Here is a 72,089-nt window from a genome sequence, read left to right as displayed (position 1 = left end):
GAGAAGAAGACTTGTGCTTGGCCTTCTGTAAGCTTCTCACATGTACTCAATGCAAAGCGAACAAAGAAGCAAACTTTTTTTTTGCACTGTAATACAATATAAATAAATAGTAAAATAAAAAACTAATACATAAATTTTGACATTTTTTTTCCTGACGCTTATATATTAGAACTAAGCAATAAATATGCTGGTTTATGCAGCTTGGTTGTATAGTCCTGCCTGTTGCATAATGATGAGAGTTTTACATGCTGCAATTGCTCATTAACAGCACGTCCCATGTACAGCCTGGTGTCGTACATTTCGCAGGCGACTTGTGTCAGTGCAGATAGGGTAATATTCGTCTTTCTTACCTTCCCTGTCATTGAAACAGATGTGAAGCCAAACGTCCCCAACCACTAGCGTTGCTGGCCTACTCATTTCATCTCACCTAGTTGGTGACCTCTTCTTCCATGGGAAAATGTCTGCGTTGGCCAGATCACACTTCTATAGCGTCTACAATAACACTTCGATCCTATCGTTCTCACTGAATGATAGGTAGCTTCGTCGTTGAAGATGATGTAGCTTTGGGACGTAAATGCAATATGCGGCGCTGTTCAACCAGCTGCATACCCATTGTATTGCTGAGCTGAGCCATAGCTTTGTATGCAATATTAATGGGTATTCCTTTGACCGTGACGAAACGACTTCAATGCGTACATATAAGGGCAAAACAGTGGGTACGCAATACAGTGTTTACCCGAGAAATATGCACGGAAGTGAGTTTGAATAAATAACATTCGATTTCTTTTATACAAAAAAATAAAACACGTGAAAAATTGTATGGAACAAGATGTTTTCAAACAAGCTTTGTCTTAACGAGAGAAATCTGAGCGTTCCTGTACAATCAATAAATCAAGGGGAGCTTAACACGAAAGTAGATGGTTGTTTTGCTAAATGTGCAGCAGACTGCGGTGCAGCTCTTGATTTCGCAAATTTAATGCCAATCTACGGTAAAGTGATCTCACTTGACTGCTGGCATCGTTTTCTTTTTATTTCGTTAGTGGCACTCTTGGCTGCCTCGCATGGCGCGACGCGAGAAGCCAACGAAAAATCATATCATGACCGTAAGAAGCTGGCTGCCGGAGGGAAAAGCGCCGACTGTTGTTCCGACATGGAAATGATCTCCGCTGAAGAGTTGAAGTGGGGAAAAAAGATGCTTCGAAGCATTCACCTCGCCAACGAAGCTGTCAAGGTAATTTATCAAAAGTGCCCTTCATCGCACGATTTCTGTTGCCTAGATCTGAATCTCATGGTTCAAGGGTTTTGGCAGTGACCAAAGACCTCGGAGACGTTGACCTCACCCCTACCTAAAAAAAAAATTTGGGGACCTCACTCAACATCAACCTCAAAAATTGAGGTCGGGGTCTCTTGCCCGGGTGTCTTCACTTCAGTTTTTCAGGCTGCACTAGTGACTTCTCTAAACCGCACATGAACCTCTTGTAGTGAGAATAGTGAGGATGGAGTCAGATGCTCGACCTAAAAAAATAATATAAAATAAAAACAAGACGAAAAAAAGTAATCAAAAAAGAAATTAAAATCACAATAGTGGAAAACACTCGCCCAAGAAGGCGCTAGGCATCGGATATCATCTGCATATCGCGTCAGTTATAAGGCTATGGTAGACCCACATTTGTATTTTCTCTGTAGCATATAAAGCATTCATTATCTTTGTTATCCGAGCAAGGATGCACTGGGGGCTAGTCGCTTATATATTTTTGATCGCACTAACGTCTACACTAGAAAATAGACAAGACAGACCGAGGCACTCACGTGTACCTCGATCTGCCTTGCCTCTTTCCTAGTGTAGCACGTTAGTTCCATCAAAAATAGTTACCCTGCCATTAGGCTCGTGAACATGTGAAACGTATGGGAATTTGCGTGAAGTTATCTTTAAAAATTGACATCAGTAGGAATGGCAAGTCGTCGCCACCGAGAATCTAACAAGGTCAGTGCATGACCGTCTCTCCCAGCAGCGAACGTCCCGACAGCGGATGGGTGATAAAAGGTTCACCAAATGAATCTTTGCGCACAAGCTTGGGTAAAGTGGCAAGGAGACACCACCTGACTCGACCCAGATCTGCATTTGCAGCTTCATTTTCTGGCACTTTATCGCCCATCCGCAGTCGTGACGTAGGCTGCTGGGGTGCACTGGTCATGTCAAGATTTCAGTAGTGACAGGTAGGTAGGGCGTCAAAATTTGTGAAATATAGGTAGGAGGTGTATGTCGTTTATTTACGGAAAGGCTTTGGGATTTGAAGGCTGTAGTTATTACAAAACCTTAACATCTTATTTCAAAGCAATCAACAAGGAGCAAGAAATATCGTCCCGGCCAAAATAGAAGAAATCAACTGCTTCCGCACCGGAGTGAGAAGAATACGTTACCCGTCCTCCCGTGATAGGGCTCCAGTCCATGAAATACTACATATAAACGCATGAAGCATTCTCAAGTGCGCTGACCTGAATAACATCCTCATTATCTATCCTGTGCACCCAGTTGTTTCCACCGGATGGATAAATGTTAACAGCGTCCCCTTTAAAAACGTAGTGGCACTCATCTGGCTGAGATTTGTTTTTTATATTTTTTAACAAACATTTCAAACGTACATGTGTTATTTAGAAATTCGCTATTTCCACATATAAATTTTTATAATATCGTAGTACAAGATAATTGTATTTGGCAGTCGAGATAGTGTTTTCATAAGGTTCAAGGACACATGAGAAAATATTATTTACAGCTTTCAATGCCTATGTAGATAATAGAGCGAGTTAACGTTTTTTCTTTCACTAGTTTATTGATTATACATTTCTGCAGCACCCCAAGGCAAATACTGCGGTGGAATACGTGAACGAATGCACATAATTTTGAAGGATGATGGCGCTGATGTTCTTGTGCATGCACACGTCAAAGCACTCCCCTATTTCCGCGCTCTTTCTCGACCTTGAAGTCCCGGTAGTTCTCCTGTAATGTGGTGTTCCCGCAACGCGTTGCTGGAATGCTGAGAGGCTATTTATTTGAGCGCCATGCACACTGATTTACACTACAATGTGAAAACAAGTGGATCAAAATTGCACTTAGAATGGGGAAGCGTCCTTTGCCCTATGAAGCTCTCTTAAGCAACTTCCTCGTCCAAGTCCTCCATGGGCTCTATAAAGAGGCTGCTTATATAAAAGTATGTAAATATAACATTCTTGGGACCATTTCTTTACCCGCATTCACTGTCATACACAAAATATCTGAACAAATTTTGAGGAAAACAAAACTGACTGTAATTGTTGAAAACATATTGTAAACCTTCCCCAAAACAATTAATGTATACGCGTATACTTCCTTAGAAGGCTCGTGGTTTATTTGCTGTTTGTTTTCAAGAGCACTCGCCATTGGTTTTTATGGCAGTCTTAGTTATACTCGTTGTGAGTAAAGGACAAACTGAAGAAGAAATATATTACTTCGTGTGTGAAACGTACACCGTTCCCATCAACATGTAAGTAATAATGTCAGTATCCCGCAGTGCCTTAGAGATTAAAAGCGTTGCCACAGAAAGCTGAACTTGTAACTTCTTTGGACCAATTACTTGTTTTGTTTCAAAATTGAACGAGATGAGAGTAGGCCAGCGCCCGTCCGTCATTTACCCTTGAACACTAAGCGCTTTTCGCGTAGCCATTAACGCTCTTAGCGCAATAGTTACAGCAGGCAGAAAGCAAAAAGTTGACAGATTATTGATGAGATTCGTAAAGCATGTGTACGCGTGAGCGTTATTTGTCGACAGCAAGCTACATGGTTACATTATCGCCGATTTAAGGAAATGACCGAGACAATTATGCTCGCTTCTGAATAATTTATTCTGCCGTGGCAGTTTCCCTTTAGGAAACCTCTGTCCAACCAGCGCCTGTGTATATCACCCGTAAACTAATACCCCTGTCACACAAGCAAATTTAATGTCATTCGTATCGAATGACATTAGCATCTAATGTCATTATTCTCCTGCTACACGAGAAAATTTAATGTCATTAGGTTCGAATGACATTCTTCATCGAATGAGTTTGGGGAACTCATTTTCATTCGATTGTGAACCGAATGTGTACTCTTGACGCCAGATACGCAGCAGAAACAAGTAACGCAACAACATATTCTGCGCACAGTGAAGTTTAAAAATTATATTTCTAGAGTTTTGTTTCAAAACCTGTTAATTTAGGTGTAAAATTATTCGCACTGCACGCTCTCGCGGAACGGCATTACTCTCGGTCACAGCAGTGGTCCAGTCATGGCAGCAATTCACGATCATTTTGGGCTCTATTCCTTGGTGGCCGCATCTCCCCGTATGTTTATCTCAGAACTATTTAAAGTTGTGACTGAGCTTCTCACAGTTTGGACGTCAATGCATGCTCTACGTGTCTCCGTGCGTCCCTGCACAGTGTATTGTTTGTTTGTGTATCATCATATTGTTTGTTTACATTTATCGAATTTGTGGGTGACTCGATACTTGACTCGGATTTTTATGGCTAAAGTGCTACAGCTTAGCCAAAAGTAATGTTTTTCGCTTGACTTATCCTACAGAAATGTTTTGATCAGCTTTAAAATGTTACACAGCGATTTCAAATGCCTTTTATGCGCACTGATATTCCTTAGGTACAGTATTTTTTTATAGCTGATCGTAATTGCGACCATTTGCGAATGACATTATATTTTACCGTGTAGCACCGAAAGAAACCGAATGACATTCGATGCATCGAATGACATTCAATTCGAATGACATTAAATCTGTTCGTGTGACAGAGGTTTAACACCAGGCTTGCTCGTGATGTTTCGCGCCTGCGAAACTTCAAACGGCTCTCGCGTTGAAAGGACAGCGACAGGGAAGAGGCGGCGGACGCGCGCAGCCGGGACCGTGTGAGACGCTCTGGGCCCACTTCCCCCTTTCGCAGTCTTTCTGCGGGGCATATTCTTCCTCACGCGATGAGCTGCCTAAATCCTTATAGTTTATGTTCCGAAACCGGTTGCGCCCGTGCGTCCGTACCGTTATAAAAAAAATGCGACCTTCACAAGCGCTGCTCACACAGACGTTCAATGCAGCACTGCAGTTTGTAGTATTTGCTTCGAAGAAACGGGAAGACCAGTGCAAGAGGGGTGGAGGGGAGGTTGCACAATGAACCTCTGAAAGCGCCTCAGGAAAAACTTACCTAACGGTGTCAGGGTAAGGCCGACTCCCAGCAAGGCAGCCTGCTAGCCTAACTCATGTCTGCGGGTCAAGGACTAAAAGAATGATGGCCAATTCACAAAACCCGCATAGTGGTTAACAGCACTCCTCCCACGAAGACTAGCGCGGAGTGTTCTGTAAGTTAGGGCCGAAGGGACATTGTGGAACAGCCCAAAACTAAGGCCAGGTTGCAGTAACCGGTTTTTCGATGGAGAGTAAACCAACACGCGTCATTCTCATTTCGGCGGTACACTTGAATCCTGATTAGGAAAGAAAAGTGATTGGAACACACCGCCGCAGTTCCGAGAAGCGTCGACATCACAAGCCTACCTCACCGCATGACGACCTCGTTCAAACCGAGATTCACGCATGAGGCTGAGGTTCGATTTTCTGACCCCGAAAAAAAAAAAAAAAAAAAAAAAAAAAGAGCTGTGGCCAACCTTCTCAACCTCACCTCATTCCGCGAGGTTGAGGTCCACCGCTTGAGGTCGAAACCTCATGGGGTTGCCCACTTCTGATAGTGGTTACGATTTTACAGCCTTAATTTAAGATTGATAGAGTGTGACTGCTGGCAGCTTCCTGCTTGACCACTTGTGCCTGATTTACTGTTGCCGACGCCTGATGAGAGCGGAAAGACTCAACTCCAGCCTAAAGGGCACGGTTTAGTACATTGAGTGGCGGCGAAATCAAAGCGTATGATAAGAGTGTATGTCTTTATTACATCTGTCTAAGAAGAGTAAATGAACACTTCAAAACGCATGGCTGGCCACATAACCGCTGTGTTCCAGCACTGAACCGGCTGCAAAAGATTACACGAGGTCTACCGAATGGAGTCACATTTGACAAACGTTTCTTCAAGTATCATTGCGACTTTCTAACAATGCGGCTGCAGTACTAAGTCGTCACAATTGTATGGGTCGAGCATAGATTGTAATCACTCAAACCTTAAAGTATGTTGAGCCAGCCCCCCATACGTGACCTCTCCGCGAACATCGTCCTGACTAAAGCAGAGTAACAGGAATTTCATGAAATCGATGATGCCCAAAAACCCAGCGTGAGAAAAATCCACGCATAGTTGCCATTTTGTGGACAGAAAAGTATCAACTGCGGGCACAAAATTGAGCTTGGAAGATAATATGGCATTGTTATGCGCATTTGTTATCACTATATCGTCCAACTAAACTATCTCGCAAAATATTTATCTGGCCATTGCATAGCCGCAGTGTCCGTTACCGCATAGCAGACTAAATCGAGCTCTTTATCACCTCATTCTGGGAAAGACCCAACTCTAAGCCATTGCTTCCTTCAGAAAAAAAAAAAACCCGAAAAAATACCACTGTAGGGACAACAACATTGATCAGTACGAAGACCTTACTTTTCTTTTTTGCGCGATTTCTCAAGTACGCGATATATTATACGAAAGGCGATCCCCAAAGAAGCCTGGAATGCTTTTTTATATGTATCCGGTTTTAGATTAATTATATCATATCTTCATCGATATAGTGTATTGTTCTGACTGCTCGCCCAGGGGTGTGACTGAACCTCCAATGAGTCATTCCCCTTCTACGAAACCTTGTTTTCCCTTGCATGAAACTTGCAGAGATTTTGTGATGACTGAAATCAATATGTCAGTCGATAACCCATAAACCGACATTATTTGTTAGTGTGACCCCTGCTCATTTGCCGCCAAATTTGGGCGTTTATTTCGGCAGTCGTCTTCTAAAAACAGCATGTGACATCATTATTTCACACTCGTAATACAATATTCATAAGCAGGCTCTTTTTTATGAAGCGTATGACAAGCAGGTGCGCTATATCGGTACATTTGTCTTTTTATTGGGAAGTCTAGCCACTGAGCGATTATAAAACTTTCGATTCATTTATTTTGTAAAATTTTATCTCATCGCCATAGTCTGATTACTTGTGCAATAGAAACTGTTTATTCGCTCGCATGAGCAATGTGAAGCGTAAGCGCTGCAAAGCCTAGTAAAGCGGAAGCTCTACTTTCCGTGATGCAACTCCCGAATTCGCCGGGTGTCGACGAATTACCTAGAGCTCTTCACGAGGCCGAGGACTCAGCTTGTTTTCTTTTCCTTGTGACTTTTCGTGAGGATGAGCTGACCTTCGAGGCCTCGCAAGGAGCCCATTTGGTTGTGATCTAGTCTGTGTGTATAGCGCTTTCAGGATTAAAAAAAAAAAAAAAAAAAAAAAAAAAGATCGGGGCAGATTCAAACGGGTCGGTTTGGGGCCCGGTTACTCGAGCATAGTAGCCGAGCGTCTTAAACCCTAAGCCACCGCTTTTTTTCTTTATTATTATTATTATTGACCACTTTACCACCACGGTGGGGGCTTTCGTCCAATATAACCGGGTTTAGGTAGAGTTAAACCTTTGCCATTTTTATTCAAATTATCGTACTACCTATCAAGTAGAATACCTTACGTGTTCAGAGGTTATAAGTGATATCAGTTGGAATATTGTCTCCCACTAAATAAAAAAGCAGTTGCTGGTAACGTATTGATAAAAAAAAATCGTGCAGAAGTTTTCGAAGGACCCAGCTGCTTTCTCAATTGTATGTTCTTTTCTTGAAACAAGTCAACATATTGCAGGACATTTGATTTTCTTCTTTTTTTTTTGTTAGCGGAGCATCGTAAAATAGTCGAGCGCTGAAATTCAACAAAAGCGTGAAAGAACACTGAGGGAAACACGGAAGTGCACAGGACGGTGGCTTTTAGAGGTATACCTGTAACTGTGCACCAAGTAGCCAACATCAAAATTTTACTGCTCGAACGTTGCATGGGCATCATTTACTGCAGCTTAGTGTACGCTGTGACAGTAAGCTAAATATACGACAGTAACCACACTAACGCTTTACACGCTACGCTAGCGACGCCTCACGGTGCGCTCAGGGCTTTACGCAATCACTCGGAGACGAAAAGAACAGATTGATCTATCCCATAGAATTACATATCACCATTACATATACTCACTGTGGTGTTGAAATAGGGATACAACAGCTGCTATCGCGCGTTACTCATCGGTTAGTGAGAACAAAGGCACCAAAAAGTATTGCTTTCTTTTGCGCAGAAATATCCCAAGACTGCCCTCTACAACGACCAGCAGGTATGCTACGACAAAGTCGGCTGCTTCGATCGCCTAGGGGGAAACTTTTCCCACTTCGCCGCCCTCCCCAAATCACCAGAGGTCATCGGAACCAAGTTCTTCCTCTTCTCGCGACTGAACAAAGAGGCGCCAATAGCCCTAGACTACAATGACGACGCCACTCTTGACGTCGCTCATTTCAACGAAACCAGAGACCTTGTGTTTGTGATACACGGCTTCGGAGCTAGCAGTGAAAAAAAGTGGGTGACCAGCATGCGAAACGCCTTCCTTCAACTGGTGAGTTATCCCCAAAAGCAGCAACACTGAAGAATTGTTAAATGTACGAACATACTACTACCGCACGTCTCTTTGCATGATCTCAGAGATGGAATCGATCTAGTCGCCGGATCCGCGAAATCATTCACGTTCATTGCCATAACCGATAACCTACATCACGCCTCACAATCCCTCGTTCCGGCCCTTGTACACTCAAACAGTTTGTATTATCCGTTAATTAACAAAAAAAGAGACAATTTCGGTTTTTTTTTTAATACTCTAAAACTCCGTAAACTTCTCTCGCCAAATTTACGCCTGGAATTCTCTGAAAAAAAAAGAAATCCTGGATTGAAATGTTAAATCACCGAAATTGTACTGCAATTTTTTAAGAGGCGCCACATTATCAATACCCCGGCACCCGACATATTGATCGTGAGAGTAATATTTTTTTTATGCACAGTGCAGGTAGGAATCTACTTATTTAGGTTCGATGGAGAGCTGCTATTAGATGGAATCAGAGTGGAAAATTTGAAGGGCATACTATTTTGGCTACTGAGAAAAGGTGCATTTGATTTTACAACTGGGCATACATTTTGACTCTTGAATACTAAACGTTAAAGAAGGCTGCAAAGCAAATATTTGGCATTACTGCCATGTATATAGGGGTCGTCGACTCTTAGGGTGAAGAAGCGATCGCCTGGCCGCTCTCTAGCGAGAGTAGCATTTTGTCGCAAGCCATTGAAAGCACCACTTCCGAGTTCCTCTGCACTACTTTACTACGATGCTCGAACGGTTACGACGGACATAAAGCTGAAATTAAGACGACCCATTCAAGCTGTCATAACCCCTCAAGTTTCCTTCCCACAGCTTGCGCAAACTTCAACGCTGGTTTTTATTCATGTACCAGTGCACCGAGAACTGTAGACCTTATGGCAATGGTAGACTACACACTTTGCCACCTGCACAGCTGTGCAACGGTGCAAATTTGCGGCAAATACGCTGCCATTGCGTCCCCCCAGCATCGATTTAAAAAATAATAATAATAAAGTGTGCAGCTGCCGGATGTTGACAGGCCAGCTCACGTAGATGTTTAAAACTAGACTGTTTGCCGGAAATTACAGAAAGACGTGAACGTGGTCCTCGTCGACTGGAGAGCTGGTAGCGCCGCCCCCGACTACATCTCGGCGTCCGCAAACTCTGCTCTGGTAGGCCGGCAGGTGTCTGTGCTGATCCAGGCACTCGTACGTCACCACCCGGAAACAGTTAACGCCTCCAATGTCTACCTGGTGGGCTTCAGCTTGGGTGCACAAGTGGCCGGTTTCAGTGGACGCCATTTCTTCAACGCCACGGGAACCAAAATCGGACGGCTTACCGGTAAGCACAAGCGGATTATCCTTCGTAGGAGCCTGAGTTTATTGATAGCGAAGATGTGCTAAACTTAGGAATATCGCAACTCACAATCGTCATTCCCTTGCAAATAATGCCACCGAATTCCAGTTAGTGTACTAAATGGAGACAAGGCGAGTGCCAAGTCACGCCTTCTTTCGCACTAAAATATAAGTAGTATTTTTGGCCATGTACTAAATAAATAAACCGGTGAAGCATCTTTGGTACCGAAACAGTGATGCAATTAACAGCGATAACCTTCTAGGCTAGAGACCTATGTAGGATTCGTGATTTATTAGATGCGCTAGTTGGTTTCAGGTACAATTGTGAGACAATCTTCCAGCGCACGAAAAATCACACGGACGAAGGTAAAAGAGACAACGCGAACATGTTGTCGCTTCTTCCTTCGTTCGTACGTTTTTTTCGTGCCCTGAAAAAATGTCACTCAAAAGTCGATTAACCTTGCCTTCACAAGGTTCCTTCAAGTCGAGAAAAACTACGCAACTGTGTCAAAATACAATAAAATATTCATTAGCTCCAACGTAAGCGTCAGAAGTTTTGTGTTGTTTTATAGTCCTTTAGTGCTAGAGTTTTTCCCGTCGTGCTTTTTTGTAGTCTGCAGTTCTGTAGTACTCTTCTGTTGTAAGGATAGAAAATTCTGATTTTTGTACAGAAATGTTTGTTGTCACAACAGGTTCGCCGTCAAAAACTGCACAAGAAATCTGTTGTGACAACAAACAATTTTTTGCAAAATTTTTTTATACGCTAGGCACAACTAGCTGTAGTACTTCAATCAACATCCATATCCTTCAGTACAGAGCCCGTTCATCGATTTGCGAGTGGTTAGTTGTAGCAAATGGAGAATCGTGCAGTAGGCAGTAAACACTTCACGGCAATCTACTCTGCAGATTCTTGGGCCATACTACAGTCATCACTGCTGGGGAATGTATGAGAAAATTCGGACTTTACACGAGCTCGAAGGATACCTCATTCAACTCATCGTTACTAGCTAATCGCATAAAAGTAATGACGATCGAATGAATGTTACTCAAATAGGTTAAAGCTGCTGTCGATGTAGGCCACAAATATATTTTATCGCCATGGGCAATGAGTGAGCAAGTACATGCCTGCAGCAAAAGTGCACCGAGAGTTTAAGCGAACGCTTTCAAACATTTTTAATAGGCAGTTTAAAACAAAATTATATTTTCAGAAATCTGAGTCGCAGCAGATATACATCGGTAATGAAACAAAACTTGCTAATCAACTTTTTAACTAACCTAACGTAGGGAATTTTGCCAATAGGAAGTTCGAAGCCACGGATACGACGGCGCCATACCAGTCTTTGAAACGGAGAAAACTTCTTATTCTGGAGCCCTACACTAGGAGTAGGTCCGCCACATTTTTCTGCACAAAACCGAAAACTGAGCTTTTCCGCAGAAACTCGGTGGAAACGCAGAATGTGCCGGTGACGTGTCGCAGTAACTACGACACTAAATCGAATTGTATGAGGTACTGCGGAATGTCATGTGCGTAAATTCTTTTGCTTCACCGATTAGTGCAAGGAAGAGTCATTGCCAACTGCGTGGTCATTATTTTGCAGAACGCCGGAGCAAAAGAAACTGCACGGCCGGGCACAGAAGAGCAGACGGCTCGAATTTGTCGCCGTAGTCACTGCTGTACGTCATTAGCGGACGTTGCATCGGATCGATTTCCAGCAAGCTTACAGAACAACTAATGCGTTCAGTTCCGGCTTCGTGTCAGAAAAAAAAATATATAGATCGAGTTTCCTCACGCTGCAGGGTTCCAAACAAATACTTTATATTTATTTACAAAGCTGATACGGCATGGTCTTATCTACGGCTTCGAACTCCCTATTGGCCTTAACTACTGAACTGGGTTATTCTCAAAGTTAATGAGCGAACTTAATTAGTTATATATTCATATAGTTAGCTAATTGCTTGTCGAATAGAACCCTTTTTACAGTAAACTGCGTCTACTGCGGCAGAAAGTACCTTCCTGAAAATATTCTTCCTTTTTTTTTTTTTTTTGAAATCACTAGCTTTACGAATTTTTGAAAATGATTGCAGAAAACGCTGCATATTATATAATGTATTTTATTTTAGGTTTAATCTTCATACTTTCATTTCCGCGGATTTTTTTTCCTTTTCGCAGCACTGGATGCAGCTGGTCCCCTGTTCGAGACGTATGACTTCCAGGTGTCCAAAGAGGACGCCTCGTTTGTGGATGCCATTCACACAACAGCCGGCAGCAACATACTGACTGGGTTGCTGGGCATGGAAACGCCTTTTGGCGACGTCAACTTCTATCCAAACGGAGGAAAATCTCAACCGGGCTGCTGGTTTTTCGGTAAGCGCTCTGAGTTATTCGCAACTTTATGCTCGGTTTCCACGCAGTATAACAAGGTCAACTTTGTGTGCAGGTACGGTAGTCAGAGCAGAGCTTAGTTATCGTGTGCGGTTTAAAGAGACGGAAGCGCACTGCATGAGAAATGTCCTCAGAATAGCGGCAAATTTTGGCAGCTCTCTAAAAGCCTATGGAACAAATATGAGTGTATTCAGAGACGCAACGAACATCGGGTTCTCTTTCTTAACGCGTTGGAGGGAACGCGGGAGTTCCTGTGTTAACGGGTAGAGGAAATAGAAAGAAACAGTGCGCAACGTTCGTGAGAATGTCTCACAATGTTAGTGGGCAGGGGCCCACTAACATTGTGTGCTATCTGAAACAATGAAGCGAGTGGAGCAATGAGCGATTTCTCTGACGTTGTGTGGCGCATTCTTCTTCAGACATCTTCTGTCACCACCGCCGAGCTGTGCAGTACTTCATCGAGTCTCTCCATGAAAATCGGCACTGCCTCTTCAAGTCAAACCCATGCGACGACATCGATACCTTCCTGAATTCAGAGTGCAGCGTCAGAGGTCCTCAGGGCGAGATGGGCTACTTCAGCGCGAGCGCGAGCGGCCGTGGGTCCCAGTTCTTGTGGACCAATGATGACAACCCGTTCTGCAAGGCTTCCGAGGACGAAACAGAATCCGAGTGAAATATAAGGCTGCCTAAGGCTACCCATTTATCATGTGTTTGCGAGAAGGACGCGAAAAATTATCGCAAAGAAGCTATGACGCATTTGCAAATATTTTCCCCATAAAGTCGCATCCTAAGGTATACAAGGAATAGACACCAGTGCTAATTGTTATACTTTTGTTATTAAGTAGACTACATGCATTAGGGCTCATCCTCAAATTACGGCCTTTGATGATTCTGCTCATTAGAAACCAGCCATGTTTTGTAAGTGTTGTGGGCTTTTCATCCTCGAGACAAGCAAACCACTCAGAATACTAGCCGGACGATTAGTCTTGGGATGGGCTTATGCGCTCCGAAGGCTGCAGAGACCTGCTTTCGTCGGGGGCTTCTAGTCGTAAGTACTGTAAATGATTCATGCAAAAAAAAAAAAAGAGCATCATCACCCAAGTAGATTGTTGGTATGAACAACCCAAGATTAGGAGGTGTATCAGTTTAACAGCATTGACTGCATTTAGGCTGGTAGGGTGCAAAGTCTACGCCCGGGTGTCCCCTATGTGGTATACCTTTTTGCAAAGCGGCTTTCTTTGCTTCATTCGAGATTCCACAAAAGATTCGTTTGAATATGGAAGGCTCATATTACATTCCCGCATGTTCAGTTCATGTGTGAAATAAACATAGTCAAATAATCTAAATATGTATCTCCGATGTGAGACAAATAAAACAGCTTTTAATATAAAGAATGTCTCGTCTTTGCTCAATCACAATTTTATTGTTCATGGTTATATCGGTCAGAATTCAGCAAAATACATGCAGCCATAACTTTTTCGTACACAGTTGTTTTCAGCAGCATATTTATGCATGTGGTTGTCTTCGCAGACACTAATCGTGGCAGCCAAATGCGTCAATGGAAAGAAAAATTATCACTTCGTCTCTGTACAAGGCACCCCACGCCCCCCCCCCCCCCCTTTCCCCCTCCAAAAAAAAAGAAAAGAAAAAACAAAGCCTGGTAATCTGCTCTGCATAATCAGTATATATACAGAGATCTGTACGTACTATTGCGGCTATAAAAGTCAATTCATCGCTATAGCTTCAGAGCGTTCAACTTCACATATCATACAGTTACAGTCGAGACAATTTTGGATATCTAGCGAAGGCTGAAAAAGTAGAAGCAGACTGCATAGTAAATATTTGTTTCAGAACTGACGCACGCATCAGCCTTCCTGGAGGCTTCAATGAAAGTCCACTGAGGGGAATTGTTAAACTGAGCAGGACTGGTAGTTAATTCCCTGGGAACACTAAAAGCGTTTTTCTGCCCGGAAAGGTGGCTGCATTGCTGAGACAATCGCCTATGAAAATGCTGACACCCTTCCCCATTCAAAGCGCCCACGAATAATGTACTGTGATGCTGTGACTCATGGTTGTGATGCATCTGCAATACATTTTTCGGGACTATAAGTGGCGCCACTTACAAAGACCGGAAACAGCCAAACCTCAAAGCTATTGCGCCCGCCCCGTGACTAGCCGAGCCGGCCATCACGGAGGCAAGCTGCAAGTGCAGGCCACCTCAGCCGCCCCGTATAGTTCATCCCCATACCTGCCAAATGTTCTGAATTATCCGCAAAATGTTCAAATCTAGGTATGTCTTCCAATTATGCGAACCTTACCTCAAATATAGTAAAATAAAATAGATTTTATTGGCGAAAAAATATGAAATAAAAAAAAAACGACACTGTTGCTACGTCAGCTGTGTTGCGGTGATTTCCATATATATCCGACGAGCGACGAATCCACATTAAAAATTCGATAATAGCCTCAATAAGCCTGTCGTCTTATTAGGATCACTAGAGTTCCTACTTATGAAGGACTCTGGCATCACTCTGTCGGTCGTGATGCCTGACGCCTTTGCTGCGCTTTCGTTTGCCGTTGCAGCTTGTGTTAGCCTCGCTTTCTTTTTGTGTGACCAGCTGCCACGTTCGGCGCAGTGCGACTTCGCATTGGGATGATGGGCTCGAAGCCTCGACACTATTTTCATATTCCTCCTAATTCCCTAATTCCTCGAACAGCGGCTGAGAGCCATCCCTTCTGTCCTAAACAAAGGCTCTATCCATTCATTCCTACAATTCGAAATCGCCGTGCGTCGTGCCATCATAGAAAGAGAGCATATTTGGCTTATGCACTCCGTGTATATCTTGTGACATTTCGCATGTTGGCAAGCTGACGTCAATGTCGACATCGCTTTGCAAGAGCACGATGGTCTGCTGATGGCAAAACAAAAAAAAAAAAAAAAAAACAACCTTGGCGCGACTTCCTTCGAGCAAACGTATTCGCCGCGAGATCGACCTGGAGGTGGCGCCACCGTCGCTCCGATAGTGGGAATGGGCAGTGGCGGCGCTCGCAGAAATTGTACGCGGCGTATGTCTGCTGCCGAGTTTACGGTGGGCTTGTTGCCGATGAAAACGTGCCTTCTGCAATGCATTAGAGATTTGCTGTTTAAAGTGTACCAATATTGCAGAAAATAACCCGCGGATTTCGCCAATGGAGCAAAAAAAAAGAAAAAGAAACAAGAAAAAAAAAAGATGCGCGGATTTTAGGAAAACAAGGCACGCAACCACCCGTCATTTAGATTTACTGACATCGCTTTGCACGCTTTTAACGTTGTACGGCGCTCACACACCTTGTACTTGGGCCTGAACATGACATATATTATCGCCTGTTCAACAGCGTGCGCGTGTCTTATGCGAGTGAGACATGCAAATTTAGTATCAAGCCCACGGAGATAATGGGGTTCGTGCTCTAACCTGCAGTACTAAAGAATGAATCGAGGCAGCCTGGTTTATTATATCGTACTTGACTCGAGGATTAAGCAGGTTAAATGTAGCCCTGACAGCGTACTTGTCCAGCGAGTTACCGTAGAGTGAGTGGACATCAACTCTGACTAGACAACTAGGCACAAGCATTCCCCAAAAAAGTGAGATTACGCCGACACTGTACAGGAAACCTCGCCGCACAGGAAAGCTGACTGCTCATGTGTAGAACGGTGAGTGGATTGTGTTTGCCGAGCTAACAACAAGGCGGATGCTTCTTGCGGCAGATAATGTGGTGTGGCACTGTGAAACGACTCTGAATGATTTCCTGAAACCGAGGGAATTATAAGAAATTTCTGATGTGTGTGATGTTTATAAATGGTAAGTTAGTAGTGTAAATTTTTCTTTCAATGACCATGAATTTCACCATGTGATAGAAGTTTTACACACTTAACAAAATTTAGGACTATCAGCGATTAATTTTCAGCAACGTTGAAATGCAAGCTACGAATTTGTAGCTGCGAAGACATCGTAAAAACTGCGCTTGGTCGCTGCCATTATCTGGCAAGGAATTTTAAAAGCTGAAGATTTCTTTCTCGTTGTAATTATTGTTGAGCAGTGTTCTGCCGTTTACTTCCAAAACAGGTGCTGGATATAAAACTATCCTGAAGGAAGTAAAGTTCGTCTTATCACGTGACTATAAATATGTATTTGTTCCCAAACTAAACACCGGTGTTTAAGCCAGCATGAAGCTATTTTACTCCCCTTGTTAGAAACAACCAGTTTTCTCGAAAGACAGCACAGACGAAAAGGGGTTCTAATGATTCTATGGGCTAGCAGTGTACATCGATCTACGTGTATTATGTAATATTTAGTGAAACAGGTGCTGAGAAGATTTGTTTCTCAAAGATTCGAGTATTTCTCTAAAGCGAAATGTGCTCATTACCACCGTTACGGGTGCACAGAAGCATTCAACAGAAAAAAAAAAAAAGAAAAGAAGTACATATATGGGCTTAACGCGCCTTGCGACATCGGCTATATGACAGATGATGCAGGGGCGGGCCTCGGTGTCGTTGACCCCGTGGGATTGTTTAACGTGCAGCCAAATCCCACAGCCGAGGAGCGCCTTTCGAAACGGCCGGATCGAACCCCTTGTTCTCGAAATTAGCAGTCGAGCGCCCTACAACTGAGACACCGCGACAGAGGTTTAAAAGCAAAAACAAAAAAGAACTCGGACAACTCTACAATTCTATAGTGAATACAGAAGGCACAGAGCGGCTTGTTCAAACTTGACTTTGCTATGCAGCAGTCTGCGGTCGCATATTTCAGTAGTTGCGGTATTCCACACAGAAACAGGAATATACGATTTTTGAGCATTTCCATTAATTGTTTTGACGGCAACAACCTGTTTTCCTTTGATACGGCGCCTAACGACAGCAGCGCTTCGTTTGAGACGCCGCTTGTCAAAGAATCTCAAGCGCCGAAGACCGCGACTGATGATGTCTTTTCCAGCGTGACACACTCAATATGGACAAATATTTTCTATTTTTAATGGAGCGTGGGGTAATAGCCTGTTCATATTTCTTCTGCAAGAGGCAGATAGGTAAGCAAAAGCGCACAGGAAACGTGAAACAAACAAAAAGTACTCGTGTACACGCCGCACGCGCGCACGTAAATCACTGCGGGCTGGCAACGCGATGCGAACTCGCATCCACACTGAGTAGGGTTCGCTGGTATGCAGCTAGATGGCGATTCTGCTCAATCTCGAGACATTCAATAAATAGGATGATGGTATAGCTAACCGATCTAAAACAATAATTAAGATATAGGGGGAAAAACGAGCATATGGCAACTGCTACCTCCTCGTTTCAAAGGGGGCGATATTCCATCCCCTTTTATCCATCCATCCATCCATCCATCCATCCATCCATCCATCCATCCATCCATCCATCCATCCATCCATCCATCCATCCATCCATCCATCCATCCATCCATCCATCCATCCATCCATCCATCCATCCATCCATCCACCCACCCACCCATCCATCCATCCATCCATCCATCCATCCATCCATCCATCCATCCATCCATCCATCCATCCATCCATCCATCCATCCATCCATCCATCCATCCATCCATCCATCCATCCATCCGAGGCATATTTGTATAGGAGCTTTTGAAGCGGGCAAAGTCCGCAGCAGGAACAAGCTTTGTCACACAGCTACGAGCGAAATTCAACTCTTGTTAGAAGTTGACGAGCAATGCTTCGTGAGGTCAAGATTTATCCTCGCATCAATTTTGAAAAATGAATCCCTTGGAACTTGCGCCCATGTTGATGGCGTGGTCACAATAGAAACGAAAACTTTACAGTTTTGTAGGTAGTGCCAGCAGCCTTCACAAAGTAGCCGATTCGAGGATTGAAATAAGAACAGAATAGGTTCACCGGTCGCCTATCAACCAAATGGAGTGCGAATGCCGCACCCCCACTTCGCCATGTGGAGCTGATATGGGTGCCTGCGTACTCCGGGAATGACGAAACGAGGCTGCCAACCATTTAGCCCGAGGTTCTTTAAACCAGGCTCAGGTAGCATCTAATGCGGGATTCACGAAGGAGCGCATGCACTCGTTCAGCGATCTTACGCAGGAGCCTTGTGCCAGCTCTACCCCCCCCCCCCCCCATCCCTCCCTAAACAATAAACACGCAACACCATGACGCAGACTGCAAACACACTCTTCCATTCACCCCTAACCTTATCCCACTACCATCCCTACTTCCCCACTCCTACTCTTTGCCTCTTCCCTCCACATCCTTTCTCTCTGCCCGGCGGACCCTCCCCCGTGGTGCCTAAAGTACTTCAAGATCTCGGAGAACTGGGAGACCCTACTGCGCTTGGAGGACCCGGCCGTGCAGACCATCGCCACCGGCCGGGCTACTAATGTTATGAGCATTAGTGACATAAACACTTGAGTATTAGAGGGGTCGTGCGGGGACCCGGGGGTCGGTGCGCCCTGAATTCCTATGTATTAATAAAGTTTTTTTTGTTTCGAAATTTCGAACACCAAGGGTTCTTTAGCGTGCACTGACCTCGCACAGAACACGGGCGCCTTGCTTTTCACCTCCATCAGAAAAAGGCCGCCGTGGCCATAATTCGATCCCTCATCCTTGGGTTCAGAAATCGAGCTCCCTAACCGCTAAGCCACCGTGGCAGGTTGTTTTAATTATGAGGCTCTTAGAATTTTTTTTTTTTTTTTGCATGCTCGCTGTGCTCCTTTCTTTTTACTCCGATGGCAATTGTCAGCTGATTGCGACCGAGTTTTCATCGAGAAAGCGCATAAACACACCATCTTCTACAGTTGCGCTAATCCGCAAGTGCACGAATCCTGACTTCTTGGTTTCGAAAAAAGAAAGCAGTATTTTCTAGAGCGTGAAGGTAACCTATCAGCCGTGCCTGACTTAGTGTTACTGATTAATGTCACCTGTAACTTCTCTAGAGCGCAGATTATTTTAGTGTGCAAAAATTAGAGTGAATTTGTCCCGCAAAACAAGAAAGAACGTTTTGTAATTTTATCATCCCGCTATGCGTCCCGTTATTCGTCAGTGGCTCTATATATCGATCGGGCGAACATTTTTGTGCACTTTTCCGTCGAAAAAAAAAAATCACCAAAGGCGGTGGCAGCATCTAAAGGGTCCGCGCATCAAGTAGCGCAGAGGTCTACAAAGCGAGATGCGCATGGAGAAAGGCCGCGAGGCTGATATGTAGGTCAGGCGAGGAGTGGCGCGGAAGGCGGCAACCTTCACGTTAACGGCATGCGTTATGATCGAAGGTTGCGTTACGAAAAGTTCACTGCGTCCACAAAGGTGTGAGTAGTGAGGAAACAATACGCGAGAAACAAAACAATATAAAGAAAAAGCTAATGCGTTCTGCCCCGTTCACACGTGCCTTCGGGCTATTGCAGAGTGCGCTCATTGATTCGTTTATGCATGCAGCGCCCATCTCGATGTGGAAGACACGGCAGCGATACATCCTTGCCCGCATGGATTCATGTCAAGAGCAACAAACACAGGGCACGAGAGATGCAGGCTGGCCTAGGGCATATATATATGGGCATTTGCAGCGAGCAATTTTTTCACGTAAAACAAACGCAGGCCATGAATCAGGGAGACAGTGTGCGGGCCGCCATGATGTCGTAGAGTGTGACAATTGCGGACGTTCTACTAGGAGGCAGTTGCGCTGTAGCACTGAAAAGTGCGGAACTTGCCTCACTTTTCAAGCTTCCGAGCTTATTCTGAAGAGCAGCGAGAAGTTACCTGCAAGCGTCTCTGCCGAAACCGTATTCAGCGATAGGCCCATTTGAGGTAAGAAACTACGCGTACTATTTTGCGTCTCATTATAGATGTTTTGAAAAGCAGTGGCAGGAGCGCTACCTTTGGTTTGGCTTTTGCTAAGAGCCGTGGATGGTGTAAGCTGCTCCAAAAATTATCGTCCCGCGAACCTTTCCAGCTAGCTGCCTGCACCAAGAACGAATACAAGAGTGTATATATTTGAAACATTGAAACAACTGTTGTATATCAATTCCAGGAACTAACATCGTATTTAGTGCGTAATTACTATTGAGTGAACGAATCCTCTTTGCTAACACATAATCTGCGATGTTTGTGCAAAAGAGCGACTTCTTTTAGAAAACTAATATTATATACACTAATAGAGAACATTAGCAAACATTCTATCATGAGAATAATAAAACTGAACATGTGAAACCATTTTGGTTGCCTACTTCTGAAAGAAATCCAAAATATTTTTATGCATCTCTATACTGTTCTGCGAAATTTTGCACTGGAGCATTATAGAGGCTGTGACAACTGCGAACATAATTTTTTATTTTTTTTTGCTAGCAGTTACGTTTGCAAATAAGAGAATATTATGCGAACATAATTTTTTACTTTTTTTTGCTAGCAGTTACGTTTGCAAATAAGAGAATATTTATGTAGTGAGTGAGAATATTGTTACGTTAGGCGATGCATGCGCTGATATACGCATAAGAAGGAAAAAGAATAATCTGAGTAGTTTTGGGCGAAGACGACGACGTTCGAGCAGTGTGGGCTGGTGCCTGCAGGAAAGGCCTGTTCTGTGAAAGCCTTGTCTTCCGTCTCCGCTCAAAACTACTCAGATTCTTCTTTTTCCTTTTTATGCGCATATCAGCGCATGCATCGCCTAACGTAACAATATTATCATAACCCAAGCATGAGATTTGTTTCTGAAAACACTTCGAACGAATGAGTGCAGTGCATGGAACGTTATATCTTCGCGAATGTAATCCACACGGAGAAAAGTATTTTTAAAATGTTGCCTGAAAGGCGGGGAAGGGGGGGGGGGGCAGGCTTCCCCTCAATCCTGGTTAATTGTTTTAGAGTACAGCTTTTATGCCGTGCGTTGTTGGTATTACCGAGGAAAGAGAGTCACGGGCCAAAGAAAACTCTGAAGAAGAGAAACAAGATCCATGAACTCTGTGCCGATCGCTCGTGGCTCTTCTTTCTCTCCTCCCGAGAAATTCTTTGCAGCTCGTGGGAGAAATAAATAGTGCTTTGTAACTGCATGTACCCACTCAATTTTTTGACGGTATCACACGAGCGTTGACCGTTCGCCTGATCATGCAGTGCCCTATGACGGAACGAACAGGCAAACTCGCCGAGAGTTGCAGCATGCGCTCCAAGACCAGGCCACGGTGGCCATCGCCTTCTAGGCTGTTCCAGGAGCTGAGCGTTACCCCTTAGCTGTTCCTTTGATCGTAATAGTGCTGGCACACGCCCCCGATATTCAGGAAAAGCTACGTGCCGCCCAGCTGCAACAAGCGTACACAGTGTTTCTCGAACGAACTTAGCGATCAATTTTTCATTCGCTCTTGTATGCAGTTGTTTGCGCATATGGCTGTGGACACGATTTTGATAAGCGTGAAACGTCGATAGTGAGATTGGTTTGAGGAGTGCTTACACTGCTACTATTAGTAATCTCTCTTACCCTCTTCGCTGTGTTAGCGCCTGGAATGCCAGGTAGTGCGGTGAGCGAAGGAAAGGGTCGGGGCTGCGCGCAACTGCAGAGCAGACGACGGTCACCGTGGCCTGGTCTTCGTGCGCATGCGGCAACTCTCGGACACACACACACACACACACACACACACACACACACACACACACACACACACACACACACACACACACACACACACACACACACACACACACACACACACACACACACACACACACACACACACACACACACACACACACACACACACACACACACACACACACACACACACACACACACACACACACACACACACACACACACACACACACACACACACACACACACACACACACACACACACACACACACACACACACACACACACACACACACACACACACACACACACACACACACACACACACACACACACACACACACACACACACACACACACACACACACACACACACACACACACACACACACACACACACACACACACACACACACACACACACACACACACACACACACACACACACACACACACACACACACACACACACACACACACACACACACACACACACACACACACACACACACACACACACACACACACACACACACACACACACACACACACACACACACACACACACACACACACACACACACACACACACACACACACACACACACACACACACACACACACACACACACACACACACACACACACACACACACACACACACACACACACACACACACACACACACACACACACACACACACACACACACACACACACACACACACACACACACACACACACACACACACACACACACACACACACACACACACACACACACACACACACACACACACACACACACACACACACACACACACACACACACACACACACACACACACACACACACACACACACACACACACACACACACACACACACACACACACACACACACACACACACACACACACACACACACACACACACACACACACACACACACACACACACACACACACACACACACACACACACACACACACACACACACACACACACACACACACACACACACACACACACACACACACACACACACACACACACACACACACACACACACACACACACACACACACACACACACACACACACACACACACACACACACACACACACACACACACACACACACACACACACACACACACACACACACACACACACACACACACACACACACACACACACACACACACACACACACACACACACACACACACACACACACACACACACACACACACACACACACACACACACACACACACACACACACACACACACACACACACACACACACACACACACACACACACACACACACACACACACACACACACACACACACACACACACACACACACACACACACACACACACACACACACACACACACACACACACACACACACACACACACACACACACACACACACACACACACACACACACACACACACACACACACACACACACACACACACACACACACACACACACACACACACACACACACACACACACACACACACACACACACACACACACACACACACACACACACACACACACACACACACACACACACACACACACACACACACACACACACACACACACACACACACACACACACACACACACACACGCACGCGCGCGCACACGCACACGCACACGCACACGCACACGCACACGCACACGCGCACACGCGCACGCGCACGCGCACGCGCACACACGCACGCACACATACATACATACATACATACATACATGCGAGCATCACAAATTTTTTCCCTCAATATCTCATAAAAACGCTAAATAGCTGCGCTCAAATTTTGCATTAAGGAGTATCGCAATTGTCCTTAGAATTTTTTTTTGTCATAAATCCTTTCTTTCCTACCCTCTCTACTGCGGGTATATTCCTTTTGTTTGCTAGATGGAACACTCAGATGCATTTCGTGAGGTCTAATCGAAAGTTGCCAGCAAGACATTTTGCAATGTGCATATACGCAGCTTTTTATCTCTTTTACATGCAGTTTGCAAATGACGTAAAAGATGTGAAAATTGTTTCTTGGCCAGCATTATCAGAAAGGTACCAGAGCAAAGACTCATTGCAACCAGTCTTTTCAAGTCAGTCGGGAAATCCGAAACACTCAGAGATTACGGGCACATCACACGAGAATGAACGGGCAGGCGTTCGATGCCTTTATTGGCATCATGCAGCGATTCGTGTAATTGAAGCTGCTTGCATGGCTCACATGGTGTTCACCAAGGTATCTTATACGCATTCGCTCATCTGTTTGCAACAATCGATCTAGGATCCCAATTGGATTGCGTCTGACATCTTGCTGGGGCTTGAGTAGGGCAGTAGGGCATAGATAGGTTTTTGAGGCTACCTCTGGTAGTCATAAAAAAGGTAATCTCCTCTAAGCATAGCTGCCGTGGCTTAAATATTTATTTAGGATGATATAATGATAGTGCCTCAAATTTTTTAAACAGCTACTTTCAAGCCACTGAAATTTAGCTCAAGACCACACCGCGTAATACAAGCCAATTATAGCGTAATTCCATGCTAAACGCACCAGAGTTTGCGCTCGACCTATTCCCCGATCTTTTCGATAAAAATCTGTGGTCCTTTATTCAACCGAATAAAAGAATTACCACAGACACCCTTGGGCGAAAAAAAATTGCTGGTCATGCAACAGCCCTTGGAATTTCTCAGAGGAATGCAAAATATGTCTCACCAAAACAATTTACAAAAAAATCAAATATTTTACTTTCCGCCTAAATACTTTCTAAAGATATTCAGTAAGCATTGCGGTTGTTTAATCACAAGCAAGCAAATTTGTAAGAGAAAGTTTCTGGATTGTTCTATTTCATTATACACCCCTCCCCCCCTCCCCCCCCTCCCCCCCCCCCCCCCCGCGAAAAAAAGCACCATTCTTTTACTATTTTTACACTTTTTAACAACATTAGCGAACAACATCATGCGTTTCGCCGCTTCTCTATAACATGCGCCATCTCATTCAATGGTTTAAACTCTACCATAGCACAATATATTTCAGAAAAATATTCTAAAGCTTAGAAAAAAGTGTGTTATGCCGCGTTTTCGGGCATCAGTTTTATACAGAGGCGTTCCTAGTAAAAATATAAATCATAGCTCAATTCATAGCTAGCTTCATTGAAGTTTTCGTTCGTGAAAAACAAGAGCGCTCAGAATGAACATCTTTGACAGTATTATAACTACTCATGTTATTCAAAGCCTTATATGCTCCATATTTATGGGAATAATATTGCAATAAAACAACTGACTACGCTGCTCGCTTCACTGATTGCCCAGTCGAGAAAACACTTGGAACGAGTTTTCCAATTGGTCCAAATGGAACCAACTGATCAAGTTAAGTTTTCGAATTCGTCTAATCGGAACCAACTGAAAAAAAAAAAAAAAAGAAATACGAACGGATTTTTGAATCTCAGTCGGCCACACCGTTAGCCGCTCGAATAGCTATGGCGTCGTTTAAGTTCGAAACTGATTTCCAAGTGGAGTCTGCTTTCCGACTTGAAGTTTAAGGTCCAAATGGGCAATCTTTCATATTTCATTTTACTTTCCAATTGGGACTTCTGTTACCAATTGGAGTCTCAAAATCCAGTTGGCTAGTCTCTAAGATCCCAACTGAAATTTTTATTTCCAATTGGAGCCCTAATTCTAATTGGTCTGTATGCCAAATGACTCCAAATGACTTTCACTAAGAATTTTTATTACCTTTTAAACTGCCAAACCTTATAAAAATGGAAACAGCAAATTCTTTAATATATTACAATTGATGTTGTTCTAGTTGGAAGTTTTCCACTTGAAATTTTCTTATGCGATAGGAACGCGATCTTTTCAATAAATGGGTCATCATATTTCTGTCTACAAAGGGCGAACTTCAAACTCCTAAAAAGGATATTAGCAAGTTAATATGCTGAATTGTTCTCATTATTTCTGCTATCCTAGCAGGAAATAATTAATTAAAAAATTCACTTACCAGACATTTGCCACTGGCTGCTGCAAGAGGCGCCGGCAAATAATGTATATAATCATGAACAAGAGTGTGTCCTATGGGTAAAATATTGAGCTTACCTTTGAATTCCACAAAATGCATGTCATTCTCATGATTTCAACACTTGAAAAATGTTGACACGAGGCACAGCATTTCCAAGCATTTTCAATTGGTTTTTGTCAATTTTCTTTAGCTCTCAATTGTCCCAATCGCGACCAATTTCTAAATAGAAAAATCAATTGTTTCCAATCGAAAATTTACCAGTTCAACACAACTATTTCTGCTTTTGTGACTGGAGAGTCCAAATGCGTTTATTCTGCATCTGGAATATGCACTGCACTGCGCCTTTTGTTTGCCAAGTGCACAACTCCCGTAAAATATTTCTGGGAGCAAAGCGAACGGCGTCGGCTCCGGCTCAAAGGTGTGTGTGTGTGTGGAGGGGGGGGGGGGGGGGGGGGCAGTAGAAAACAGACCACAGAAGTCGACCCCCCGCGAATCATTTGTTGCTCTCTTTCAAGCGATTGGTCGTGTAAACCCTACGTAGAATTTTGAGTGGCGCCACGGCGGTGCTCTGCAGTTCTGAAGTGCAGGTAATCATGGCAAAGCGTTGCGTCGCTGACGGAAACATTGGTAGCATTATACTCACAAAAAGAAGACAAGCAAAAATAGCATTGCTCAGCAAAGCAAAAAAGAAACAAAACAAGACCAAAATGTTAAATTCCAGTCATCGACAACATGGCATACAAGAACAGCGACTGTTATCCAGTAACAGACATTTTATTTAAATATTTCTTCAGGAGCCAAACAACTGACATGCTAATGCAGTCATCGGGCCCTGTCTTGCTAATTGTTTGCACCTGATCAATTTCCTGCGTAAGTCTATGAGATGCGCGCACAATTATCACTGTAGCACAAAAGAACAGCATTTAGTCTTAAAGTTTTGCATTGAAAGGACAAGTTCGAGACAGAATTGGAGTCTAGGCAGACTGCGTGTTCCCTCAACCTGTTATTAAAGCAGCATCCTGTGCCATCTATATAAAAGTTTAGTGGAGAGTTAAACGTTACATGTATGCTTTATCCTGGCGCCCGCTAGCCACAGCGCTCAGACAACATAGTTAGAAAGGGGCTGAAAATGCGGCATCGACGCCGAGCTTATCTGCTACCCTTTTCACGATGTATGACCGTTTATTAATATATGGAATGACTTCGATCTGATTGTTCTTTTCGTTCTGTATTGGAAAAAGAAATTTTCCACCTGAAATAATGATGCAATGGTATTTGCGAGACCCCTCTGAAAGTTAGCTTGAACCTTTGCCTAAAAGTTGGCTTCGAAAAGTTAGCTTGAAAGATAGCTTTTCGAGCACGGTGAATAGTTCCCACTAAAACTGTATAGTTAACGCTCGAATGACAGAACGCCCATTATTGTGAATGCAAGCCAACGGAACTTGTTTTTATTTATAGACAAAGTTTATATATATTCATTCATTCGAAGTACAATTCTTCATCGGAGGGTAATCACCATCTTAAATGATTACGAACTAATATACAATACGCACAATGTACCCTGGACAGACTATTATTTGAGCAACGCTTTGACCACGTCTTTAAATAATTAATATAACGAGACTCAAAACTTACCATTACATTTTATGAGCTGACTAGCAGTAAAAAAATCAAGCAGACAGTTAAATCAAGTGCTGTACACCAGCGAAAGACCAGAAACACAACTGTTGTGTCCCTGGCTAAGTTATAGATTACCTGCGCCGGACTAACTTCGACGACAAAGCATGTTGCTGTGTCGCTTCATGTGTGACGCAGTCTGCACAGAAGTCCAGTAGTAGCCTTTTATTGGTGTGTGCCAACAGCTGTGAAGCGAAATATCAGCAGTAAAGCTTTTCGCTCTTCAAGAGGCATTATTGGAAAGGAGCAACGAACTGTTCAAAGGCTGCTTTATCCGCCCCCTCCCCCCCCCCCCCCCCCGCAAAAAATAAATAAATAATAGTGATGTGATCAGAAATCGCGTTGCTTATCGCTTCGACCCACGTTACGGCCCTCTTCTTACCACAGGTTGAGGACCTCAAAAAGTGGAACAAGTTGCTTTCTTTTCGGCACCAAGAGACAATGGCGATCGAATGGACACTGTGTGAGTGTGCTCTTGATAAACGCTGATGTACTGCAGGAAAAAAAATAGTATGCTATTGTTTCTCACTGACACTGCACTTACTATACGCTGTGCGGGCAGAACACGTATTGAGGGTTCATTCTTTTTAAAGAGATTTTTAACACATGCTACTGCACTTAACGACACGAACATGTGCTGTAGTTATGCAGAGGATAACCCTTTATATTGTAACCGTATCCCATAAGAATATAAAACAATAGTACCGTCCCTTTAATAGACTTGGCTTACATTAATAAGCTTACATTTTGAAACAAAACCTTTGAAACTCAATGTCATTGCAGTTTTCTTCCGTTCTATGATAATACTTATGTAAAATAATGTTAAAAGCACATAAAAACAATTTGAAATTAATTTCACAGTGACTTACACGGCACCATCACACTGAACACTACTGTGAGAAAACCCAAGGTTCAAGGCTTTTTCACACTATACATCCCCTATGCATAGATTTAAGGATGGGGCTGATATCAGTTGCAAGTATTTTATCTCACCTGCAACCAAATAACTTATCCGCTTCACAACATTTTGAAGAAAAGAAGGCTAATCATTTAAGATAATGAAAGCATGTATAACAAATACTAACCAGCATACTACCCAGTAATACTGCCCATGTATGTTCGTTAACAGAAAATAAATGTGGGCTCAAACTCGAGATACTCAAGAACTCAAGAGCGTATTTATGATACCCCTCCCCCCCTAACATTCCAGCGACCATGAGGCTTACCGTGGCAGTTTTAACCTCTGCCGTTTTCGTCACTCCTCATCAAAGTTACCTTGAACTTGGACAAAGCAAATCTGGTGATGCTGAAATTGTCAAAGCTATCGACTACGACACTCAAGTTGCAAGTGTGAGTATGGAACCATATGCGTGTTTCGGCTCGTGCAAAGAAGCGTTGGGTTGTCTTCAAGTATTATTAAGGAAGTATAGACGCCATATTTTCTTTTGGCTGTTTGTTTTATTTCTTGCAATTGCGTGTTAGGCATTACCGAATATGGTCGACCCCATGGTAATCGCCTACAACTGTTAAATGTTTAAAACCGAATTTCAGCTCTATGTAGGTTCGGTTAAAACAGCAGAACAATAACTGTGCAGGGTAACTTTAAGCCACGTCAGGCATAAAAAAAATAATAAAGCGCGGTCTAGTGCCTGCTACGCCTAGCCCGCCACACTGCATGTGCCGCGTTTTGTTGCCTTGCTTACAGAGTGAGCATATTCAGTTGTCAAATGGCTTGCACCTATTTCGTTGCGGTTGTCTTTTACACCGTTTCCCAGGACGACGATCAAATGTTTTGAGACTATAATGATGCAGTACGGCTATTACGTCGACCATGCTGCGCCTGTCACTTAGCGCTTCCCCGAAAGTCGAACCACTCAGCGTTCAGAAGTGTTTGGCTGCATCTATAGATGCCTCTAGCGAGCTGTGGGTCCAATCAGACCACTTCAACTATTGCACAAATGCGCGCAGAATATCCGAGAGGCATTTTTCTGACGGTATCGAGCGCGCTCCATACCCGATGACAACGGCACGGCCTGCGTGCGCGGGGTGACACCCGAGGCTTCTAGGGGATGTCGTAGATGCGGACCTAGCTGGGAAAATTTCACAACGTCTTCAAAGTCTCTCTTTCGACATCTTGTAAGGGTAAGATTCATAAGCGGGCTAAGTTTATTTCTCGTACGACGTCTTTTCATATAAAAGGCAAGCCAACTATTAATATGAGAAAGTAGCCTTTGCATAAGCATAAAACACCTGCTTGCCAAATGAAAGAAGTTTACAGGGACGTGGCGCGCGTTCGATATAACGGATGTTCCCCGCAAACCCCAGTTCGGTAAACGCGAACAGTATTTTTATACTTCTGTATGGAATACGCAGCAGGATGTTCGTGCTATTCGATATAAACAATATTTCTATACATACAGTGGCTCTACTGTATGATGGCTGACAGTGTGTTTAATAATCCCACAGCGCTTAATTAAGGCAGCCCGCCTCACGAACACCAATGACAATGCACGAGGCATCCGCAACTATATCTGTAAGGTTTTGTGTGTGCCCCTTAGCTTTCACAATGTGACCTTTGTAGGCACAGCCATGGTTCGGATGTTAAAAGCTAAGAAGCATGCGGGAGGATACTTAAAGTTCTCAGGTGGACATTTATGCATACTTATGCATCGTCATAGAGGAGACATGTTACTAAATTCATGTGTATATATACAATCTCACAACACATCACAGTGTGGTTTCAGGAGGAACTTAGTTATGCATGCTGAGCGAAAAGCTAGCATTATCCGAGAAGCTATGTCTGCTAATGGTGGGTAGTGATATGCGAGGCATTAAGAAACATGAACGTGACGTGACGGTCAGGAGAATGTTACTCCTTAACCCCGCTTACCCCTCCATTTCCCGAAAAAACAAAACGAAACAATAAAGACAGTTGTTCATTTCTTTTTCAGCAACAAAGGAAGAAGATACTTCCGGAGACAGTATGTTACACCGGCGTGGGATGCTTCTCAAGATGGGATCGCATAACGCATCCAATGGCGCTGCCCCAGGACCCGCAGGATGTGGGCACACAGTTTTACCTTTACAGTAGAGAAAGCACAGGCGTTCCGACGGCGATTACGAAAACAGGCATCAGGTCTCTCCTCTCCCAGGAGCATTTCTTTCGGGAACCAAAGAAGTTGATTGTTCTTTTGCACGGCTTTACTCAGTCTGCGGCCTCGCTCTGGCTCCACCAAACCAAGGAGGCACTGCTCAAGAAGGTAAATGTGATGCGCTATCAAGCGCGTGCTAAGGGGATCACATATCAAGTTTAGATTACTTCTGCTAGCTGTAGAATATGTCGTGTTAAGTCCTATTGGACGCTTCAGTCAAGCTTCGGGACTTTTGTTTTTCGTATGAAACACAAGGAAAGAGAGCACCTGGTGACTCCAGCGGTGCTTGTGACAATGGTTGAGCACGGGTAATAGTAAGTCGTATTGTACATTGGAAAAGTCGCTTGAGCAAGTTAAGTAGTGACGTCCTTAACCATGCCAACATGACACAGCTGCTACTATCATTGTAACTCCTAACCCACCTACAGTATTTCATGTTAGCATTTTTACAGCAACCCAACAAATTAAAGAGACCAGTAGCGCTGGGATCGCGGAAAATAATGCCCCCCCCCCCCCCCTCCTCCTCTTTAAAGCTGCGTCTGGAGAAAAAATGCCAAATAACACAAATTAAAACTAATGAACATGGTCTGAGAACCCTGAACACCCCTTTCCTGAAGAAATCCAATCCACTAAAGCCATTTTCAGTGTTCACTTTATGAGGCCCTGAAGGCGAATGGTAAGTCAGGCTAGAATAATAAGTTATCATCATGTGATAAAACATCGTTATTTTTACAGAAAGCACCGCTTTTAAACCCCGAAAGTTGCGTAAGCAGCCCTGGGTGACGTATTTACAAGAAGGCGAATGTGCTTCTAGATATGCTGAAAAGATATAATCTGCAAGCAGCGTGATCTCTTAATTGGCTCATCAATATTTTTCCCTACCGAATCATATCACTCATGCACTACGTGAGGCACTGCCACGAAAGACAGCATTTTCTGCACGAAAAACGTTCAGCCGGATGGTGCGTGCAAGCGGCATGCTACAGTTTGGCGCAATTCGTACCCTGATTCCTTCCCGCTTAAAAACGAGAGGAAGCAGCTCACCAACGTAGAATTTGCAACGACCACAGCAGAGACAATTGAGTCGATCACAAGAGTCGCCTGCGATCATAATTAACCTGTAGCTTCCGAATAAACGCGGGATAACAGACAGCATAGTACAATGATGAGCAATTCACGCACAATTTATCACTAGGTGAAGAGTTAAGTGAAATACGCTGAGCACGACTGCATATCACGTGCTTTCTAAAACCCCTGGAAGTTTTGTGCACAGTTCACGAAAAGCGCGCAACACCTCGAAGCCACCCACTCGCGTCACCGTCGCCGATGTATGCGCAGATGGCGCGATCAAAGTTCGTTCTGCTGTCCGCGGCTGCCTTCGATGATTACACGTAGTTTCTCTCCTGTCCATGAGTCCATTTCTACCGTACGTGCATGTTGTATCGTTATCGCCGCAGACGCACTCAATACAGCGGGACTGCTTTTAGGTGGGCGTGAGGCATAACAAGGCAGCCTTCACTTGCAGCTTTCCGTCACGACGGCCGACTCAACAGATCACGGCATCGACCACACTTAGCATGGATTAGACTCTCTTATTTCCTTCACTTCACGATGATGCACGTTGATGAAGCCGATTTCTTTTCAGATCTTGAGAAGTGGCACCCGTGATGGGTCGGAAAGGTATATTGCAAAGGCTGCATAGAAATAACGATACGCAGTATAGTTCATCTTTCGCGGGTGCTTTTGTGTGCTGAGGCGTCAGGGTATTCAAATGCTATTTTCTCACAAATGCAACCGCCTTTCTGCTCGGAAAAAAAGAAAAACATCGGTGGTTTTTCCGGAAAATAATCTTTCCGTCTTGTTTAGTCCCACATTTTCTTTCAACGTCCCGCTAGCGCACGCATGCCATTGTTGCATGGTTATTGCAAAAAGGCACACTGGTGGTCGACTGAATCTGCTGTTAAACCACATGCCCGCTAAGGCAACAGACGTCATGAAGTGCTGATAAACATAAAGCGCTTTTTGAAGATAAGCCATAGTTTGTCTTCATGGTACCACCTTTTTTTTTTTTTTTTTTCGTTAAACTAAACTTTCATCGTACCAGAAAACCGTCCTTCCACGATACTCACTGTTACGAAGATTTTTTTTTTTTTTTTTGAGTCGACAATTTGTTTGTTTTTTTTTTGCTAATCCTTTTGTCCTTTACAATTATTTCCCAGTATTATAGCTGGCGCAAGAAGAAAAAAATTTCCATGGCGCAAATACTAGCACGCAATTTATTTGTTAATTCTGATCTTGTTATTCCAACCATAATAACCCATCGGAATGGCCACAATGCTCAATTACATTTTTTTTTTTTTTTTTGCTAGCGGGGAGCAATGACTGGTGTTTTAGGTTTACTACCGGCAGGTGGAACGAAACAAAAATTAGTTGTAGTTTAACTCTGGTTAACCCTATTTGAATTACGATAGCAACGGCGGAAGCTTCTTTTGCCTGCTACACTATTCCCCTATCACACCCTATCAGTGTAAGGTGCTACATTATTGGGGACACTTAAGCTCATTCTTTAAGAGCGAGGGCGTAAGTTACCGGCCTTCTTCTTCTTCTGGAATGGGGATCCAAGGGATGGAGGTTCGATTCCCCAGTGGGAGACAAGGTTTGTTAATCTAATTTTTAAGTATCATCACCTCCTCGGCTGTTTAAGGCCAAGCGTGGCGTCTGCCGGGGATACGCGACCTGGCGCAGTATTGCTATCGCAATAAAATACATACTCAACAAAACATTGCATGCCACGAACACGAAAGCATTTTTTGTTGGTCGCGTGATTAACTGGGCCGCGTCAGCTGCTGAAATTTCGGGTGTTCGCCAGGAATTGTTGTTTTGGTTGGGCCATGGCTGATTTTATAAATTTGTGGTTGGACCCCGAAATTTTGATTGTTGTCCCGGATCGACACAATTTTGCTATGGCTCTTCTCTTGGTGACGCCATAGATTAACTCCAATTTTTGTGACGATGAGATGTATAAGGACTCCTCATTGGGAATAGCGCAGACAGCCGACGACGGCGTTTTGACTTAGGCTCTTAAGTATTACGGGAAGTTGTCGCGTGCTGTTCTTCGTACCAGAAAGCGAAATTTTGTTTTACCTGAGCGACGAGAAAAGGGAAACAATGCGACATACTTTAAGCAATAAATCCGAGAGCGCACAGTTGAGATTAACCTCTCTCTACTTATTTGACATTCGCTTACGTCTATGACGCAAGCTTCTCTGTATCTGTGGTTATAAAGTTCCGGCATGTCCTCGCAACGTGCAGGAGGATGCCAACGTGATACTGGTTGACTGGGCCAACGGCTGCCGCTCGCCGAACTACTTCTCGGCCGTAGGAAACAGCGCCCTCATTGGGCGCCAAGTGTCTCTCACGCTGCAGTCGCTGATGCGCCAGTTTCCGGACACAGTAGACCCCGCCAGGGTCCACGTGATCGGCTTCAGTCTGGGTGGTCAGGCGTCCGGCTTCAGCGGCCGCCACTTTCTCAACTCGACCGGACGTCGCCTGGGAAGAATCACTGGTGCGAGCACTTGGAGGGGCGTTAATGCGTTGAAGATGTTCAAAGTCGGCTGGGACCAAACCTCGGGAGTCAGGGTCCTGGCTGAGTTTAGGAAATGCGCTATGAATTGACCGCAAAAGTGCTTTCAAACAATATTCGTTAACTCGAACTAGAATCGGATTTTGACATATATACCAGTGAATCTACGCAATTTAGGAAAGTGCATGTGAAAAATAGTAATTTGGACAACTTCATTACGGTGGGCCCGATAGCCTACAGTGTAGCATTGACATGCGGGCATTCGTTAATCTTAACCGTTAATTTTCAACTGCTGCCGCGCATTTCACAGAGAATGCGACTGGTGTTTATATATAGGAAAGAACAATGTTTTACACCATCGATTTCGACAACGTACGTGTTCTCTTTTTGCTTATAAAAAGACAAATAAATTAGTGCATTGTTACTGTGTCCTCTTCAACGTAGAATGCAATGACATTCAAACTTAACGCTTTTTCTCCTCTTGTACCGCATGTCACATTGTATGTTGCGATAATTTGTTAGTTTCTTGAGTAGAAAAACTTTTTTTTTTTGTCATCCTCATTGAGGCTAACGTAGGTAGTGTGGATGCTTTTATTTCAACTGCCTTGTGCAAGGAAATAGGCATCAAAACTGAAGCTGCGAGGCTCCACCGTTTTTTGCCTAGTGATATGAGTGTCCACCTCTCATGCGGCAGGTGCGGGGCTCGATCCCCTGTGCCGCCGGGTACCCAGCGGTGACAGTTTGGTGTACAAGCTTTCCCCTGGCCTAGTGCTCGGCTTATGTACGGTCAGCCAGAACAGCAAATTGGGCTTGTCTGTGGTTCATTTTAGGTTACCCGCACAAAAAAAGAAAAAGAAAAACACGTAATGGGAGTACGAGGTGTCCTTCTCTTGTCTCGTGCGTGCTCCCGTTACGTTTCTTTTTTCTTTCTTTTTGCATGATTAACCTAGAATGTGAGATGAAATGCTTAGAAAATCGGTGCTTGAATCCATCGTGGGTAAAGGAAAAAAAACGTTTCATGGCTCTTTTTGGCAAAAGTTGCCCTCGTACCTTAAAAATCTATCGTCATCATCATCATCCACCGCTTTCGTGTGCAGGAAGAATCTTCTCCCCCTTGGCCAAGTGAAAATACTGAAGTGCCTCTTATACAGCTATCTGATGACAAATGAATAATGGAAAAGCAATAATGACTATATAAAGATTGCCATGGTACGTCCACATATTTCCGGCTCCTAATACTTATTTGGCCGGGACATGAAAGTAATTTGGATAACACCTATATTTCCAAGTGAGGTCCAGAAAGTTAAATGACCATCGCGAGCATGCGATGGTTCCTCAAAAGTTTGAGCACATTTAAGCATTTCTTTGGTTTCAATGCTGACGCAGTTTTCTAAGCAGCACCGTATAGTGTGCTTCTTGTCTCATTCCGCTTGCACCATATATATCTGAAACCATAAACGAATTAATAAAAATACGCGCCTTTTACGTCAGGAACATTCATCCGTTTTTTGACATTCCGACAATACGCGCAGTTAAAAACACGATATGCATTTACTCGTTCCTAACTGCTGAACTTTCCCGCGCTATGTTGGTGGGCAGCTCTGGACCCAGCAGGCCCGCTCTTCGAGGAGAGCGACGTGAGCGTGAGCAAGGCCGATGCTCAATTCGTGGACATCATCCACACGAGCTACGGCTGGAACTTGCTCAAGGGAGACCTCGGAATGCAAGCTGCCACTGGCCACGTGGACTTTTACCCGAACTTCCAGGAGAGGCAGCCTGGTTGCGACGCGTTCAGTAAGTACGACGTTCCGATATGTCGTACGTGCGATCCGCTTATCGCCAGGCCGCCGTCATCTCGCTGAGGTCACACATAATACGGCACGATAAGTATTACGCGGAAAAATCATTTCACTGCTCAATCAGTAAGGTCTGTAACAAGAGCACGTGACTGATTCACTTTCGGCGCTCCTTTAGTATTCAATGTAATAATGTGAACACCGGTTGTAAAAGCAGTTGATCAGCTTGCTACAGATAGATAACTACTATGTACGCTTCGCAGCATTTGCGGCTCAAACTCGACCATCCGTTCGCTTTCGGCTCGAGTCGTTTAGCGCTGTGATTTCTTCTATTTCTTTCGCGGGCAAAGCCCGAAGGAAAGACACGGTTAACTCTTTTGCCTTTTCACTGCGGGGTGGGAACCTGAACCATGCCGTTAGGAAAGGGGCACCGGGAGCGAAAGAGGGCACATAAGCACGGGGCAGCTGAAGTGAGCATAGGTAAGAGTAATTAGTTCACAATACTAGTGGGAGTAAGCCATAAAACGTATCTTTTTGGGAGTATCAGCTTTCAGAACGCATAAAATCGTAAAAACATTCCAATTTTTTTGTGAAAACAGAAACGTGATGTGTCGATACTGGATAGCTTGCACGGCAAAAGACAGGGCAGTAGCTGTGAGATGTGCAGCTCTTGATCTTACGAAATTTGTTATTGGCGCATAAGTCACTGAAGTACTGCTTCGCAAATAACTACCGGTGTGATTTCAAAACACGGCAAATTATGAGGACAAAAATTACAGCCGCGGCGGCTGCGTTTCGATGGAGGCGAACGTGTCAGTGCACGTTAAAGAACCCCAGGTGGTCGAAATTTTCGGAGTCCTCCACTACGGCGTCTCTCACAGCCTGAGTCGCTTTGGGACGTTAAACCCCATAAAACAAACCAAATCAAAAATTACAAGCTCAATTGCATGTATCGCCTTTACCAAAAGTAACCAGGCCGCTGTTAGCGCGGGAAAACTGAACTGAAGGCGGTACTGTCGCCAGCCCTCGTCCGCTTTGAGTATTACTTAAATGACAAGAACCAAAATATGATAGCTATGATAGGGTAGCTCCGCTTTCTGTAGTCGAATTTGTTACCAACGCGTAAATGCAGAATGACAACCCGAATGAATAAAAAAAAAAAGGCCGTAACCAGTTCTGCGTACGCGTTCCCAGCTAACAAAAATTAAGCTTATTTATTATCGTTACGGTTTATCCCTCTAGGAAATTATATATCAAGCCAGCATAAAACTACTTTTTTCTGAATGAGATGCGCTTAAAATTAATATTTGATCTGTGTGAATGGGCAGCAGTGTACTGAACAATTAAACAAAAGCCAGCGGTAGTGACTCCGGCATACATGCATGGCAAGGCCATCGTTACTTAAGAAGGGCGTATTTATGTGCAGCACCTCCGGGGGAACGGTTGCCTATTCTTAGCTGCCTCTTAAATGCCCCACCGGTACCCGCTTCACCTAATTGTAACCTGCTGCAGGCTGACTGCCTCCCTCCTTTTGTTTTCCACGCGTTTTGAGGCTTATTAAAAGGGTGCGCCTATATTCCTATGTCTGTCGTTTGCTTTTAGGCCTATCGTGCCGCCACCGGAGAGCGCACATGTACTTCGTCGAGTCCCTTCTGTCCGACTCGTGCAAGTTCGTGTCCAGTCCGTGCCTTCCGGACACCGCAGACCCGCAGTGCAATCACCTTCCCCGGGGCGAAATGGGCTACGGGAGCGAGCACGCCCCCGGACGAGGCGAGCAGTTCCTGAGGACCAACTACGAACCGCCTTTCTGTCTGCCCACTGAGCTCAACCATACTATGTGACGACGGCTGAAAAACGGCCATTCTGTAAAATGCGAGGAGCATGTGACAGAGCGATTGTGCGGAAAATTAAATGTCAAATGAACCAATCTTCCTTTCCATTTCTTTTCTTTTGCATGGACGTCGCCCAGCCAACCTTACTACCATGGCCTGAAAAATTCACCGCAGGGGCAGACGTATCGGATAATTAGTCGAGTGACCTCCGTAGAGTGGTAACAGCCGTTGCTGAGAGAGGGCACCGAGGTCTAGAGCTCAGACGCAGTGCGTCTTTATTATAAGAGGCTGTAAAGCTGCTTACTCTTCAAGCGATATATAACAATAACTAAAAATAATTATTTGCATTCAGATCCAGCAGCGCATTGCGTGCAGAGAGCATAATAGCACTCCAGACAAGGAACGAAAACATAGTTGCCTCTGAAGCAAACATGTATAATACCCTTGTCACACGGGCACTTGTAAGGCCTTGAGAATTAAGGTTCTTTACTCCAAAGGCGGTTGACGCGCAGCTACACGGCAAAGTCGTGAGCCCTTTGCGATAAAGGCCCGTAGCGGGAAAGGCGGTCGTCAGCGGCCTTTAGCTTCGTAAAGGAGCAGCCCGAACCTGAACGCCGCGGAGCGGACTAAAAAAAAAGTAAACAGAGAAAGAAAAAAGTTTACACAAATATAATTTTAACATTATATTTAGGTCTAATTGACGCTACTTAAGGAAGGCCCACATGGAGCGATTTTCCCGCGGCAAACGTTGCGAACAGCCGCCTGACGGCCGTTCGCCGCGCTGATCAAGCTGGCTGCTGCTTGGAGTAGTGCCATGGTATAGTGCGCGCCGGCGATACAAAAAAAAAAACAAAAACGGGTGCTAAATTTTGTTGTTCCCATAAATGATGAGCCGAATGCCAAAACTGAGTCTTTCTTGACGGTCGCTAAGCCGTACCGGGTTGCTGTATGGAAGCGACAACTGCATTGCAAGCAAGTTTCTGTTCACAGCCGGCTACCGCCGTAGCGGCGCGGCTGCTCCGGCCCGCTTGCACGCCACCTCCGCTAAAACGTGAAGCCGAAATTAATCATATTTTGCTTTTATTACTAGAGAATGAGACTGAGAGTTAGGCAGTTCTATGAGTAGATCATCCACTATAGCACGAAGGAATTTCATAGCGCTGTTTCACGTGTCATCGGTGCGAAACATAACAGGCCTAGCGACGACTAGGGAGCAGCGCACGGCCAGAGCACTGTTGTCCGCCGCGCTAGCGGGCGGCACCGCTTTGGTAAGGTCGCGTCATAATGTGCTGTATGCATTGCGATTTTGCCTATTTTGATGATGCAGCCGAAGCGGTACCTTTTTCGACGTTTCGCTCAACAACACTCGCTCACACCCTGCTGCAGAGCGACGCGCCTGCAGCATGTACATAGACCTTGCCTGCAGTACGCTGTTGCTGGCGGCGTCGGGCGTACTCGAAGGCTGTATACAAGCGCTATCGGGGGCAATTTAGGCGCTGTCTATTTTATGTGTTGCTCTTGAAATGTCATTTAGTGTGAAAAGTGCCTCGTTGAAGCAGACCAGATCGTGCGTTTTCTCACTCTGGCACCGACGCCGCCAGTTTTTCGCTGCATGTGGCACGGCGACGGGGCGTCGGCGTTGCGCCACGCCTCATGAAGTTCGCAAAGAAAGTTCGCTCCATGTGGGTGGCCCTTTAGGCGTTAACTTTGCATTTCAGCGAAATTTAAGCACCTCGAGTGTTGATAGAAGAGTTCGAAGCCGCATCGACATACGATGTCACCTTGTTATGATTTCGCTCTCTGCTTTCACGTCTTGGGTCTCGTCACTCGTAGTTGTAACACACCCTATAAAGATTTCTTCAAAATTCGCACGAGCAAAGTATGCTTCGCACGCGAGCACGCGGAACCAGGCCGAACGACGAGTGCGCGTTTACCGTGGTCAGAATGGAAAGGAAAAAGGAAAACACTTTTGTTACTAAACATACGCTTCATGCTTCAAACCTTCAGAATCTTCCTATATTAATATTTCGGTTACTTTTCCTAACATAAACAAGGACAGTCTTGTTCACTTATCATTCTAGATGAAAGATATCGTCTGCTTCAATTTTGATAGCTTTTACTAGCGCCATTTCAAGCGAAGCGGTTGACAGCCATTGGGATTGCCATCCGACAGATGGCGCTCACAGAGAATGCCTATCATCATCCTCATCCATCTCCTTTGCACTTGCCGTGTAGCTGCGCCGCTTCTCCTTTTTAGTTTTGCTCTTTTAATGCAATAAAGCTCCTTTGCAGTAAACACCTTGGAGAAGTGCCGTATGACTGGGGTATAACTTACAGATGCTAATGGGTGACATGTGGTCAAATGTTTCATTTCTGGACCATCTGAGTAATTTGAAATGATCTGTAAAAGCATTGCACAAATAACGGCGAGTAACCATAAACGTCAGACAGACGTCGGCCTTTATTAAAATTTAATCGTTATTTTTTTTTTCTTCAGAGCAGAACGGAAACTTCGACAACGTTGAGATTTCGGTATGTTCGATTGCCTCTTTTTCCAAGCACCAGTATCTGCAATCTTCGTTTTTGTTTTGCAAGTTAGCAGGCATCGGCATGAAAAGAAAAAAAAAAAACTGCTTCATTCGTTATCATTCCAGCTCTTGGTGCAGGCTCGGTTTGTTCCTGCAATGAGTTCGAATGATGTCACAGCGATATATATATATATATATATATATATCGCAGTTTCGTAATGCCTCACGTGACCTACACTGCCCTTTTCAGTTAGATTCACGTCTCTGCGGTTAAAATCAAAACAGAATTAGAGGAAAATTACAATTACAGATTATTCAGCAGGGGTAGTAAGTTCTAACACATCAATAAAATAGAAGAAAAGACACTCAACCTAAACGTTTGGTGTCTATATATACTCCGCTAATGTCAGCAGCTACGGCAAGACATGTTGCAGGTCACTCCCGGCGGCAATTATATGCAGATTATTAAAAATACTAACTAACAGTCTTTGCATTATAGTGCTACCGTGTGAAAATTCCGCAAGGTTCATGTTAACCATTAATAACGTTTTGACATCTACAGATACTACGTACGGAAGCATAAGGTTCGTATAAGGTTTACGTACAATTATTTATTGCAGTGGAAGCGGTGAGTGTGCCGCTACAATTTCTTTCGAGAGTTTTTGATTTCTATTAAGCTTTGTGTACATCAAGTACAAGGTATACAAAAAAAACAGAAATCAAGCAGCCGGAAGTGATTATGGTCGCGAACTTTAACAGCTGTTAAATTACCTGTAGGCTTTCCTACAAAACAAAAAACAAAAAAAAAAACATACAGGCTCTAAACAACGGCAAGGAACAATGTGTGAAATCTGAGAAGGCGCCGACTCCTATTGTCATGGTGGATCTGTGCCCAGCGAAGTTGGCCTTACAATGGGCGCTGTCACGGATCTTGCATGCAGTGACCGCTGGCACGGTGCAGCCCCTAAAATCACTTCGTGGCCCCGTAAGGAGAAAAAAAATTAAGTCTAGGAGTATTTCCTTTTCCTTCTATTTATATGTTGGTGGGAAGAAAGGGGGGATTGAGCATTCCAAAATGGCTTAGTTTCACTGATCGGTTTGCCTTGTGCCCGTCCACCGCTGGAATATTATCAAGAACCGCTCACATTATACTTGCGGTCGATGTTGGAAAGTTATGCTGTATCACAAGAGAAAGCTTTGTAAGCTGGAAGGAAACATAAGAGATCTGTCGAGTGCGTTCAGGTTGCTGGATTCGGAGCAAACATTCCGGTTCTTTATCAAAAGAAGTCTACGGAAAAATAACGGCGCTAATCGCACTCCAGCCATTACCATAAGGTAGCCGCAACAGGTCCAACCAGAAGCACCAAATTCCACAGAGAACAAAATGTGTAATTTTAATCTATAATTGAGTCTGTCCGGGTCAAGGGTTCAACGTGATCTAGGCTTCCATGCACTGTAGGCTCAGCTGCCTGTCATCTTCTAAAAATTGGATAAAGACCCTGGTGCAAAAAAAAAAAAAAAGATAATACTAACGCAAACAAAAGAGAAAGAAGAGGGGACAACGGACAGGCGACAAAATTTAAAAGATGGCCTACCAACTAGCCCGACAACATGCTTTATTCAGCTGCCTGTCACGAATGACTTTTGTTTTTCTCATGCATATCCAACACGTGTTTCTTGTCGGCCATTGGTTGTTTTAAATGCAGGGTTGTATTGCTGCACTCACCTTCCGAGTTTGTACAAGCCCTAACTCTTAAGTTGCTTGCTCTAGTTTTGGATGAATAAGTACGAGAAAAACCTGAATCTCTGTGGCAGAGGATAATCCAGAACTGCGCTAGGTTGCGGCTTTCTTTGTTGTACATTTAGTGTGGCAGTCTTAGTTTTTTCTTTGTAAAGTCAAGTTTTATAGTAAACTTTGCACAGAGCATGTATATCTACCGTTATCAGCCCTCTAACCCCTTCTAAGCTTCTTCTCTCAGAGACTTGTTATAACTGGACGCAGAATTCGGACGGGGCGTTGCACAGTATTGGCGTCGGCTTACGGAGCAGCCATTGACTGTGACGGTTTGTATGTTGAAAAGTACTGATGTCGTCTACCACAACAGCGAACGCAGAGTGGGGTGTGTTCCGCCTCAGATACTATGAAAAAACACGGAAAGGCCCTAGCAGTGGATACTGCCGACTAGCACCGCTTGACTGAGCAGATTTGTTTTTATCCTTGGAAAATAGAGTGTCTCGTTATTAGCGCTAGCTCAGAGCACAGGCTTTGAATATATGTTATTGTAGTGTGATGTAGATATCAAATCTGAATTACACTTTGTATAACTACGCCTGTCATGATGTTGCCCATAACGTTATAAATCTATTGCTTCCTGAACGACAAATCATTTGAATCCATTTAATCCTTCTACAGTAAGAAAAAATGGCACTATTATTTTCCAGTTTTTTTTTTTCTTCTATATTACTCCTTTTTTACCACTCCAAAGTCTGAGATTAACTCGACAAGAAGCAGTATCAGAGGTTTCGCACCATAATTTTACGAGAGAGCGTTAAAGGTGCTGTTTTCCAGAGTATCTGGTGTCGGCACTCATGGCGTCGGCATTGTGTGCGAAAAATCACTGGCATGCTCCCGACAAGTGTCATAGACGGGCATCTAGTGCTAACCTGGTTCTGCGAAGTCCCCAGAGCATATGTTCATATGTTGGCAGGAACTGCCAAATCGGACAGCTATCTCCCTTGAGATGGCGCAGTGAGATGGAAAGATGGGAATCCACCCTTTTAAGACTCGTGAGTCCCGAATCTGACGCGCTACCCTTATAGCAGGCGCCTTCATGCGGCTTGGTTGAAGCGGGACTTTGTCTGGTGCCACTGCACATATTGCGATAGCTCACCACTGTATGCTAAAGAGTGCGTGTGACATAACAAAGGCACAAATTAAGGGATCATGGGATTAATTGAAAAGGTAACAGCGTGCATGTAGGCGAACGAGGATCAGGAATGTGAGCTGCTAACTGGAGCCAATAAAGGTGTCGCTTCATTACCATGCAGGAGGAGTTCAAGCAACCCCCCCCCCCTCCCCTTTTTTTTTTATGCTACACTTCGAAGCATAAATTTAATGATTTCTTTCTTCACTACGTGAATGCATCGGCAACAATGCAATATGCATTTTCGTTATAAAATAAAAGCAATAATCCGAAATCTGAATTCCGCAATTGTTTCACTCTGTTAGTTATTTAAACGCAAGCCTTCTCTGCCAACCACTGCCCAACGAGGTATACGGAGTGTGGGAAGCTGCCAGTAAATGTCTACACTATATTACCACACCCTTGCAGCAGCTGTCCAAATTTATTTTTGGCACTACATGTCTTTTTTTTTTTTTTTTTGTCCTTCAGACGACTCCAGAAGTCTTTCTAAGGATTTTCATTTCAGATAATTCCAGCAGACCGGCTTCACCCCTCCTTTCGGTAAACTATCCTCTTTTTATTCAATTTTCTCACAAGCGTAAAAGAGCGCTTCGGCTCGTTGTCCTGTTTAAAAGGATGTTCAAGAACTAGACTACTACAAGCCAAATAGAAGTGTAACCTTTAAAAAATGTCTTGATCAACCTCCTAGCTAATTTTACCGCAACTTCGGCGAAGGTTACTCCACGAAGAGATAATAGTAACCGCAGCCATCAGCACTTGTTAAATCTCTGCGACTTCCTTAAATTAATATTCCACCTTTCCAGTCTACAGTAGACAACAGCGGGCGCATCTTCTTCCTTTTCGCGCATTTTGCTTTCTTCCTACCAGCTGTGCAATGCTATCTGACGTTCGCACGCTGTATTATATTTTTCGCCGTGTTTGTCACGTTACACCAAACGTTTCCTGCTCCCGTTTTGTTGCCGAAGGCCGCGTCTTGCATCCCGGATAGTTTATACGCGAGCGATAAGTGAGAGCCAAGCAAAGGCTAGCTAGCAGAGAGCATAAAACCTAACCATTCCAACTAGACCGCTTTCCCTCACGTTATCATGCACGCACACAACGAGAATACCCATCGCATCTGTAGTAAACCATTGGTTCGAGTTGAGCGCAGGTCACAGAAGCTGTATTTCTCGGGGAAGGCAGTAGCGATTCTCTGGCCGACTGAAAGGTTCCCGACGTGCACTCAACAATGCGCCTAATTTTAGGACGCCAAACAATCGCGCAGAGGCCCATCTGCCGTGAAGCTGCGCCGAAGGAGACGGATGGACCCTGTCCGTACGGAAAGCGGCTCAGAGGCAGCCACCTGCCTGCGTCTGACGTCAGAGTGCTGTGCCAGGAAGCTGACGAGGTACCATTGCTCTAGCCGGAAAGAATGTGATACTTTTCCGCTCGAAAGCGTCAAGCACATGAAATTGCACCAGTTTTAATTGTTCTGCTTGACTACAGGGCTTTACCCTTGAAGTTGGTAAGACGTCTCTATATTTTCCCACAATTACAGTGATGCACTGCAAATACACAGATATGCAGAAGTGCCGCAGCCTATACTGCAAACGTACAGTCAGAAGGAAATGAAAACTACGCCTAGAAACTATTTGATTTTTTTCATTTATTGCTTTATTGAAGACGGGGGATTTATTTTTGCTGTTTTTATCATGTGTTTGTGTTTGTGTTTTTCTATTTATACCTCCGCCTGCCTGTTGTATTGCTACTTTTCTCATTTACATTCATGTTTTTTTTTTCTTCTTTCTGCCTTCTCAGCGCTTCGATATAGATGTTGTTGGCTGCGCGCTTGCTGTCTTGCCACATATGCCCAAAATACTGACTTCGTGTTAGCCATTCTTTTCGAAAATATTGGTTTTACTATAGGAAGTCGTGCTTAAGCGTAGTGGTGTAGCTAATCGTTTCGCTGCATGTTTATATTGTAACCAGGTCAGTTGGTTGGTTCAATCTTTTTTTCCGTGTCGGGTCTCCTATGTTCTTGATTTCTTAATACGTCGTATTTTAGTTTGCGTACTATTGTTTCATCATTTGCTTCTTTTTTTTTTAATTACCACCCTGGGGTAGATTTGAATTGCTTATTACATTGGTAGTGTGATAGCCTCCCCTAAAGAGAATTTTATTCCATCCTTCCAAACAAAAACAAAACAGTAGGATAGCATATATATTTCCGAGCTCCAAAGTAAATTAAGAGCAGCATAGAGTTCGAAGTGCAATACAAGAAAGCACGCCCAAGCTGTCAACAAGAATTATGCTTCTTTAGAGCAGATTTTGAACAGAATGCTACAAAGTCTGAATGATGTAAACGATATAAATCTCCGAATGAACAGCAACTTGCTTGTGTTCTTGATTCAAAAAATCACGAAGTTAAGGTTTTGTTTTTATATATAAGTACCTTCCCTGTAAAGATCACTTCTCACACCCAAGCCCGAATGGGAACAATTTTATCAAGGTCAAAATGTTTCGGGCTTTGCCTAAATCAATGACGTCCATTAAAATTGCGATCACTCTGGGACCTTTCAGTGAGGCAATTTTGAAAAGACAAACACAAATTGGTAAAATAAACTAATATTTGAATCGGGAGGATGGCACTATCACTCTTCTAATATCTATTTTAGAATGATGTCGAGAATTCCACCAGCCTTGCGATGCCATATGGTGCTCAGAAAAACTGTCTGTAGAGGACTGAGGTGTTATAACTGTTTACTCTGTACTTCACCTTGCACGCCATTAATTTTCGAAGTTTACCACTTGCATGTCCCCCTCCCCCCCCCCCCCCCCCCCTCCTCCCCGCGTCATTTTTTGGGAGTCCATTTACACCTGTGCTCTTAAGAGGGTCAATTTTCATTTTGGCAGGAAAAAAAATGACCGTTTCCCCCGTCAGAGAATTGACCTTGCTGGATTGTAGCACACAGGTAGTGGCGGTTCGATGCGCGCCTCTTTTTGTACTCACCTAGAGGTACCCATAGGCTTTTCCCTTGGGTGAAGGAAAGGATGATGGCGGAGAATGGGGGTAAATTCTCAAGCAATTTCACTTCCTCAAGCTCTTGTTTCGGTAATACAAACCATCCCGCACTGTTGCACCATTCATCTGAATGTTTCACTTCATATCACTATTTCCGACCATACTACCAAAAACTGCATGCCCCTTTGCTACCGTAAAGATGCCTGACAACATCACAATTTTGTACAAGCTGCGAATTAAACGTGTTAATTAACTGGCACCGTTAACAACATCTCCAATGATGCGGCTTTCCTTTCCGACAAGGTGAAATGCCTTGAAAAATGTTGTTCCGAGAAGTCTGCCTGGCTGCCATTTTTTGAAATAGGCTAACTAATCAACATATGGGTTTAAAAGAGCCATACCTGTTTTTTTTTTTTTTCGTAGTTGTCATTTCTTTGTTGCTATGGCTTAGTTTCTTTCCATCTCCTCTGCGCACTGAGAAAGTAATACAACCCACAGTAGCGAGACCTGTGCAGCATGTGCAATTCTTTTTAAGGTCAGCCAGCCATATCTCATCATGATGACGTATGACTGGCAGATCATCGTATTGTTCGCTAATGCACTTGGTAGCCCGCTTTTCTATCCTCTTGTCAAGGCGTGCACAAAAGAAAAAAATAAGTGTGAGTTGACACTGCCATGTTTTAGGAAGGAAATTGTTAGTTTTTTTTTTTTTTTTTTTTTTTTTACTTTGCTTTCAATGGGGTAAAAATGACATGAAATAATTACGTAGTCTGCCGACATTTCAGTTTTTCTCCTGTATTTATTCTCGGTTACTCTGAAGCATCACTGTCCAATGTGCATTTTGCCCACAGGTCTAGGGCGTCAATAATGCTCCTGAGGTTGCAAATAAGTAAGTTGTTTTTTAACTCTTCTCGCTGTCAACTTTTAGAGTTTTACCCTCTTTACGCACTTAAGCCCACAGACAACATAGAGTGAGAAGTGCCCATCTTCTTGTGAACCTCATAATAGTTGTCATTCAAAGAAAAAAAGAACTAGGACACAAATAACATGTTCGTTTGTAAATTTCCTTCAAAGCGTAACGACAGTTCCAGCGATAACCACCACAATGTTCTTCAGGCGTCGCTGGTTGCTGCACACGCCATTTTATTACGACTGCGACTAATGACGACCACACACAGAGCTGCTCTCACAACTATGTCTGGCGCATAAACAAACTGAACCGCGTATGTACACGGCTGAAACCTGTTTGTCATAGTGGCCGTCACGTTGTTTAAATTGCAGACAGACACTTTTGGACCTGGTTTTCACGATTGTGCACAAATGGCTACAGGACAACAGCGACACTAATATGACCGGGTGGTTAGGGAACGTAATTCGAGCGCGCGAAACCAAGAACCCGTTCGCTTTTGTGCCCGATAGCGATGCCGTTTATCGGGCGTTACACAGACGCGGCGCGGCGTCTGCCCATCGCCCGGAGCAGCAGATCGGCAGCGGTCGCGCCAGTCCCGAAACGGCGCGTGTCCCTTCGCACGCTCACTGGGGCAGATGAGCTTGGGGTCGCCAATCTGGACGACGATCAGGACGCCTGCGCGAGGCATGAGCCGCTGAACGGCCCTTCGGGGCGTGCCTTAATTGGTGCGCTGTTTTCTGCCGCGGCTTTCGGCAGGAGCGGCGGTGGCTGGCTGTTGTCGCGTCGCGTCACTACAACGAACGAGCCACTGTCGCGGTTGGGTGAACACAACAAAGAAAGAGACGGCATTAGATGCAGCTCGAGGAAACCAGCACAGAGTGTCTGTAGCCTAGTATCTGCCCATATCTGCAGCTCGAGCGCAGGTTTGGTTACGCCGGGCTTCTGGCGGCAAACGTCGGCTGCGAATTTCGTTCCTCTGCCATTTGAAAACCTACAATACAGTAAAGCCTATAGGAATGCAACAGGCGGATATGATATGAAACCGCTCCCGTAATTTTGCGGCTCACAAGAGAAGCCCTCGACATTGTGGTATCGTCCTAAAATAATGGGCGGAAAAGGGCGAATCATTTTTACAGGCATTTTGATAAAACCTGCTCGCGTCATTTGACCACGGGTAAACTCCCCCCTCCGGGAAAGCTTACACCAATACGAGTTCCCAACTTGACAGTGGGCCATTGCAAAGTGAGCTGTGAGTAAAATATGGTAGGAAATCAGAGTGTGCTGTTGACGATCATCTTCATTACATTGGGCACTAATTTTGCCACAGAATAAGTGTATCTCCTTTCACCGTATCAAGTTACGCCCTATAACTTACAAAGTCTCTTTTGCTAACATGATATAACTTAAGATGGCTATAAGTTCTGAAAAACATGCATGACTTTCATTCCGCCAGCCTGATCGACAATAAACTGAGATGGGCAACTTAGTGAGCATCACTGACAAGCTTAGTCCGAAGAAACAATTCCAGAGGTGTTTTGCAGATTGAGAGTTTATTAACGACGTCTACTAATCCGATTCCCTTTTCAGGCTTCCAGCATTTCAGGAACTTTAGACTTTACAAGACACATTTATCTATTTTTGCGCTTATTAGCCAACTTTTGCTGTGAATTTCTATCTTCTGTCTTTTTGAAAACCTATAACAGCTTTTCCATCATTTTTTAATATAATGGTTGGCATCTCTAGCCTTAACTTTTTTGCTGCGATAATTAAAGGGAATCAAATGTGACGAAAGAGGAGTGGTTGTCACTTCCTTGATCGAGATTTCCTGCCCACATTATTCTATGCGCGAACGCTTTTCCCGCCTATCATCCTGGGTAAATTTTGTAATATGGGCAGATTTTCAAATTAAACGCTTCCTACGCCGTCCACTGAAAAAGAAAGTAAATCGCTTCTGAAGCTAAGCTGTAAATACTTACGCCTTATTGCAATAATGACATTTTCAGGTAATCTTTGCATCATTAGCCACATAGGCATTGCGTAACGATAAGAAAAGGGTGAGGCACTTGTAAATATGCGGAAAAATATCCGCAGGGGCAGCACAGCAACGGCAGATACTCCGCGTCGAAAGTGACTCCCATTAGCAAGGGTTCCTTAGTGCGAGAGGCATAACCTCCTCACCACTATGACCGCGTGTTCACAGGGGGCATTTAGAGAACGAGATTGAGAAGCGTTGGTAGAATAGTTTTTGTGGAATAGCTCAGTAATCTCCAATGGGCTGATATCGCCCAGCTAAGTAACTCAAGAGTCTAAACTAGTCCAGAGCATTATCAAGGACCTCTACGGAAAAAGGATAAGGTAGGATTAAAAATAATATACACTTTAAATTAATGTTCAGCGGTGCCGGAGGGAGCAACAGTCAAAGGTAGACAGCGAAGCGTGAAAGTGGTCATAAGTATACATCTACGCGGGGTATACAGCTACCGTAGATCCGGACACTGAGGGGGAAGTAGTTAGAAGATTGTATTGGAGTGTATATGAAAGGAACTCTCAAGTGACGGGTAGTAGTTTATGATATTTCTGAAGATAGGAGTACGCGACAGCTGTACCTTCCCATAACCAACTTTGAGACAGTGACTTGAAGGCTAACAAAAAAGGCTCGAATTTAAATTGAAAGATGCGCAGTGACCAATAACAAGAGAAAATTATAAGGTTATGATGAAGGAAGAGAGAAGAGCTAACGGTAAGAAAACAAACACTATTTAATGATATCCTAGCAGAAGTAGGAGAGAAGTGAACATGAGAAAGCGCATGTAGCGCGAAGGGAAGAGAACCGGTGGTCCTTTAGAGGAACGGCATAGATTCCCAGAGAAGGCAAATGCAATAGATATTAGCGGAGAGCCAAGTGGGAGGACGGGATAGGAAGTTCTCCCAGTACAAAGTAGCCACAACTAGCGGAGGACGAGGTTCATTTGAGGGGCATGGGAGAGACCTTTGACCAGTGGTGTGTGAAGGAGAGCTGCTGTTCGTTATGGTGAATATCCCCAAGTAAACTTCATTTTTTCGAGCAGCTAACTAGTGCTGCCCGGCTACCTTTTGTGTCCAAGTCCTTCTTTTTGTTCAGCTGCAACTTTTTTTTTTCTTTTTTTTTTTTTTGCTTATAATGTCCTCACTTTCTCCCCTTCTACTGCAAGCCACCGTGGTCGTCATCATTTTCGCAGTGTCCACAAACATGGTACAGAGCTCCGGTGGTCTGCTCAGTGCGTTAAGCAACACGGATGACGAGGAGGACCTGAAGAACGAGGGCGTAAGCCAGTTTGTTCTGTAAGGAAGAAACGGACTTGCATGCTTCATTTCGGCCACAATCCCGTTAGGCATTGCCATGATCTGAAAGAAATTTCAGTTCAACGAGGCTTGAGAGAGCTTCTGTCAAATCTACAGCATGCACCAGCAGTGGCATACTGGCCTGTGGGGAATCTTCCCCATAAATGAAAAAAAAATGAAAAAAAAAAAAAGGAAAACTACAACATCGAAGGCGCTAAATGCGCAGCACTCAATAGGTCATCCAGACAGGAAACTTCACCGCAATGCATGACGTTTTCTTTTTTATTGTTAGATTGCTGTTTGGATGCCACTCGGTCCTAAAATCTATGCACGTGTTCCAAATGCATGTGTTCCCCTCGCTGGCTCTTGATTTCACAAAGCGTGAAAATTGCTATGCCAGGGAGCACTTGAAAAATAAACAACTGGAAATGCGTGTGAGGAGGGCACCTTGCAAACAAGACCAAACGTTTACGAAAACGGATAGGCTGCACTGAATTTCAGTCTATCTAGTTTCAGTTGGACACGTTTAGTTAAAGCGCTGAAGAGGTTGCCTTCGCAGACTCTTTACTGACTAGTTCCTCAGCCTATGTCATCTTGTACTACAGTTTCAAGGACGCATGAGAAACACCGCTAAAAGGTATGACAACCTCAGTTTTTAGCACGCTAGCACTATAGACCCCCGCTCACTGAACCCTTCGGTCTCAGTCTGGATCCGCGCTGCATCCTTAGTGCATGCTCGTGTTTGTGACAATTGGGACAGTTCGAAGTTGGAAGGAGACGTTATTGGGCGCTGATTGGTCGGCGGTTCGTGTGACGTCACGCGATCGCGTGATATGAGCTGGTTGGCAGGAGCTTCGAACGTGGGTAGCTCATTTGACTTGGAAATCGAACCTTCCGCGATTATTTCGATCCCTACTCAGACACGTCACTCATAAGGACGAGCAAGCACGTTCTTACGGGTTCGTTATAGTGGGGTTTTATATTTATGCCTAGTGGTCTTATATACATTATTTGTTATTTACACGTCATTATGAATAAGATAATCCTGGCGCAAATTAAGAGATTAGTCATTAGGCCAGTAGCAGTGTGCATTAACGCTTTCACGTCCTACATTTAAAAGCGGAGCTCATAAGTGCCACAGAAGACAAAACGGCCTTGACTACATTACTGTAACCAAGTTTGATATTCAATAAAACATTTCTAACAATTCATAACAAGATAGAGCAAGGAAAATCAAGATGAACAATGCAAGAACGTAACGACAAGTGTAGTATAGGCGCAAGTGTAAGCTGAAAAGAATACTGCATACTTTTATACAGGTAGTATACGAATTTATGCTGCACGCAGCCTGAAAAGACCCTTCTTTTTCGTTGACCAGAAATGGAGCCTGAAGTTCCCACTCAACGCAATCTCACTGATCCGAGATCAACGTTGCTACAGGCGAGTTGGCTGCTTCCGCAAGGATGACAAATACAGGCTAACGCATCCACTCGTACTGCCTAAGCGGCCAAGGTACGTGAGGACCAAGTTCTACATCTACTCTCGGGAAAACAAGAATGGGCGGAGATTGCACAAGTTAACTATGCGGCGAGATGCGGCACCATTCTTCCGGACACCCAAGGACCTCGTCATCCTGGTACACGGCTACACGCAGAATGTCAACAGCACCTGGCTGCACGAACTCAAGGAAGCTCTGCTTAACGTCGTAAGTGGAAAGATCACGCGACACATTGCTTCTACGTGGCTTCTTCTTTTCGTGCGCCTCCATGCCTCCATGAAAGTCTCGAGGTTCCGCCGCGAGCCTTGTCTGCATCTTGCTTCCTGCTTCCACAATATTGCTTACTTACTTGATAATGATCAAATCATAAATATAAGACGTTGCGGACGAGCTGGCCTTTCATTTTATGAAACACCCTGCGGCTCAAAGGAGACGACACAAGTACGACACAAACAAAGCGTTAACTTCAAGACAGATTTATTGTAGTAAGGTGAATGTGCAGATCCAGTAAAAAAAAAAAAAAAAATATCGAACAGAACAAATAAAAATTAAGGCCCAAACTGGGCTATGTAACTCTGCCGTCTGGTGAGCGTATGTGCAACTTATATCCAGAAAAATCACTTCCTTCTGCCATAGCGCCGGGCTTGTATGTCGGTACTGCGGCTGTGAAGATTCATTCCTCCCCCATCACCTCCCCGTTTAATAGAAGAAAAAAAAAGAAAGAAGCAGAAACGAAGGGTTATCAACATATGGCATTACAAATGTACTTAAGAACACCTGCGCGCCAGAAGCACAAAGGTTAAGGTCATGCTGGATAGGCGCCGCTGGTTCGAGTGGCAGTGTTTCGGCGCATGTTCCTTAAGCTGACTGCAGGCATGGTGCAGATACTCACTTCAGGCTTTGAGACCTCTTGCTTGCACTTGGTGGCTTGTCGGTGCGACGAAATCATTCAACTTCGCGCCAGATATAGGTCGAACAAATGTGCAGGCGGACACTAACGATTCCCTACTTCAGCCTGAATACACGAGGTATGCAGGCATCCCATTTCAAAATTTCTCAGGATGCAGGGAAAATATTACGGCAGTTGTAATTTTCTTCTCACGCAAGAAAATAAGAATTATTTATGTTAATAACTGATCAGTTTCCACGGGTCAACGTTCTTACTCGCGCGAGCGAAAGCAAAGAAACGGTTCATCTGAGACGTTTTTGATTCCCACATGCACCGCGAAGTGCATAGGCAATCGTGAATAGGCGCTGTACGCGCTGCACACGAGCGCAGCAGGCGAGATGATTTATGTGAAGGTGCGATGACCCAGTGGCGCACAGCATGTAGCAGGCCCCGCAACGAAACCGGCTTCCCGAGTCAGTGCGCCTATATCTGCATTTCAATATTTTCCTTCTGAATCCCCTTCTTGTGTGCACACCCACCTGCATTAAGAAATCTTTTTTTTTTTTTGCCTCATCGTTGTCGTCAGCAAAAGTGTCACGCTTTTGCGGCGGCTCTGATTGGTCGAGATCACAGAGCGCCACGACAGTATGCGCGAATGCGTGCCTTATATGGCCGTATGTCAATCAATGATCAGTTACTAATTAGGATTTTACTGATTAATTACTAAGTACTGAATAATATCTAAATAATTAATTAATTATTATTGAATAGTTAAATAATGATTACTAATTAGTTACAGATGTTTAAATGAATAATTACTAATTAATACCGGGCACCCGGTAAAATCAACCACACAAAAGTAAACGTAGAGCAACTGTGAAGATACAAGGAGCGCGATCTCGCCGCTGCTGAGCAGAATTCACTGAATAAATGCACTCGCAGAATGTGATGAAAGAGTAGTCGCTCGCTTTACTCGTAGCAGCATTCATCGCTACATGCGCAACAGTCGCGCAGCAGAATGCACCACTCAGTTATTCGCCTTTCATCACTTTAGTCGCCAAAGTGTCCTCGAATTTTTTATTACTATTATTCAGTCGAGAGTCCCTAGGTGTACGGTCGCATGTGAGTCGAGAAAAAATGCTCACAGTATCGACGCTGCTCTGGTACATCTCGAGAAAAGAGCAGCTTACTACTGAGGAAAGCATTCTACGCGTCATGCTAAAATTGATTCTAAAGTAAATATGCTGGAAAGTGCAGAAAAGAAAAGAAAGCTGATAATTATTAACCCAATAACCAGTGGTTATCTACTATAGTCTGCTTGCGTGCCCCGCTGCCATCATGAATCAGTGGAGCAAGGTGTTATCTGGAGAAAAGCGCGCAAGATTCTTTGCCTTCGTCTTTAATATACCGTGAGCGCTTCGTTTAGCGATTTCGTGCGTCAGCAACTATTGGGGAAAAAAAGTTATGTTGCTCCTTAAAAAAAAAAAAAATTAGATATGGTTTAGCTGGTTAACCCTAGTTGAATTGCGAAAGCAACGGTGGAAGCTTCTTTTGTCTGCTACACTATTTCCCTATCATGCCCTATGAGAGTAAGGTGCTACATTATAGGGGACACGTAAGCTGATCCTTTAAGGGTATGACGCGAGAGCGTAAGCTACCAGCCCACGTATAAAGTCACGCTTCAACCAAGCCGTATGAACTTGCTTGCGTAGGGATAACGAGAACGCAAACGGTTCTGGCAGGCTGATTCTGATACCACCCTCCTATATGAAAGGAGCGACCCGAGTTAGCAGCTCCTGCCCATGGCATAGGGGTAACGTGAAGTCAAATGTCATGGTAGGCTGACTTTTTTTTATGAGGAGACCGTAGCTACGCCTCTTCACGGCGTAGCTGCGGCCACCCGAGGTATCGCTTTGGCGGTCGTAGCATTGCTTTCGCAATAAAACAGGGGTTAATAAAATGTCTGTCGCCCACAGTTGAATAGCTCTATGCTCCCAGGCCCTGCAACACGACAGATTTCGGCTCTCGTCCCGCAGAAAGACTGCAACATGATCATCGTGGACTGGGGTCGAGGCTGCCGGTCGCCCAAGTACCTGACGGCCGTGGGCAACACGGCCCTGGTCGGCCGCCAGATATCGCTGCTTGTGCAGAAGCTGTCCAAGCACTTCGGCGAAAATGTCACCGACGAACGGGTGCATCTTGTCGGCTTCAGCCTGGGCGCCCAGGTATGCGGCTTCTGCGGTCGCCACTACCTGAGGAAGACGGGAAAAATGCTGGCCAGGATCTCGGGTGAGACGGCTACTCTTTGCGCGCATGATCCTGTTTGCGAAGTGCGGCAGGAGCGCATAGCTTGACCTCCGCAAAAAAAGAAAAAAAAAAAAAAAAACTGCTAGCGCCTCACTGAAAGATCGTGGAACTGCTGATTGCTATACTATATATACGTAGTGTTTTCTTTAGAAGGCTCAAAGTTTCTTAAAGAAGGCAAACGCCTTTAGATCTATTTAGAGGGCTACGGCCGACACCAGGCAGGAAACGGAATGCTTCAATTAGTTCGATGAATAACCAAATACGTTAATGAAGTTTTAAATCTTCTTTGAGGGGGTATGTTGCATTTCCAAAATTCGAACTCGTCCTCCAAATAATAATGCCGGGAATAAATATTCCTTTGAAGAAATTGTAGCACGCGTTACTATACCCGCAGATATCAGGCTGATATGCGGCTTCACGACATGACCCAGGGTCAACGGGTTCGTCCGGCGTATATCGCTCCGCCTTAGAGCTTTGAAGCCGGGTTACGAGCGAAATGACTGCGCGCAATAGGTACCGACGCGGCGGCTGTCAGCGACGCCGTGGTTAAAGCGAAATTAACAACGAACCGCCACACGCCCGTCTGGGGGGACATTTTTTTTATCCTACACCAGCTACACTTATGTAGCTAAAAATCATTGGAGGTATAGGAGATTTTCTAAACTGTTGTAGCTGGTGTAGGCTAAAAAAATGGCCCTTGGGTCTCGGGTGATGCCAGCAGATTGACGAAATCTCTGGGTGGAGCGATGTACGTCACACAGGCGGGTCAACGCTGTGTTACGGGTTGAACCCGCCTATCAGGGTGACACTTGTGTGTCTTGTAACGCGCGCTGCGATTTTCATTAAGGAAAGTTTTCTTTTGCTCGGCTATACTTTCTGGAGGACGAGCTCCAAATTGCAAATGCTGCATGCTCTCTAAAATAACGCGAATTAAAAGTTAATTAACGTATTTTGTTAAATAGACAACGAAGTGAAGCATTCTTCCTCTTACCTGGTGTTCACCGTAGCTCCAAATAAAACCCCAAGGATAAAATAAATCTTAAACCAGTTACCTTTCTTTCAAAATTTCGAAACTTCTAAAAAACAGTCGGTATTTTCACTTTACGGCTAAGACCGCAGGCGCTACTTTCAGTGTTGGTGCGACACTCTGTTATTTTCCGTTATGAAATTAAACTCACGCGGTATATTTTCACTGCCTAAAAATAAGGCACGCAAAATGAGACGTTTAATATGCACGCCATTTATGCATCATCAGCCTCTGTTCAATATGTTCGGGTAGCGGATACTCACAAAGAGGTCAGCGTTACTGGATGGTGAACCTTCAGCGATGATTCACTTAATCCCGACTTCAATAGAGAACAAGTAGATGTTTTGCTCCCTACGTAGAATGAGACCAAATCCGAAAGACGTGCTAATTTACTCTCGGTGGAAAAACTCAGTGACGCAAGATCAATGTACTGCCATTGGCACAGGCTGAGGTGATGTTGTCAAGAGCCACTTCAACCCGACCCCGGCATTTTCCCAGCGCACCGCTCCGTATTGCATACAGAGAGCTCTATGGAGTGGTAAAGCAAGCGCGCCAATGCACTGCGGAACGTGCAGTGATAATAACCAGAGAGGGGCACGAGGTGAGGTAAATAGTTTCTTATCTTCTCAGGATGCGCCAGAAGGTTTCAGTGTGCACAAAACGCAATGCGCGCTGGGATGGGGAGTAAGCATGGTTGGATGCGAGCTACAGGACAGCGCCGCAACAGAGGCGCGACCATCCACTACAGAGAGGCACAAACCTGATAGGTCAGAAGGATGTCAAATTACTTTATTTAACCATTCTTATTGTAGGTGCAAGGTCTGTAGGACCTCTCGTGCCGTAGCTTGCGACAGAACGCAGCCCGAAGGGGCGCTACAAGTCTATCATAAATTCCTGGGACACGCGGTGTGCTTTGCAGCTGTGCAGTGGGGCATTTACGGGGCCGAAAATCTCTGTGAAGTGTATTAAATGTATTGGACTCGCCTCTGAGAACATTGCTAGCTTTGTGAGCGCCTTCAGCGTCACAATACACTGCTAAAACGCCCTGCGACTTGGAAACATTTGACAAGGCAGCGTTAAAGCTCCGGTTATTCAGAAAATCCAGCGTCAACGTTGTCGTCATTGCAGTGAGAGAGAAAAATTAATGGCGTACATCTGGTAGGCGGCAGCTGGCAGGTTGCATGACGGACCGTGATTGCTCAGCGGGTTGTGGTGACGTCACGAAACCACATGACATGGACGAGCTGGCAGCTCCTTTGATATCTCCTTTGATGGCTCCTTTGATATGTGATGGCGAAGCGGGAACCGATCCCTCCGGAACCGTCGGATTCGAAGTATACATAAGGCACTCTACTCCAAGGCCCCGCAAGCACACTCGCATGGCTTGGTTAAAGTGAAGCGGTATATCTTTGTCGCTTGGTCCTTCATACAGTACGAGAGGTTATGACTGTATACTTTGTGCGAAATGATAGAGGGATAAATTAAGAAATTATGAATTAAGAGAGTAGCAAAGTGCATGTAAAAATGTCCGCGAGGGAAGCCGCAAACGGGAGTCATTAACGCTGTCGTGTCATACCCTTAGAAGGTGGAGCTTAAGTGCCCCCAAGTTTTGAGAAGCCCTATACGACTTAGTTTTACGCGATAGCGTATACAGCTCCTCATTTCGTCGGAAAGCCGACACCATATATGGTGGTCAGAAACTTCCTGTTTGGTTGGCCAGGTCAAGGCGTCACAACCACAGGACGCGATAATTTTTTAAACACCTCACACTCAAGTAAAGCTAACGAATTATGACAGGGCCCAACTGGTGTCAAAATTGGGAAGAGGGTCCCTGGGTACTTCAGAAAACAGAAGTAATTCATGAACATACATTTGCCTTAATTGCGGTTCGAGCCCAGGCCCTCGCAGGCGCCCTAATACGCATATACCACTAAGTGTTCAGTAGTACTTGCGTAACTATGCAGCGCCAGAGGTCTTCAGAGCCACTAAGTGTCATTTGTACTAAACGTGCCAGTGGGGCATGTCGTGAACGCGTTGTATTTGAGACGCGGAATGAAAAGGCGGTGTTAAATGGTCTATCGCGTTTACCCTTAAGGGTAAGTTTAAGCGTCCTCCTAATTTTTTTTTTTAACTTGTATTTCTGTGTGGGGTCTTTGCTGCGTCCAACATCAGGCAGTATGAAAGGGAAAGAAGTTACAACTCCATTTCATGGTTACTCAAAACTTCGTGGCAATCACGCCTTTTCTTTTTTCGATCTAGTTTTCCTCTTGGCGCGCAGCATCCAAGTCGTTTTCAACTTGAACAGGGAAGGAAACCGAAACATGCATAATCTTCCGTAAACCTTTTTGTTCTCACTCATGTGCGTATCATGCTTCCCTAGAACGCTCGAAATGCTTTGTAGAGCAAACGAAGCAAAATCTCGAAACAGTTAGGGGATTTCACTAATCATTCTTGCTTTTGACCGAAGGCACTTGACAAACGAGCGGAACAGACATGAACGCTGTACTACTTTCAGAACAACTTTCAAACATTTTTATTTATTTATTTATTTATTTATTTATTTATTTATTTATTTATTTATTTATTTATTTATTTATTTATTTATTTATTTATTTATTTATTTATTTATTTATTTATTTATTTATTTATTTATTTATTTATTTATTTATTTATTTATTTATTTATTTATTTATTTATTTATTTATTTATTTATCTTGCAGCAGGCCACTCGAGCGCTCTGGACAAGGATGCAATCGTCAGTACATTACGCGTCCCTATAGAAAGAAGGCCTTGCCGGTGCAATCTAGCACGTCAAACGGTCCTGAGCAGGCCGTCTCGGCCTCTGCAAACCGTCCTTCCACAGTCTTCTCGAGTTCGACTTTGCACGCTCTTATTGTACTGCAGGGATAATATGCTGAGGGTAAAATATGCTCCACCCGTCAACGAGAATAAGCATGCGTCAAAGTGGTGGTGAAAAATTACCTAAAACAGGCTTTTCGCCTTGTGCAAGCGGTTTCCTCTAAATTAATAATTGTCGAATGATTAAGAACCACTCCAAACCATTTATACAGCACCCAGACGCAGATTGTGATTAATAAATTAGTTGTAGCCGCTGTCCCCTTGCTTTTCTGGTGAGTGCATCATGGAACACGCATATAGGTGGAACGAAACTGTTATAATAGCATACAGCGCAAGTCTTGACTAATAATTCTTTCTTTGCTAAGACATAAATATCGTGTAAATACAAGAAATGTTAGCAATAATTTCTTTATTCTCTCGTCGAGTGTGCTCGGTTCTTGGTATATAAACATGGTATAGTAGCACCGTTTGACCCATCATGTCGTTTTGATGCAGTGCATGCTGTACTTGAAAATTCATGCGACAGCTATATTTACCGCAGTTCGCTGAGTCTGGTCTATCTATATACCCTAGCCTGCAGGAATGAAATGCTTGTACAAAATACGCGGATACGCACACAGTAACACATCTGTGTTAAGCGGGGTCAAAGATGCCTTAGCTCTGCCGCCTTTACTGCCGCCTGGTGGTCGTGGGATAAATTCGGCTTCCAGAAACGTTCCGGGAGATCCTGAGAGCACGGGTTTGTTTTCCTGCTAGGAAAGCTCCGAATCGACATCAGGAGAAACGCGAAAGCGCAAGCGTGCCTGGTTTTCTGATCGCCCCGAAAGTAGCCAACTGTGGTCTAAACTTCCACCATGCAGGAACACTAGAAAGCCTGTCACCGACCTTAAAGTTTAGGGTTGCGACGCTGAAATACTAATGTACGTGTGGTACTAGATATAGAAGAAGAAAAAAAAAATTAGACGTCGTGAAGGGCGCCTTTCCAATGAATCCGACCGCTCGCCATCATTTATAACGGCGCGAAAGTTCCTTCCTGCCCCCATTTCGGCCCTTGAAAAATGCAGCTGCCTGTTCCGGTATATGGCACGACGTTAGGACTCATGACCTTTTTAAAGTAAAATGGATGAGCTGTAAAGTGTGTCATACACACTACCACTCTTGAAATATGTTTGTGCATGTGATGGTTCCGGCGCAGCCTTGGATGCGGCGCGGCCTTTGTTCGAGCAGTCTGAGGTGTACGTGTCACGAAAGGACGCCCGCTACGTGGACGCCATCCACACAAGCTCGGGCTGGACGGTGCTGCAGAAGGCTCTTGGTATGAGCAAGCCATACGGCCACGTGGACTTCTTCCCCAACGGAGGCAGGAGTCAGCCTGGGTGCGGAGGCATACTCGGTGGGTGCATTCGGCCATGACATTCGCATGGTGGGCACTTCCTCGTGGTTTTGTGCCAGCCATGCTAATGAACGCCATTAGCTTAGCGATAAGAATGCAAAATTATTGCATCAATGCGAAGCTTCTTGTTGAGCATAGTTTCCTCATTTTTTTCAACAATTTCTTCCGTTTCGTAACCGTAAATTTCGTCCAGTGAGAAACGAGACTATTTTTTGCGTACTATACCACCAGTGTCGTAGGTGTTATAAAAAAAAAAGTAACTAAATACGTTGCACGTTAAGTTTAAAAAAAAAGCAACACGTTAAACTCCTGAGTTAGCTACAGAAATGGTAACGGGTTACCGTTGCCTTTACCGCAAAAAAGTACCGCACGTTACTATGCTGTTACTCTGCGCCATAAATTTTATTCAGGGCGTCATCCTGCAAGAACGGACAATATAAATTTTATTAAGCTCCTATTTTGCATTAAACTTCCAGCCCAAACAAAAATTTTACCCGAAATCCGTATTTAACGAGAACACTTTGCACAAATGTGCAGGAGCTTAAAGATGTTATAGCGGCCTAACGTTGCTTGTAGAATTACACGCGATGGCCTCTAACTATGTGGCACATGGTGAAGCCATTTCCGGAATGTGACATTAAACGCAAAATGACACTTCATCATCAGTTCTAACTTCACGAAGAAAACATCACTGAAGTCTTAAAAACGTTAGAGTAATTTTTAAAAATGTGCTGAGGCAAAATGCTCGCTGTGCTTCTGTGAACTAAACAGACGCGCAAATTGTGTAGCAATATAGAAATGTTTTAACGACATAGTTACGAAAAAATATATATTTGTGCACATAAACATTATTTCATTGAACATGTACAGTTACCGGGGAGGGGGGGGGGGGGGGGGGGTGAACGAGCGTTTACGCGACGGTGTTCGCGGTTAGCCCCGCTCACTCAGGAATTCAATAACCAGGAACTTAGCCGCAGTTACAGAATGCAGGAAGGAAATTTTATTTTGAAAATAAAGTTGATGAACAGCGCTAGACTATTGCAACGACAACTTTATAACTACAGCTAGCTGTTGAATTTAAACAACAGGCAAATGTGTGAATTTGTTTTCATGCGCGTGTTTAGTGTTTTATGGGTATATTGTCATTTTTTTTTTCTTGAGCGTGTCGTCATGGACAGGTGTTTCCTGGCATGCATGCGTGCCGCCCACAAAAAGGGTCGTCGAAAGCGCCTGTGCATTTTGTTTGTTTGGAATATCCCTTTAAGGGTTCTGTGATTTTTTTTTTCTGAAAAAGGGGGCGGAGTGGGGACAATGGGAATAAAAAGTAACTAATGTCACGCCTCACGTTACCGAAAAATGTTGAAGTATGTACGCTAGGAGAGCAGAAAGTTGGGTGAGTTGGTTGACATGCATAATAAAAAGTTTGCGCGTAGTCCTTGTTTTCCTCACTTGTCCTTGTGTCTAGTTTGTCTAGTTGTGTCTAGCTAGTTTAGCAATAAGCTCCCGATATAAAGCTGACAATAATACTTTTAATTCCCCTTTTTAAATATTTTACAAGCAAAAACTACTAAAGATGTTTTCGATTGCCAATTATACATTTCTCAATTATCAGGAGGGTAACTTTTGTTTTGTTTTTTTTTTTTTCATTTCAGAGGTTTATCCATGCAAGCTGAATTATAAACGATTGCTGAACTTTTGTATTCAGTGTGAATTCTGGTGGAAACCATTCATATATAGATATTTGTTTTATTTTGTGATGCTGTCATTATAAAGGGCTCTCCAAGGTTTATCCATTTCGAACCTAAACAGATCAGGAAAGAGGAGCGTACTACCGGGAATGAAGCTTTCAAGGATGCGTGATTAGCGATCTAGACGTACTGAAGCGATGTTTTCAAACGATCGCCGGATCTTTGCAGCATACATTAAGGAAGCCGGGTCCACCATTCGACTCAATCGCAGGGTTCCCTAATAGTAGTGCTATTGTTTGTCTACTATGCGCACCAATGTAGAGTGCGGATTGAAATGCTTGGAATTGCCGTTTCTGAACGCGATAGTGCCGTCTGGATGGGGTCGCCGCTGTTGGTTGCATTTAGTTCCCAGATACGGCTAGTTTCTTCGCTTGGAAATCAGCTTCCAAGGAGCCGGTAAGCTTTACCTACAGCATCAGAAAGCATGCACTATATGTAGTACATTGGTGTTCGGAGAATAAGCCCATCCATTTTTTGTCTGGTGTGGCGTGGCATGCGGATTTTAATTTCTCGAAACGACACCTAGGCTATGAGCGACACCGTAATGGAGGTCGTGGGATTAATTTAGACCAAAGGGGTTATTCTACCTGCGGTGGTGCGTCTCTCTCTCTCTCTCTCTAAGTGATAGCTTTAATGCTCCCGTTCAACTAAAAACCTGGCGTTTTCTCATCAGCGTTCGACGCCGTGTAGCGAAAACCCTGATCAGTCGAGAGGGTCAGGATGTCACAGCTACATGACCTTACGCGGGAATTTCAAACACCCCACAACGCTCGCCTGAAGTGCAACGTCACGCGCGGAACGAAAGCGGTTAAAACATCATGTGTAATGTAAATTTAACACGGTTCTCCAGTTATTTAACTTTGTAGAGAGATCTATTTTTTAACAAAAAAAAAAAATGAAGAGTTTCCGGTTCCAATTGGGTTTCCAACCCCAAACTCTTCGTTTGCAAGCCAAATACGCCAATGACTAGGCCACCTGAAAAGTCTATCTCGCGTAGTCTTTCTCGCAAGCGTATCTGACAGCTGTATTCTAAGAAGTATATGTGCGTAATGAGAGAGGATCACAGACCGTTATTGCGCCAAATTCTTTTTGTTTTTTGCCTCCATTAAAATGCGGTCACCAATTCCGGGAATCGGTCCCGCGAGCCACAGTCACTGAACCACCCGGGCAGGTTGTGTTGAGTGGACGGCCTCTAGACAATTTAAGCGAAGAAAGAAAATAAACGGTTAGGGTTAAACGTTCAGGGAGCTCACACGATCCCGAAGGATTCAATGAAATAGCAGAGTATACACGGCGGCAAGTCAAATTTGAAGTTTGCAGCGCTGTACTGAAAACCGTAATGTTGAATACGTGCGCACCGCCTTCTTGCATTGCAGACATAGACTGCGATCATGGCAGAGCACCCATCTACTACATCGAGTCGATCAAGTACCGCAACAAGTGCCGTTTCCTGTCGTACAAGTGCAAAGGCGGAAAGGAGGCCTTCCGCAACGGCCACTGCAAGCCGGGCGCCCCTGACGGCGAGATGGGTTACTACAGCCTCCAGGCGCCTGGAAGGGGCCTCCAGTTCCTCAAGACAGCTAAGAAGTCCCCCTTCTGTCAGCCGCTGGACGAAGCACCAACCGAGACGAGACATATAACTGAGCGCCGAAAATAACGCCACCGCTTTGCGGACGGCGTCCCTGGTTCAATTAGAGAAATACAAGCTCTCTTTCCATTGAGACTATGTGACATACACCCTCTCCGAATTCCTCAGGCTTAAAATAGAGTGCGCTAAACCCTTTCCTTTTTCAAGTACAGTCGGGCAGTTTGGTATATTTTCGGAGTCGCTACGTTGTAATGAAACGAATGCATTTAGCTAACGGCGCCTAATTTAATCCTTTGCCTTGTTTGTCCCGCTAATTTGCGACAAACTGGACAAACGTTTGAGAAAATCTTGCTTGAACATGTAATAGGGTGCGTTTGCTTTTCTGTTTCCTTTCACGCGAACGTATGCAAAAGAGAGTATGCGAGGCAGCCCGGAAACGCTAATGCCATTTCACATCTCAGGAATCACACTTCCGTTCGTGGTCACTGCTTCACGCTACAGTGCGCGCATATGCATAACTGGAACGCCCTCCATCTGCTGCGCAGCAGTTTCAGAGCCTGAAAACGGTGCAAGGAACTTCCGCCGACTTTTTTCGCGTGCGCTTTTACCTTAACCAGGAGGTTTATTCTTGTGGGGCGTACACGTGTTTGACTCCGGCAAAACACAAAGACATCGCGGGCCACACTAACGGCTGTTCTCTTGCGCGTGTGCATGTCCTTATCTAAATACGATACTTTCCCCATTCCTAAGCCCTTTTTTTACGCCGCCGGCGCAGTTTGACGTTCTGTTTCGTGGGGATTAGCGGTTCCTACGACAAAAGCTTGCCAGCCGGAAATAACGTTAAGCGAACACTCTCTATCTAGGCACGCAAGTCGGAAGTCTTCGAAGGTTTTTTTTTTTTTTTTCTTTGTTTTTTTTTTTATGTTTGCGTGTTCAGTTTCATAGCGATCATATGTACGGATGAGATATTATGTATGGTTTCATCGGCCGCACCGCATTTGGGGCACTTGGTATCCAAATCTTCAGTGTATTTGGCCTTGGTCGTCCTTGCGCAACGCCGCTCCGTGCTTCTGTCTCGTGTATTATCGTATGTTCCCTACGGTAATATCTGAACATCTACGATAATAGATGTTCTCTACTATCATCCGTGCTTCGCTGCGCCATCTCTCTGTTTCCGCTTCCCGAACCTGGCTACGGATTTGTTTTCTCCACGCGGGCCGGAGTATCTTTGACAGGCCAGCTTGCGGAATTTTGTACTTCTCTGGCAGCCTACAAGTTCGGAGCATACATTTGGTGTTGGAGCACTTGAGCACGATATACTTTTATACTTCTATGGACCCATCTACGGTTTGGCAGAGCGCTCAGCAGCCGCTGCATGGCGACCATGCGAGGTCGCCCTGCACGGCCTCGTTCCTTACATATCCGTGGACCCCCCAGCGCAGGCTTCCCTACTTTCTTGATTTTCTCCTTTGGCTGAGCAACTACAATTAAATAATCAGCTAGCTCCAACTTGAATGAGAAGGAGGCTTCATGACATCTTTCGGTTTAACCCGAATCTCGGCAATTGAATGCGACATGCTTTTACACGGTATTTTTCCTTTCGATTTAAACATACTAAAGTCTAGCAATAGTCGAAAGCAGCGTGATACGCAATATTTTCATGAATTCCGGCTATGTCACACCATTTCCAGACCTTTTTGTACAATATCCACGAGGAGGGAAACATGAATGCCTGCGATTACGAAGTAATTAATTGCCCTTGAGAACAGCTATATGCAGCCGTCAGCAATGAAGACATTTTGCTCAATGTCAGTGCAAGCACAATAGAAGGCAGACAAACTTGCACTTCTTCAATGGTGCGCAGCGCACGGGGTTCAAGGAGGGCGAACCTTGCAGTTTATGTTATCATCATTAAGAAATAAGCGCTAGACTATAGGGACAACGCATAAAGACCTCTTCTTGCCCGTGTGCGTTTCCAAATTTCTTGCCCTGACGTTGCTCAGGTCACGAAGAATTTAATGAATAAACGTGTTCTTAATAATGAAAAATTAGTCAGACCGAACAAGATACTAATGCAGCGGTTTAAATGGAAATGGAATAGAATTTTTGGACGGAATGCTATGCTTCCGGTCACTGCAAATCAGTTTACCGATGAGAGCAGAGAGAGACGCGCACAGATGGCGATCAGCAGTGCAATGCTATAAAGTTGGAGATCGTCACAATGCAGTGACCTCTGCTGGCACGAAAGAGCGCAGGAAATTATCAGAGGGAACATGCGAAGAGCGTTTGCTACCCGAAAAGAGCAAAGAGCCAACGAAGAATAAGCCAGCAAGTTCTTCCATTTGCTTCCTTTTCGTAATCTTTTTACAATCAGCGACTACAGGAAAGCATGACATGCACTCATTGGGAATGCTTCATGCGGTTACCTGTCTATCTTATTCTGCCGAAAGAGGCGCTGAGATCGATTTTAGTTACAGCAGTGGCATATCACAAGTGAAGGTAGACGCCAAAAAACTTGACTCGTTTCACGAAACTGTTGTGGTCTAAAACAAAAAATACGCTAATATTAAATATGTGACAAGCGAGAAAAGAGAGGTGCGTGGTGAATACTTTTGACAAAATATCCTCTTAATCATACAGGCGGTGGCATTAGCCGCGGTCAACCGGCTCAATATATCTGTCAATTTGACCTTTAAAGGACAATAGACACCAAATTTTGGTGGCATTTTTATTCTTGCTAATAATGTTTAAACCATTCCCGTATATCGATCCGCACGCAGTTTTCGCCCACTACCGCTATATAATTTATAATTGAATTTTCTTTTCTCTGCAGTTTCGGTTTCAGCAGCTGAGGGGAGGCTGTGACGTCACAGTCAAGTCTTGACGCGCGGCATGACAGACCCGCGATATAATCGCCGATTCTTCACTTGTATTGATTCCTGTTCTTGAGGCAGGCTGGCTTTGTCATTGTGAGCAGGCTGGCTTTGTCAATTCAAACTGCACAGGAATGATTATCTCGCTGTATTTTCATCCCTCATGTGATCTAGACTTGATATTAACATCACAGCCATCGCTCGGCTGTTCAAACAGAAACCGGAGCAGGTGAGAAAAGAAATTCGATTATAAATTATTCAGCAGTCGTAGGCGAATATGACGTGGCAATCCGCGTACAGCAGGCAACATTGCAAAGGATAAAACACAAACACAAAAAATTAGGTGTCTATACTCATTTAAAGTGAATTCGCCATACATAAGCACCGCCAAAAGCTCCAGAAGAAGCGTTTGGCGAAACGTGAGAGATTGCGTACTACGTGAATTCGACCTGCGGGCCCATTCTGCAGCCACCATTAGTGCACGGAAAGGCAACAATAGGGAAAACGATTGAAAACGCACCTCTCGACGACAACACAGCAAGGGGAAGAAACAAAGCATCATTCGTGCGCGTGGCTGTTTTTGGCGGCACGACGGGAAAGAAGCCCCGGCTTGGTGACGACACCCGGACATTCTGCGAGCACGCTCTCGCGTTGTGCGGTGTGACGACTGGCGCGCGTGTGTTCAGCCGGCCGGCAATATGTAAAGGCCTTCTCCGCATGCCTGCTCCAGAAACGGCGATCACCTGGGCATCTTGCTTTCCAAAAGCTCGCGCCCTCTCTGGCCCAAAAGTGGCTCCGGAGGTCCGGAACGAGAACTGGCACCCCCCTCCTCCCAATTCCCTCGCCCCGCGCGCCTCCGCCGACGAGCACCCTCGCTCGCCGGCCGTTTTATACCGGTCCTCCTCGCGGTTGCTCGCCTCCCCTCGGCGGTGGCGGCGGCGCAACGGCGCAAAGTGGAACGACTCCCCTTGTCGGACAACGGCTTCGGCGGCACACTGGGCGACCAGCGAAGCGCGCACTCTGCTCCACGCCGGCCGTCTGTAGCTGCACGCCGAGCGGTGAAGAGGCTCGCCTGCCCTGTCACCGCCGTGGACCCGGTAGAACGCACTGTGGATTACGACGCTGCCCGGACCCCGTTCCGAAGGTGAGCTGCGGACGCGCGCCTTCGGCGCCCACGGCGTTGTGAGAGTGCCGACGCGTAAACAGCGGTGTGCGTGGAGCGAGGAAAAACAAATAAGCGCGCGCGTGGCGCACAACCCCCGATCCTGCTCCGAGCTACTTCTTGTGAGCACGAAGCCATACCGCGTGTGCCACTTTGTGCGAACAGTCCTTGCGTACAGGCATGCGTGTCGCTTCAGTCCACAGCGGGTACTTTGGACTGTGGATACCACACAATCCAGGGTGCTGGCATAGCACTGAGTGTTGGCATCCGCATGTGCCGCGATACCGACAGCCCGAGGTGCCTTACGTACTTGTTCTCGAAGTGACTTTAGCCTTTATTCTGTGTGTCAGTGAGCATTTTCTTCTTTTTTTTTTTTTAAGTGTTGGTCGACATTTCACGTTATTTCCAGCTTATCATTCAGTGTGACATCACGAAGCGGGATAATTATGTCGGTTTCCACTCATCCATACACACAAACAGAAAGAAACTCAATCCTGCAGCCTACAGTCTCTTCACCGGCCTCGTTTCGAATTCGACCTGTTAAGCAAGTATAAAATATAGTGATGCAACTTGACGGACCGTCAGTGCGTTCGCTGAGTCATGTGGAGCTTACCTCCGCACCGCCTCCTAACAGGGCGAGCTTCCTGTACCACCACCGAGTCCCTTTTGAGATAACTCGGTGCTCTCCCAATGGACGCTGGTCAGGCCACGTGCACGCGGACAGCACGAGCGCGACATTCAAATTGACTGCTACACTGGTTTGCTAAATCGGTGAATTGGGAGTGTAATTCGGTGGGAACTAGTAAACGTCTAAATGCTCACTAGATATTTTGTTTTCCCTACGACTGGATCAAACGACTCATCATAGTGGATAACGAAGGGCGCGCACTGCTGTGTTTTCCCACGTCCGCAGAGCCACACACAACTTGCGAAAGCAGTATTCCTTTTTCCATCGGTCGTACAAAATCAGATGGCCACGCCTGCAGCACTTACGGTCGAATAACGGCACACCGTACTAGAGGCACTCTATTCCGCACAGATTCCTTCCCTCGGAGGCCTTGCTCTGCGGGTTCGACCGGCCATGACCGTGACTGATTCCAATGCGATATATTTGCGTTGCGTGCGGGAGCGGCTCCTTTGGCGAATGGAACCGCGAAAGGCATTAGTGAGGAATCTTGCCCCGGGACACTCACCGAACGACAGTGGCGACTGCAACTGGCTTAACTGGGTTTGGCCGCTATTTAGGGGACGCCGTGGAAACAACCTAGTTCGTCGTCGCCTATTTTACGGTTCATCATGGAAACTCGACGGCCGCCAGATGGGCCTCTTGCAAAGGCATCGCTTTGTATTTTTTTTTTTTTTCAGGAAGGTGGGTAAGGGGGGGGGGGGGGAGGGGGGGAAGCCAAGGCAGGTGTAGTGCCGGTAGACATTTGACACTCGTGGTTGCGCTTCACTGGCTCCACCTTTTCAAGCTTGCCCATGATACGTGCACATCGCGATCGCTATGTGGCCAAGTTTTCACATGAAAGCAGAGAGGGTTTGTAATGAGCTGCACTACGGAACAGGCTGCCTACTTCCTGGTGCGCGTTGAGCTGTTTCTCGGCAAACATTTTCAGCTACGAAGCAGCGCGGCAACAGATGCACATGATCACGATTGCGTAAGGGCAATTTCATGTTTCGATGTCTAATCCATAAGCCCGTGACTGCTTACGCGGGATCACCGTGCGAAATAGCAGCGTGTATACGGTTCGTAAATGTACGACGTAAATGTGTGACGCAGGCGAAGCATAGGAGCTGATCGCCCATTGAAAAACAGGACCACGAGCTGCGAGCTTATATACTCTTCGAGTGTTGCTCCGCTCTTCCGCGTGCCTTTCCTTCGCTGTAGCCAGCCGGATGAGTAATTCAGAACAGTAGGTAATCATCCGTTAAACTTATAGTCACGGGTGTCCAAAGATCGTCGCAGGAATCTTTGTGTACTCTCTGCGATCAACCTGATCTCGATTACAACTACATTCACATTGCAAGCAGCGAACAGAATTTAGACTCGAAGCTATAGCTTTTTTTTTTTCTTCGCTTGCTCTTAAAAACAAAAATGCGAACTTCACAAAAACTAAAGCTGATCGTCAAAAGATCGCTCGTAATCGTTATATTGCAAACAAACTGAAACAAAAGCTTCCAGCAGGCAGGAAGCTATAGGCGCACAATAGTAATAATAGTAAAAATAATAGACCATTGTTCCCAAACGACGTTTCTGATGCATTCACTACCCGCTAAAACGCGGTGTGCGTTTGGGTAGCCTACAGGCACACAGATCAGAGCAGCGGCACACAGGGAAAAATAAAAAAAAAATACTTCGAAAATGTGAAACATGCAAACATTTACACAAAAGGGGAAAAAAATGTCATGAAAATGCAGGACTGAAAACTTTGTGCACTTCGATAATCGGCATCTATATACATAAGAATGCGGCAGAGAATAAAAGATAAAAATTATTACCATCCCGGCCTCGGCGGCCGCTTTTCTTTGGAGGCGAAAAGAAAGGCGCCCGTGTGCTGTGCGATGTCAGTGCACGTTAAAGAACCCCAGGTGGTCGAAATTTCCGGAGTTCTCCACTACGACGTCTCTCATAGCCTGAGTCGCTTTGGGACGTTAAACCCCACAAACCAAACCAACCAAACCTAAAAATTATGACCGCTCTACACCGAAGCACATTACAATAATTGTCCATTACACACTATACAAGCCGGTGTACGGGCAGTCTCCATAAAATGGCTCGAACGCGGGAATGTAATACATGCGAGAAAAAAGCAATCATGCACGAGAACAAAGGCACTGCAGGACAGTAAGCAGTTTGAGATAAGAATGACAGGACTAACTATTCATTGGACACACACAAAAAAGGCACCAACTCCTGCGATTTTTCTTCTTTGATTTATGTAAGGTTCTTATCAATTCTTCTGGTACGGAATCAAACGTATATACATATGGTTCTTTTTGATACCTTCACAACAGGCTTAAATTCGTGTGATGCGATATTTTTTTTTTTTTTTGTAGTTCGGTACAGGTATTCTGTATTCGGTGTTTCAGTACCTTGAATAGATGACGTAATGGCGATTTGGTAACGATGTTTTCCCCAACAGTTCATATATTTATTCCTTTTGCTTCCACTTATTTGCAGCCTGTAATTGCGTATGCATTTACAACTTTCCCAAATCTGGACAGTGAGTTCGAACCCTTAATAATCGGAACAAAGGTAAGTTTTACACCAACTAGGTTTATCTCAACATAGTGGAGTCCCACCTGTCGATGTCATTCAGCGCTCGGCCAGGAGCAAGTGTAGCATGCTTGCAACACAATCACAACTCTTTTTCATGCTTTCTAACGTTCGCCCGCTTAACTTTGTACGAATTTACGAATAGGTAACTATGGAGGCCACACAGCTTTGAAGATATACACTACTTCTCAAAAAATATCGCAGCCTAGTCATTTAGGGAAAAAAGTTCGGCAGGCAACTATTACAAATAACAAGACTTGGAAATGCCGCCCTCGCGCGGAACCAAAGTGAGAGCGGTTGCTTTTCCTACTCATTCTCTCCCTTCTCCTCCTTTTCCTTTTTTCTTGGTTCACGTCGATACATTCTCGACGGAGGGCAAGTGAACGGCGGCGGATTTCTGTTACCGCATAATTAATACGACGCCTACTGTGATGCCGTTCACGCACGAAAGATTCGCCGGCAAATTAAACTTTCCTTGTGAAGAGCTTGAGCACACTACTGATCGAGGAAAAGGAAGGTGAGGTGTCACGCTTTGGAAGCCGTAAGAACGCCGAGCGCATGTAGTTCGGGGCTGTATCGGTATTTTTTTTCCACCTCGTTTAAAATACCCAGACTTGTAATACGAGAAGGTAAAATGAATGCAGAAATGCAACTGAAGAAATCCGAATCACTGCTGTAAGGAGTTGTTCTTAGAATGCGAGTGCAGGAATAAAAGAGT

The 72,089-nt window shown here is 44.7% G+C and overlaps 2 protein-coding genes and 1 pseudogene across 2 annotated transcripts in view; all 3 read left to right on the top strand.

The window, feature by feature from the left end:
• The window catches only part of LOC146202146 (pancreatic lipase-related protein 2-like), a 17,023-nt gene extending 3,248 nt beyond the window's left edge, over positions 1 to 13,775 (top strand). The window contains exons 2-6 of the mRNA XM_084584064.1: positions 1,041 to 1,231; positions 8,320 to 8,631; positions 9,732 to 9,984; positions 12,169 to 12,363; positions 12,801 to 13,775. Of these exons, the coding sequence (XP_084440190.1) occupies positions 1,041 to 1,231; positions 8,320 to 8,631; positions 9,732 to 9,984; positions 12,169 to 12,363; positions 12,801 to 13,054 (1,205 nt within the window). The 3' untranslated portion in view covers positions 13,055 to 13,775. The remainder of the gene's footprint in view (positions 1 to 1,040; positions 1,232 to 8,319; positions 8,632 to 9,731; positions 9,985 to 12,168; positions 12,364 to 12,800) is intronic.
• Positions 13,776 to 28,918: 15,143 nt separating this feature from the next.
• LOC146202145 (pancreatic lipase-related protein 2-like) lies at positions 28,919 to 38,156 on the top strand (annotated as a pseudogene).
• A 6,694-nt stretch (positions 38,157 to 44,850) lies between these two features.
• On the top strand, positions 44,851 to 64,197 carry LOC146202144 (pancreatic lipase-related protein 2-like). Its single transcript, XM_084584054.1, has 7 exons — positions 44,851 to 45,022; positions 47,371 to 47,408; positions 50,621 to 50,733; positions 52,129 to 52,455; positions 55,174 to 55,426; positions 60,526 to 60,723; positions 63,848 to 64,197. The coding sequence occupies exons 2-7, from the start codon at positions 47,387 to 47,389 to the stop codon at positions 64,126 to 64,128; spliced, it is 1,194 nt and encodes a 397-aa protein (XP_084440180.1). The 5' UTR covers positions 44,851 to 45,022; positions 47,371 to 47,386; the 3' UTR covers positions 64,129 to 64,197.
• Positions 64,198 to 72,089: the final 7,892 nt, after the last annotated feature.

This window comes from Amblyomma maculatum, chromosome 1 (assembly GCF_055883805.1).
Source record: "Amblyomma maculatum isolate TAMU_Amacu chromosome 1, ASM5588380v1, whole genome shotgun sequence".
In the NCBI taxonomy this organism is placed as follows: Eukaryota; Metazoa; Arthropoda; class Arachnida; order Ixodida; family Ixodidae; genus Amblyomma; species Amblyomma maculatum.
Note: the sequence above shows the minus strand (reverse complement) of the source record. Positions and strands in the feature narration are given on the sequence as shown.

Bases quoted from the DNA above. Each gene is read 5' to 3' on its own strand.
- LOC146202144 (XM_084584054.1), top strand. From the start codon at position 47,387: ATGCTCCTGAGGTTGCAAATAA. The intron at 50,734-52,128 runs GTAAGCCAGTTT...TTCGTTGACCAG, and splicing joins AGGACCTGAAGAACGAGGGC to AAATGGAGCCTGAAGTTCCC. The intron at 55,427-60,525 runs GTGAGACGGCTA...GTTCCGGCGCAG, and splicing joins AATGCTGGCCAGGATCTCGG to CCTTGGATGCGGCGCGGCCT.